Here is a 72,089-nt window from a genome sequence, read left to right as displayed (position 1 = left end):
TACCCCTAAGAGTTGTTCTTCAAGTGTTATTCTTTGAACAGCAGCATTTGAGAACATCATTAGCTGGATGTGTCAATGCTTTAGGCGGCGAGAGCGCTCCAGCTCCAGCGGCTCGTGTGACTGCTCGAGGTGATACCGCCAGCGAAATTGTACAAAGAGACGGATGGGTTGCAGTTGTGCGCGAAAACCAGGTTTTGAAAAAGGATATGGATAGAATGAGTACTAGAGTCGGAGAACTTGTAGAAGAATTCACTAAAATAAAACAGGAAATGAAAACCGTGACAAAATCTCACAGTGCTCGCGATTCTCCTCGGTTATTCGCGAGGAAAATCGGATGCAAACTTGTTCCTAGATTTTCAGATGCTCAACCAGAGTCCCTTGATCGTTCCTTTGATCGTTCATTATGCACGCCGAGAGCATCCATGGAGCGTGCACGCCGTTCTCACAAGTCTAGACACACCGAAAGTTTTTCTTGAGAATCAAGAAACCATAGTTCCTCTTTATTTTCATTTTTACTTACATATTTATACCCATGAAAGTGTTGTTTGGTTTCAATTTTTTTGTAAGTGGGAAAGGGAAGGAAAATGTTTATCATTCCATTATGCTTTTTCATTTAAGCAATATACATATGTGAACATTTTCCATTTCTTTCCCATGTGTAAAGTTGGTTTTAACTTTGTACATTTTTTTTTATAGATTTTCAGATATTGGCAATGAAAATTGATATTTTTTTTGCTGTCAAAAAGAGAATATTGGAGATGTAAAGTTGGTGTAAAGTTTAGAGCTTCCAAATTAATGTAATTGACAAGGAACTTTATTAGTTGTGATACTAACATTTTTTTATTTAAATTAATATAGTTTATATGAATGAAAGATGTTGCATTATCTGTATAGTTGTAGTTAAATTTTATTTTTGTAAATGACAAAGCAAGTATAGTTTCGTTGTGTCGGCAATTGGCCTTTTCCTTTGGTCTTTCTAGGGTCGGCAATTTGGTGATATCATGTCAGTTGATTATTGTATTGATTTGTATTGATTAAATTAATTAACTTTGGTTAGTTGAAAGCATTTGTACTGATACTCCCAAATCTTTGCCTTCTTCTAGAATATTTGGTGTTTTAGAAATCTAATATATTATTAATTGTATTTTTTAATAAGGTTAAATATGTTTGGTGTTCCTCTATTTAAAAAATATCTTGGTGATCTTTTTAAAGTTTTTTTTCTATAAAATTAGTCATCTTTCTTGCTCCAACTGTTAGAGGTTGATGTGTCAACAAATGCTTATTGGATATTGGATAGATTGCTAACATGGTTTTAACTTTTAAGCCTCCAACTCAAATAAAAAACATATAGTCTCAAAAATTAAAAAGTTTCGAAATATATTATTGAAAAAAACTTTGAAATCTTGAATTTGAAAAACAATTGTGAACCTAGATGTCCTGAAACCGGAAAATCTTCTCACAAATCCTAGAAATCAAGTTGAAAAACATAACACAAAAATCGAACTCAAAAGAAAAGGCAAGGTATTGTGTATTATTTTGGTGTGATCCCTCGATATAAGCATTGAAAGTAGCGTGTACTGATTTTCACTAAAAATTTGTGAAGATATTGGAAGTTATTTGCGACGGTCTCTCATACATAAATATTTATTTTCTTTAAAAAGGATGGTCTCATAAGTGTTTATCTTTTTCACTTTAATATATTGTATTTGTGTTGAATCAGATTAGTGTATATTGAATTGTATTTGCGTATTTCTTGGGTGTTAAATTGTATTTAGCATGTATGTTTTTGGTGCATGTATGTTTTTGGTACATGTATATTAAGGTATATTTTTTTGGTGTATGGTATGTATTTGGTAATTGTATTTACACTAGATATTTTTCATTTTTGTAACACATGAATTTATTTAAGGTTGTTTTTTATATTAAGTTTTTTTTCAAAAACCTAAAATTAAAGTATGAAGGTGATGATATGTATATAATGGTCAAGATTCATATTTTTTTTTTTTTCTATTTTAAAGCCTGTGACATAATAATGGGAATGTAATTAAGCTTGTGACATGCTTGTACACCCTCCACAATACTTAACATAAAATATATAGCAAAAATACTCTAAATATTTTGTAGAATATCAGAATTTAAATATTCAAATAACATATTTGATTTTATACAAGCATGTATTTCCACATTTATTTTCTATATTTCTGCGTTGATATCAGTTTTTGTTTCTTATAAAAGTACAAGTGATTTGTTAAGAAAATATATGTACAATAAGAACGACATAACAACAAGTCGCTTTGGCCGAGTGGTTAAGGCGTGTGCCTGCTAAGTACATGGGGTTTCCCCGCGAGAGTTCGAATCTCTCAGGCGACGTTAATACTTTTTTTCCATTTTTTTTTATTCAAAACGTTTTGGAACCTAGCGTTGTTTCCTTAATTCACGCTCCAAAACCACTTCACTCTTCTTCCTCACAAAACAACCACTGTTACCTGCGGCAACAACATCAAAAACAACATGACACTCTCTTCACTCAGTTTCACCATACCCAACAACACCACAAAAACAACAACATGGAACACACCACAACCCAACAACACTGTTCCATCTCCCAACACTTTCTCTTCCATCACTCTCCACAACAATTCCTTCAACAAAACACACCTTTTCAGAATCCACTGCATCAACCCAGAACCCATCTCACCATTGGAGCCTCTCAAATCCGATCAACCTGATATCGGTGGCGGAGGTGATAACGGCGGCAATTTCGGCGGAGGGGGCGGAGGTGATGGAGATGGCGGAGGAGAAGAGGGTGATGAAGAGTTTGGACCTTTGTTGAATTTCGAAGCGGTTATGAAAGAAGTTGAAGCTCGTGGTGCTACGTTGCCTTCTGATATGGAAGAAGCTGCGAGGATCACTGGCATTCGTGAAATGTTTCTTCTTCGTTACTTGGAATTACAAGTGGGTTTTTCGAATTCTTTCACTTTTTTCTTGTTTCGTTTCAAAGTTCAATTTTTTATTATTCGCTATTTTTTTTGTTTGTGTAGGGTTCTTCTGGGCCACTGTCTTTTCTGATGAAACATTGTTCTATGTTGAGAAATCGAATGTTAGCAGACCCTTCTTTTCTCTTCAAAGTTGGAACTGAGGTTGGTTGGTTGGTTTCTTTTTGTCTAAACTCTTGCATTGGTGTCACAATAGGGTTTTGGTTGAGATTTTCTACCTGAAATCAAATTCATAATTAGATATGGTAATGGCTATTCATTTTCCTTGATTTTGATTTGTCATGTGCAGATTGTTATAGATTCTTGTTGTGCGACATTTGCGGAGGTTCAGAAAAGAGGCAAGGATTTCTGGGCTGAGTTTGAGTTGTATGCTGCTGATCTTCTTGTTGGTGTGGTTGTTGACATTGCTTTGGTGGGTATGTTGGCACCTTATGCACGAATTGGCAAGCCTTCTTTGTCAAAAGGTTTCCTTGGTGGCATTCAGCATGCTTGTGCTGCTCTTCCTAGCAGGTTAGTGTCTGCGTTTATTTGTATCAATTAAGGATGATGTTGTTTCTTTATCATTTTTATTACAATGTTTTTACACTCCTTCCTTTGTTTTTGATGATAAAACTAGAAACACACATGATTTGGTTCCGGTATACACACTATCTATAATTCTATATCTTGTGTTTTTTCCCTAAACCTAAAAGGTGGATTGTCAAGGATTGATACTTATGGTTTATTGAGTTGTTTGGAGTGAATTTGCGTTTTATCCCGGCGAATCTGCTGAATAGTAGAGTTGGTTATTTTTGATAATGTGGCTAGTTAGTTAGAGGGTATCAGCAGTTATATGAAGGATAGGGAGTGCCCGAGAGAATTCGTCGAGTATCTTTTCTCAGAGTAATCAATCTTGTATAGCAGCGTGGAGCGGCCAACCTCAAAAATGGGATAGTGTATAGCGGGATGACCGCTGTTTGACCATTTTTTGGACTAATTACATGAATAATAATAACATACGAAGTGTAGAGGGAAGAAAGAAGTGCAGAGAGAGGTGACGAAGGAACTTGTAATTTTTCTATGGAACTGCTAAAGTGCAGAATCGCGGGTGAAGGAAGGCTAGGGTTGAGTCTCAACTCAAATTTGATTGAAAAAATCCAAAATTACCCTTAAAACGTTGTAAATTTAAGGGGTGATTTTTGTTTTTCAAAGGGGAAAAGGATAACGGGACAGAAACCGCTCTAGACTTGGAACCGCTCCTCCCCGCTACGCTACCTGCTATTTACCCTATAGCGGCCGCTATAGTGTTCTCCACCGCTAAGGCTCTTCCCCTTGTGGCCGCCACTCCGCTATTAACTACTCTGTCTTTTCTGTTAGGAACCTTATGAGTTCATTGAGTTGGGCAGAGTGAGAATCACCTCATCTCAGAGGAGCTTTGCCCTGGGATTAGAGGGGGGTCTCTTCTATAATATTTCTTGCTATTTCCATTAACAGTACGGCTTTTGCATTTTCTGTGCATTTTCTGTAAGTTGGGTTCCTGTCCTGAACTGTGTCAAGGTTTTGTAAGAGCTAGCTGGTCATGGATTGACATACAATGTTTCAAATGCATGTTTTGTTTCTACAACTAGATGGCCAATACTAGAAAAGGAGAAAAGTATGGTGAATTTCAATACAGAGGGAATGGTTTAGCAATAGCATTATCAACAATAGTATTTGGCATTTGTGAATTGAAAATTTGCGGCATCAAGGCTGAATTATTTTTCTGCACAATGTCACCATTTTTTATATATATTTAGTGCAGCAAATCAATTATTCTGTGAAATTGTATATGGAAGTCGGTGTTAATTAGTAATTAGAGTTTATGTTTAGGGAAAGTCTTCAATTGCAATTCTCAGGGAATTCCTAGGAATAGTCTCTTCCCTTCCTCTTCATTTGTGGCTGGCAACAATTTTAATTGACCGAAATTATCCTTGTAATTCTAATTTATATCTTGAATGCAGTGTTTTTGAAGCTGAAAGACCAGGATGCAAATTCTCTGCGATGCAGCGCGTTGCCACGTACTTCTACAAGGTACCGTATGTTGATAAAATAAGTATTTAACTGTGTGACGGAATATAGTTCATACCAAAAATCCAACAATAATAGAATCAAACATTGATTGCATGAAATAGAATGCTTTCATTTGCTTTGATATTGTTATGATGCCATCTTCGTCGAACTTTCATTGACATTCCTGTAAATACCTTACACCATATGTTCAGGGTGCGTTGTACGGAACTGTTGGCTTTGGATGTGGTATTGTTGGTCAAGGAATTGCAAATATGATCATGAATGCCAAAAGGTATGATTATATTACAAATATGTCTTATCGACTATTTCTTTAGTTGGCTGCATTATTTTATCATCATTTCTTGATTTTCTTTTTGTGATATAAAATTACAATGCAACTCTTCATTTTCTTATTAAAAAAACAGGAGCTTTAGTAAATCTGAAGATGACGTACCGATTCCTCCTCTTCTACAAAGCGCGGCTCTTTGGGGTATGCCAATGTCTTGCACTGTCATACAAGATTTCATTGCAATGTGTATGTAATTTGCTTAATTGATTTTCCTGCTCTATATCAGGTTTCTTTCTCGCTGTGTCATCCAACACCCGTTATCAAATTATCAACGGACTGGAAAGCCTCGTCGAAAAATCTCCAGTGGCAAAGAAGGTCCCGCTTGTTGCAATGGCGTTCACTGTTGGTGTGCGATTCGGCAACAACATCTATGGTGGTATGCAGTTCGTAGATTGGGCCAAGTTGAGCGGCGTACAATAACTGGCCTTGTCCTTGGCATTGTCCACCCTTCCCATTGCGCCTTTTTGAAAGTTACATCGAAATTTGGTTTAGCTCATTCTTGTCCAAGTGGAAAATTCTTATTCAAGAAGTGAAGCTCCAATCATTTTTTTTTTCATCTGTTGGGAAGCTTCTATTGGGATTAGATTAGGACCATAGCCCTTCCCTAAGGTATTGTCTGATGTTATGTAACTTAGTAATAAGATTCTATTTTCTTTTTCTGGTTCCTTTTATTCCTAAGTTAAGCCACATAAGATAAGAGAAGCAGTTTTGCCATTTTATGTAGCATTTAATCTCTTATATGATTATGATTGAAGTTCATTTATCAGCATGCTAGTATTACTATTAAGTAGCAATTGTTCGTTTTTATACTATTCACAAGCACAAGAGTAAATGTAAGCAGAGAAAATTGATTAAGGAATAAAGGCAAGTAGAGGGGCCAGTAAGTCTAGCCTAGCTGTGAACATGATGCTTTTATGATCCCACACAGCTGTCAACTCATTTGACTAAATAATTAATCAATGCTCATAGCTACAAAAAGGCTAATTATGTGATGTGATTGATTATTTAGTATGAATTTATTTATTATACGTACTAGTTGCATGAGTGAGATAAAATAAAATTGTGTTTTTTTTTTAATAACCACATTTAAAAAAAAATAAAAAAATAACCAGTATTTCAAAAAAATTATACAAATGTCCATTTTTTTTTTAAAATAACACGTTGTCGCTAGGGGGGGGTGGCGACAACACTCCAATCTCAATGATGTCGCCAATGGGCCTGGCGACTATGTACAAATGCTTAGTGTTGTCGCCACCCCCCTGGCGACAACACTTCCCCTTTATTTCTAGTCCTAGTTTTTGTTGTTTGTCATGTGTGTTGTAACCCATCTAATTAATGAAAAAAAAAGTCCATTTCATTGATAAAATAAATTACAAATATCATTGCACCTAAAAACTATGTTGTGGAGCTAGATCCACGATTGGGACATTTGTTCCTATTATGTCCTACCTCACGACATATACTACACTTCCTCTGCATTTTTTCAGTGGCGTCCATTTCGGTTCTAATACGCCTGCTGTTTGGTTGACCGCTTTTATTCCGACGCATTAAGTCATTATGCCAAACAGTTTCCCCCTCGTACACAGGCCAATATGCCTCCATCACTACCACCGGAAAGTAATTATCGTATACGTTGAGCAACGTTGATACCTTGTAAATTTCTGATATCAATGATAATACATCAAAGTGAGTATGTGAACATGCTGCAATAATATGGGAGCAAGGCATGCGATAGGCTTGAAATTGGCCACAGTCGCACAAACGATCTGGAATTGAGACGCGATATTGTTGTCGTGGAAGCCCCTGGTTGTGGTCAATTGTTTCTTTGACACTGAAGGTGCGGCCATGAGAACTCGAACGTATCACCCACGCATTAAATTTCTTCCTAAATAATGCCTTCAGCATGTATCCACACTCCGGGTTTCTGCACAAAATAGTGACTCTCTCTGGATTTGAGCGATCAGCTTTGAAATCAACACATTTTGCTAAGTGCCAGTTTTTTATAGCTAGCATACAATCATCCTTCGAACGAAACGTGTCACCCTCTTTTAACTCCTCGTCTGACCTCATATATGGATTGTAGAACATATCAGACGATGGCTCATCCTCTCCCAAATTAAGTGTTGTGAAGTGCGCTGGAGGTGAATATGCATGCGTATCAGGTACTGGAACTTGTTCTTCATCTTCGGAATCACGGTTCACCAACTCATCAACGACATCTTCTATTTCAGTTTCTTCATCGACGACATCTTCGGGTTGTTGTTCGTCATCAACAATAGGATCAATAACCTGTGACTGGATATTTTGCGACGGAACAATTTGTTCAACCACTATGTACAGCTCCAGATAATCATAACCATAATACTCATGGGTAATGAACATGTTTTGAACCTCTATGTCAGTTTGTATCTGTGATTGATAAAACTTGACCGAGTTGTTAGGTTCGACTAAGGGTTGTTGGTAAAATATTTGAGAGATTGGTTCTCTAGTTTTGGATTCGATTTTCTTTTTTAGATACGAGAAATCCGTTTTTCTATTTAGAGCAAAACGTGTTGAGTTAGTGTTTCTAAATAGAAAACCGTTTGTGTCGCAGTGGTAAGTCTCACCATTCATGTGAACACGAACTTTGTATTGCGAGGTGGATGCCATAATTTTGATAGGTATTTGTGATAGCTATTTGTGAGAAATGTTTGTGAAGTGTATGTGTGAATGAAGAAGTAGTCTTGTGTTGTAAAAATTTGTGAAGTGGTTCATATATTTGTAATACATGCAAGAATACATGCAATAATACATGCAAGAATCAAACATGACAAGACTAATGCATGCCACTATGGAATCTCGTGCTCACCTCTTACACACCCATGCATGCAGACTAGGGAATCTCTTACACACCTATGCATGGAGGAAGTCGCCAATGGGGGTGGCGACAACATTGTTTTTCAGGAGTTGTCGCCAATGGGGGTGGCGACTACATTAATTTTATGGAGTTGTCGCCAATGGGGGTGGCGACTTGCTTCGAGGCAAATTTTCAACCATTGCATGCACTTGTCTTGTCACACTTATTTATATGTTTTAATTGTGTTTATTTTGGCTATAAATAGGTATACAAACTTGTTCATTTTCATCATCACCAAATAACTTTCATCAATGCAAATCGTTTATAACTCCTGCAAACATGTCTCTCCTAACTATGGGTCAAGAGCATCGAGGAACCATAGCAAACATTGCCAATTACGTAAGTTTGAGTAAATTCAATTTATTTATTTATGGTTCAAACATTTAATTTTTTTAATTAAGTTTACTCATTTCAAACATTCAAATACTTATGGTTCAATATTTTTTTATAGGATTTCACGAGATTTCGGACCCGTGCGAAGCCGATGAATGCTCCCGACCCTTGGATTGTGTCTTATGTTGAACGTGCGGGATTTGGGAAGGTAATGAATTTAATACATACCTCAATTGATACTAAGTTTATATTAGCCTTGTGTGAGCGTTGGAGGTCCGGGACTCATACTTTTCACCTTCCAACGGGTGAATGTACCGTCACGCTAGAGGACGTGTACATGTTATTGGGTCTCTCAACAAATGGAAAAGCTGTGTTTGGAAATGTCCAACAACCCAATGCTCTATGCGTCAAAATGTTGGGTGTAAATTTAATAAAGGGCGAGGGCTGAGAAAGAGGTAGGGGCCAAGGTATTAAGCTTGTTGGCCTTCAAAAAAGTTATGATGACCTTAAGTTGAATGAGTTTTCTAGCGAAGAAAGTAAACTATATAAAACTAGAATGTATATTATGTTATTATTTGGTAGGTTTCTATTTCCCGAAGGAACGGGGAATAGTGTCAATTTTATGTACTTGTGTCTACTCGAGGACATTGATGAAATTAAGACGTATAGTTGGGGTTCAGCGGTGTTGGCATACCTCTATAACTCCTTGTGCAAATGTGCAACAAATGATACTTGTACATTTAATGGATGTGCATTCTTGCTACAAGCATGAGGATGGTGGAGAATGCCGGTAACTTGATGATCTTATTTTAATTAGTGTATTTTTTCTATTATTAATTGTAACTATATTGATTTTTATTTTTGGATGTGTTTAGGTTTAATGCAACTAGGTTGGATTACACCAATACGCCTATAAACAAAATAATTTGTTACCGCCAACTATTGGATCGACTTCGACCCCAAGATGTAATACCACTAAAAATTTTCATCTTCTAAATATATTTGTAAAATAAACTATCTTCTATAATTTGAAATTAATATTTTTTTCGTTGCAGTTTATTTGGAGACCGTACTTGGGACTGGACCATGAACCCGAACCTAGAGAGGCGGTTGTTTGGACGGCAAAATCACCCATCATACGGTTTACCACTGTGGAGATGCACCAAAGTGACCGTGTGAAGCTCCAATTCGGCATGCATCAAGGTATCCCTGACCCCCCTGAGTGTTTGGAACCTTGGCATCTGCAAAAGGTTAGCCAACAGTGGTACGTACATAATTGGAAGACGTTTGCTAAAGAGCACCGTAAAATATGGGCTCGTTGTTCCACCACTGTCCTACAATTTCCTGTGGCGCCGGCCGAAATGAAACTAACGGCTGAATATGTCAACTGGTACAGAACGGTCACAAATCCCGAAATGTTTGTGTCTGACCCTTTCTATTTGGCAGACCCGCGAGCACAACAACCATATTTCGGAGGACAACAACAACCGCCACCATATTTCCAACAACAACAACAACAACAAAATTTCCAACAACAACAACCGCCACCATATTTCCAACATCAACAACCACCACCAAATTTCCAACAACAAAATTACCCACAACAACAACCACCCAATTACCAATAACAACCAATAAACCAACAAACACCTATTTACCAACAACAACAACAACAACAATCCCAACAATACCACCACCAATAACCATTTCAAACTCAACCACAAACTCAACCCCACCACCTACGCTTCCAAGAACTCAATATGGCGGGCTCTTCCATATCACCACCACTTACCCCCGACATAAGCATACAAGAAGAATACCCGCCATACAACTCATTCGACCAACAAACATCACAATACCCCAACCAACCATTTAACTTCAATACACCACCACAACCAATGTATTTTAACCAAACCGAACCCACCACCAACTTCCAAAGACCAAACTTCGAGGTCGCACCCACTAGGAGAAATTTCAACCCACCAAGACAAAGCTTTGAAGGCGCCGCGGGCACCCGCCTTTCCTATAGCGGCAATTCTAGAGGTCAAGGACGGCTCATAGATTTTGTAGACCCGGAATGCATTGAGGGGCCGTCGACTCAAATACAAGAGGAACCAAATAGAGGGGGCGTCGTCGCAGGAATAGGGGAGCACTCCCAACTCGTGAACCTTCGATACGAGTTATTAGACAACCTGAGTGCGGATCGTACCATGGTCCACGCGGCGGTCAATAGAAATTTAATTATTATAATCACTAATGTATTTTGTGTTTTTTTAATTTTAATGTACTTTTTTAATTATGATTAATGGTTAATGTATTTGGTACTTTTTTATTTATTGATATTATTTTTCCAAACTAAAAAAATAGTTACAAATAATAGGTAAAATAAATTATACAAAAAAATTTAAAAAAAATGGGGGGAGGTGTTGTCGCCAGGGGGGTGGCGACAACACCTGTTTTTTGCATGCATTCGCCAGGCCCATTGGCGACAACAATATAGGTTAAGTGTTGTCGCCACCCCCCCTGGCGACAACGTGTAATTTTTTAAAAAAAAGTTGCTATTTTGGTAATTTATTTGAAATACTTGTTATTTCTGGAATTTTAAAAAAAAAAATTGGTTATTCAAAAAAAAAATCTAAAATTGTGTTGTTTCGCTTATTGCATTTGAATGTACAATTAAAAGTTATTGACCTATGACATCTTCAAGAATGCCTATGTTTGGAATTTTGGGTTTTCACGGTGAAAAATCACGTTTGAGGCCACCGTAACCAGAAGCTACACTAAGGGTGTGTTTGGGCGGTAGACAGAATTGATTCTATCAGAATTGAGTTTAGTAGAATTGATTTTATTGGAATTGAGTTTAGCAGAATTTATTTATGTTTAGATACATTTATGTAAAAGTGAGTTGAACAATAAATTACAGTGTAAAAATCATCCAGAATCAATTATGGAGACAGAAGCTACAAATTTTAGCTTTTAGTAAGATCAATTCTAGAGACAGAATCAATTCTACTTTTACCTAAACAAACATTTTAAAATCACCCAGAATTAATTCTATTTCTCTAAAATTGCTTTTAGTATTTCCAAAAGTCAAATCAAACATGCACTAAGTAGCTTTTTAAAATCATGGTAAAAACAATACAGAACATGCGGCAGCAGTATTTCAACTAGTTTCCAAACATATGCTGAAAAACCTACCTGAAAAAAGAATGAAGAAATCCTTATTTTGGAGTAGTTGATTTTGAGCTCTCACAATTAAAATGAAACTTGTTATGTTCCAAATAAAAAATAATGAATTTTCTATGAAAAATTGGACTGTGGCACTACCTAGCATAAATTAAAAAAACAACAAAAATACAAAGAAGTACTTTATTAGATATTTGGTTTCCTTGAGATGGTCCACTAATATAATGAATCAATCTCTTACCCCTCCTTGAAAAGTTTTTGTTTCAAAAAAAATGATTTAAATCCTTCAAAAATGTTATGAAAGTTTGGAATAAATAAATGTGGTGAGAACTTTTGGATTCAAAAGTTAATAAGGGCAGTCTTTTTAAGGATAAGGTTGAGGCTAAGATTGAAATTATTACTGAACTTCGGTCATTGTTAAGGACTAAAGACTCTAAGTCGTATTAGAGGTCCAAAGTCAAGTGGTTGGTCATTGTTAAGGACTAAAGACTCTAAGTCGTATTTGTAGCGGTGAAAAATTGAGATCGAGGCCATTGGATTGACCCAGCTCGTTATTTTTGTGAAAGTCGTCACCGTGTTTTATTGTTTATAAAGGAAACGAGAAAAAGAAAGAAATAAAACCCAAAAAAAAAATTTAATCAAAACTAATAAAATGAACAAAGATCTTAGGTTCGGGAGTTGGTTATGCAAAGGGAAGGTATTAACACCCCTCACATCTGTAGTACTCTATATGAACCTCTTTGAAAAAATATATATCATTGTTGTTATTGTTTTTTTATGTGTTTTTGTTTAAATAGAGTTGGAGGGTGAGAAAATAGATTTTTAAAAGTGTGCTTGATAAGACATCTCATCCTGTGCCTACACACCCCTTAAGTGCAATAGGGAAGTTAGAGCATTTGTAGTTTCCCTTAAAAGGAAAATAAAAGAGCCAAGTAGCAAAATCTTTTTGGGTGTTAAGCTTTAAAAATACTCAACGATTTTTAAAATGTTAAGCTTTACCAATACTTAACAAGTTTTAAAAGGTGTCAAGCTTTAAAAATACAAGGCAGAGGTGATTTAAAAGAGTGGTGGTTGAGCTGTAACAATACAAAATCAAAGTTGATTTAAAGTTGAGCTTTAACAATACAAAACCACTTTAAAATAGGGATAAAGTGCTAAGCTAACAATACTAAGCACAAACTAAGGAGGAGGAAAAGTGAGTGAATACCTTGACAATTTTAGTCAATACCATTTCGATTCCTTTGGATTTTTAGCCATAATAAGGAACCATACATCTCAAGCAAGCATATAAGGATAAGCATCTCAAGTGGTGTGTGAGACATGGTATGTGTATCATGGATACAGATAAGGGTGAGTATAAACAAACATATCAATATACAAACTCAAGTATAAAAGATGTTGTAATATGGTGGGAGAACTGACTTTTTTGAAATATGTGGATAGCAAGAGTCGCCATCGACTTTTATTTTATCCAAGTGGAAAGGCAAAAAGAACAAGAAAGACCTTTTAAAGATTTTGAGTTCGGGGGGTAAGTTATACAAAGGGAAGGTATAAGCACCCTTTGTATCCACGGTTATCCATGGACTCTTAATTGCTTAGCTCACTTTGTTTGTTTGTTTGAAAAGTGTCGTGTGTGAAAAGATTTGAATAAGGACTTTAGCTTGTAAATATGCGTAGCCTTTTTGAAAGTATTCTTTGAAAAAGAAGTGTGAAAAGTAAATTTGATTTGAATTTGAATAGAGCAAGCATTTAAGAGCACCTACCCTAAGTTTAATTTTTCTGTTCTTTAAGACTTTTGTTTGAAAGGGCTATCCATACCATAAAGAGGGCAGATAGTCCTTTCATTGGATTTGAAAAAGGGTCATCGAGGGTTATCATTCGCCATAAGATTGTCTCTACCATAAAGAGGGCAGGTAGTCTTTAGGGAAGGATATAATAGTCATTTTAAGGCAACAATAAGGACACCTTAGCATTCGAATGGACGATCATCATTTTACCGAGGCAACATAGAGGGACTAGATCTCATATGATGATTTCATTTGTAGGCAACTGGCTAAGGTATCCTCGTATTCGAGGGACTTTACTATTTAATCGAAAAGGCAGCATAAGAGGAAGGTTACCATTAAAGATGTGTGTGTGCAACAATCAAGTGATTATGTTCAGATATTTTATCTTGTAAAAATTAATGATTCTACGTTCTATTCAATGGTTTTCACTCCCTAAATTACTAACCACGCAGTTATATTATGCAGAAATTAAAAAAGTAAATCCTAAGCTATTACAAGGCTTCGGGTGGGGGTTACATAGCCAAAAACCCGTGAATGCATAAAAGAAAAGGCAGAAATTTAAAGGCATAAATTATAAACCTAAACTATTACAAGAAAACTTATTGCGACCTATACATATTTTCTAGAATTTAAAATAAATAATAAGAAACGAAATTTAAATAAACAATTAAAATTAAAGGCATGCGACAATCAAGAGAGTGTGAGGTGAGAAGAGAATCGCGTTTGAAGAAATTCAATATTTGATTATAAAGGGCGAACCTAAACCTTAAAAGGTAAAAAACCTAATAGGGTAAAAAACCCTAGCCTACAATTAATGGGCAACACCTACCTAATGTGTGGTTTTTTTTAGGGTTAAGGGAGAAGGTTAGTGATAAAACCTAAAATTAATAGTTAATATTAAAATTTAAACCTAAAAATAAATATTAACCTAAAAACACTAATTTAATTAACCTAAGTCTACAAATTAAATTATTGACTTAACCTAAAACTAAGTTAATTAATCTAAATTAAAACTTAAATTAAAATTATTATAAAAAACCAAAACTAAAATTATTAACCTAAAACCTAAATTAAAATTATTGTTTTTAATTATTATCTAAATTAAAATAGGTTATAAAAAGTTTATAAGGTTTTAATTAAAAGTATTAAACAAATAATCAAAAAAACAAAATAAATAGAAATAGAAGAAACCAGTGTATTAATTGAGTATGGCAAGGCTGGTGAGGTCTCTGATGATCCTTCAATCCCGGTGTGTTGGATCTGGATGCTAGTGATCTGATGGCTGAACGATGAGGGTGTATAGTGAGCCCGCGTTAGCTTGCTGTATGGGATCTGCAATGAATCAAAAGGAAAATAGTGGAGAGAAACACAAAGAAAAAAAAGCCTCTCCTGGGTATCGAACCCAGGTGTTGAACGAAACGTCACACACCACTTTTGCCACTCGAGCCGTTTTCATTTGCTGCTAATTTAGTGAACCGTTTCCATTATATTCAATGACTATATAAAAAAATTTAAAACAAAATTGGGCGCCAAGCACCCTTCTTCTTCCTCAATCGAGTCCAATTATAGCCACGACCCAGCTCTAATTCTACTACGATAATGATCGTAGCTAACACACCTGCACACACAAAACTCACTACAACACCAAATAAATACCAATTAAAATCATGTTTTGATTCAGGATCTCAGTATGAACACGTTGGTGGCCTCGATTTGGGCTAATTTTGTCTCTATTCATGGTTCCCAATTTAGAGATCTGAAACCCTAGCCATGGCATGCCATTGTATAGGTACCTAAACTTCAATTAAATGATACCAATAGCTTGCAAACATCACGATAAACAATATTATGCAATCAAATTTCATTCATGATGAGTAAAATATAAAAATCAAAAATTTAAAAAAACGATAGCAAACCGTGAAGCATACGTGACGGTCCTAAACACTTTGAATCCGTCGACGATTGGAATGGCTTCAGAGGTGTCCCAGGAACGTATTGGAACCTTCAGACCTCCCTGAGAAAGGCTACAATCTGAGATTCGAATTTCACTTTTTTCTGGAAATTCCAAGAACTCGGCTATGTCTTTTTTTTTTTCCAGAAAACTCCTCCCCTAATGCTTTGATCATGTTATGGTCTTATAGTACAATGAATTAGGTTAAAGAAAATCTCAAAATATCCATCATCGAGTGATTGAATCTTTGATTGAAAATTAAATGCAAAACTTTCTATTCTTGACTTAATTACATGCCAATTGATTTCAAATCACTTGCCTCACCTTTAATCACAATATTTGATTGATCTTTGACTGAAAATATTCAATCACGCGCTTTCCTCCAATTAATTGGCCTTTAATTGAATTTACTTTGATTTAATTTGAATTTTAATCAATAAAATCCATAATAAATAAAATAAATAATAGAATAATGCATGGATGGGCTTATAAGTCGTGGACCTTGTTAGAAACATGTTTCAAACATAAAAATATGGGTCCATTTGGAAGAAATTCAATTTTGCTCGACATTCGCTTTATGCACTTTCTCAAAATTGGTCAACTTAGACAAGTCATAACTCTCTCAATTTTTATTGTATGGAAGTGTTCTATGACTTCTTGGAAAGCCCGAGATGTCCTTTACAATCCACTTTGGAACATATTTTGCATTTGAGGATTTTATCTTGAAGATATGGCTCCTGACAAAAAACAGCTTTTTGTGAGCTTCTAGTATGACCTGTAATGTTTTGGCTCATAACTCTCAAATGGTGCATTTTTGGCCTTGGCTTTAGAGAGACAAAGTTGTAGAGAATTCAATTTTCTTCAAAATGAGCTTTGGTTGGGAAATTGATGATGAACCATGTGAAAGTTATGGCTGGTCAAAGTTAAGTTGACTTTTAGGTCAAAAACTATAATTTAGAAACTTGAACTTTTGATGATTTCTGATCTTTCCTTGATGAATCATGATCAACCATTGATCAAATGATAAATTTTACTTAAAAATAAGGATGTTGACCAAAAATTAGGAATTTTGACTGTATTTTGACCACAGTTGACTTTTAGGTCAAACTAGTCGACTGTTGACCATTTGAACTGTTGACTGAGCAATCTTGTGAACCGAAGCTTGAATTTTGTCATAGAGATACTTTGAAACCTAAGGAGTCATATGAAGTTCATTGGAGACCTTGATTTATCCTTTTTCACCAAGAAATTCAAAACCCTGGTTTAGGAGCCTTTGATTAGGAGAGCGTGTACGCAGTTAAGTCTTGAGCTTTTGATACTTGGATGAGTCTTGCATGAAAATATGGTGGGCAAATTTTGGGGCATGACAGATGTTATAAATAAAAGGGATGACATACCTCAAAGTCAATCATATCATGTATGTATGAGTATGATGTGATTATGGATGAATATCTCATGAACGTGGGGTTAGTAAACAATGTATATATTTAAGGATAATAACATAACCAAAGTATAAAGTACAATATGTAAATCAACAAGTATGTACAAATGGATAAAAGGGATCATGGAAATCAAGCTAATATTAACATGGTATTACATTGAAATCAAGGAAAAAGATCAAAGATTAAAAGGTTAGGTTTTTGTATATGCACTCCTAAACCTAATCATTTAAAAGTTGAATAAAACCCTAAATGAATAATTAAGGGCTCATGGTATAAATATATGACAAGGAGCTAGGTCTAACCCTAAGAGAATCAAACAAATTTAATCAAGGCATTTGGTGAAAAAATCATGTGGAAAAGATTTGATTTTAAAGACCTTCAAAAGGCATAAAAGCATCATTTTGACTTAATTAAAAATTGATTAAATAAATAATATTTTTGAATTTTTAAAATATATTCTCAAAATATGCCACATAAATAAATAAAAAATCAAGTGGAAATGAGTTGATTTACTATTTTAAATAAAAACTCAAAATTGTGAAATAAATGAATAAAAAACAAGTGGTAAAAAATTAGTTTTGGCTTCCATGAGTCTTGAACTCGGACCCTCCGGGTTACTAGTGAAAAACTTTACCATTGGACCCTGCGCCCATGGTGATACCAAAGCCTATTCAATTAATAAAATATCAAACAAAGTTAGAAAACCTAAAAAATAAAAAATAACACAAAAGGTTAGGGGCAAGGGAGATTCGAACCTCAGACCTATGACACAAGGAGACTAAAGACGCACGGTATACCACTGGGGTGGTGATACATCCACTTATTAAAACCCATCCATATAATTATATTTTAAAACAAGTCAAAAATCAAATTTTCAACTTCATATTCAACCTTGGACCAATTGGATTTCTAGAAATTCGAATTTGATCATTTCTCAACCATTTCAAAAACTTTATACATGAAAAATACTCGGTTTTTCAAGACGAATCCAACCATGTGCATAACACAAATTTATTCAACCTGTAACTCTTTAATTTTTCTAGAAAACACTAAGAACCCTAATTTTTCAAAAAAAAATTAAATGATGTATAGCTATGATAAATAACAACTAATTGAGGGTTTTTTATCCTCACATGATTCTAAACAAGATAGAATCGAGTTTTTTTAGAATTGATGCACAAATGATAGAGTTTGAAGAACTTAATTACCTCTTGTGGTGCAGATCAAAAGATGTATTAGAGGGCTTCCAGAAATGCTTTGATTATCCTGATAGCTTCCTAGTACCTTGGTGATGCTAACTGGATGCTTATGACACCTTGAGAAGGCCTGAGTTGCTCTACTCGAATCTAATTGCAAGTAACAAAAGTTGAAAATGGAGGATGGTGTTTAAGTTGTTACATATGCAAAGTTAAGGGTTGGACCATTTCTATGAAGTGTATGGAATGTATTTGAGTGGTTATTTGACACATAAGTTACTTGAAACTCAAAATTTACAAGTTTGTGCAAGTTGGAAATTTGGAGCTTTCATATGGGGTAGTGAAAATGAGATTTTCTGTGTGTTTCTTTTCATAAGCAAATGCCTATATTTATAAGCAAGATTTTTTATTTGTGGGGGGGAAATTAAATCAGATGGTTGCTTCAAACTCAAGTTGTGTGACTTTGCTTCTTGGTGAAAAAATGAGAAAGTTATGGTTCCTATGGTACTTGGCAAACTTTAAACATGACTTAGGAAGGCTCCTCTACATATTAGGGTGTTGCTTGTTGGATTTGTGTTGTTTTTGGTGCAAAGCAAACAAGTTAGAGGCTTAATGCAAGAGTTGTTGTGATTAAAGCAACTTTTCAAGAATGGAAGTCATAACTTTATTCTTGAAATGGCATGAAAGTTTGGTTAATGATCAATTCTCTTGGAAAATGCTTGATTAACTTGTGTAAAATTCTTACTATGGATAGATTTGGAGGTTTAGAGGTCAGAAAAGCAAGATTAAAAGGTATGGCATAAAGATTGGATCATAAGGTTTTCAAAAGAATGACCTATAAATCCAATATGAATGTCCAACTTCATCTCTTCGACTCTCCTTGTTCATAAATGCTATGAAGGAGTTCTTGTACTTTTTGGAAAGCCCTAAATATCCTCTACAACTTTCATGTTTGATATTTTCTCAAATTCTTAAGGGATCTTGATAAAAAATGGCCTCAAAGTTGCTTACATTTTCTTTATTGACTATATTTTGGATTATGTATTTTGTGATAAATTTTTAGTCATATATGATATGATATGGTATCTCTGTGATTTTTCTTCATGCTATCTTTATCTTTTCATCAAAATTGTGTGCTTGCGATAATTGGTATCGTATGCGATTTTTATGGTGTTTGTTTAGTTCACTATTGTAACATTTTATTTTTAGGTTTTCTATTACCTTAGATTCAACTTTTTGCGTATTCTCTTTCTCTAACTTTTTTTCTCTTTTTGATATTTGTCAAAGGGGGATAAGTTATTTAAATACTATCGATATTTACGTGCATTAAGTGTTTAATACAAGGGGACTTTACAACTCAAGCAAAGTGTTGTACGCTCATCATATGTCCATTAAATTCATTGGATTCATTTCATCGTCAAATTCCAAATAACACATCAGACTAATTGATCAACAATAATATCCCCAAATTTACCAAAGATAAAAAAGGGGGAACTGGAAGTGCAATCACGTTATCGTATGATATCGTTTACTTGTTTTGATGTTTTTGCTAATTTGAGTGTATATGTTATAGTATGTTCGCGTATTTGTAATTTGCTTATCATTTAATATTCACGTGTTTGTACTTTATTCCCATTTGAGTTGTATTATAATCACTTCGGCTATTGTGATATTGTACCATTTATACCCCCCAATTACTCAATAAAATATGAGTGTTTGATCCTTGATAATGTTCCTTTTTTAAACAAGCAAATTTCTTCTTTTTTTTTTGTTTCATCAAACATGGCTTGAATCATAAGTTAGAACTCTTAAATCAAGATGTTTATTTATTTGATTCAAATCATGTATTAAGTTTGATTTGAATCATAAACCATATGAAAATTGGGATTTGCTTCTGGATTCTTTGATTCGAATCACAAAATAAGTGTGACTCAAATCACATACTCTTGTGACTCAAATCAAGTGATAACCATGATTCAAATCAAACGTCTTCGTGAAGATAAACTCGGGCTTTGCTCAAAGTGACTCAAATTAGGAACTTAAATTGACTTGAATCATAATATCTTTTGATTTGAATCATGATTTCTTATTGACTCAAATCATAGCTACACAAATTCAATTTTCCATCTTAGATTTAAATCATTGTTTCTTTGATCCCAAAAAAAAAAAAGTGTGTGAAACCAAGTGGATAAAAACCCGTTTTGAGATAAGATGTCAATATGTTTTCTCTTCTTTAGTATGTCTATTACTAGCACCTTTAATCTTTCTCTTATTCTCTAGGACAACTTCTTGAGTGTTAATCCATGTCAGATTCACTTCTTTTTGTTGCATCTTGTTATTGTGCAATTGATGTTATTTAAATGAATTAAAGATAGTGGCTTTATTAATCTTGTAGTGTTTTTATGATTAATCAAACTCATGATATCGATCAAGAAGCAAGACCCATTCATCCAAAAATTAAGGAGAACCATGTGTGTGCATTCTTCTTTCACATATGTCTAATATCTTGACTAACACCTTGTGTATTAGAGTGTTTGTGAGATTCCCTGAAACTATTCATCATCTTCATCCTTAGTCTTTTTTCATTGTTGAGGACCTTCATATCTAAATATTGAGTGTTGAGGGAGACTAGTGGTACATTAGTGTATCCTAGGTTTTTGTGTGAATTTTGTTTGTAACAAATGCATGTGTCATTTCTTGAATGTTGTTTATTCTTTATTGTTATCTATCAAGGAGTGAACTTTTCAGTATACTCAACAAAATACTTTGGCGAGATCAAGTATCAACTTTCGGTAAGACATAGTTGGAAGTTATCCATATTTGGTGGAGTTGGATAAAGATTGCTTGCAATCAAAGTTGGGAGTTATCCAATCAATGTTTAGCTAATGACAATCGCTCAAACAAGAAATTGATCAGATCAGGTGGATTTTCACACACGTATACTTGAAACAGGTTATTGTGGATAGTAAGGTTATTGGATCAAGATTAATAGAGATCTTATTTTTGTTTGCAGTTTGAGTGTCTGCATCAACCGAGGGAATTATCGTGTGATAGTTCGTGGTAATCAAAATGCTTATATAAAACTAACCAAAATAGCGGAAGGTAGTGATTATTTTCCAATTGTTTTAATACTCTTGAAGAGTGGAGTAGGCAGAGCGGTAATGAACGCCGAATCACTATATATTTTTGTGCATATTTTCTTGTTCCATTATCTTCTTTTATTTTCTAGCATTCATTAATATTGATATTGTATTAGTGCATTATTGCATTATTTGTATTTCATATATGTTAGGCCATGCTTATGAAGATTTATTGTATAACCTTAGGTCTGTGGTGCATCAATATTATTAGATTATCATGGAACCAAATATGTATTGAAAGAACATCTATGTAAAGAATTTTTAAATCTCTTTATTTAAAGCGGCTTTTGTTGTATTGTGATTGACTTCCATTAGAAGCAGTGAAGTTATTAGTGATATCATGTATTATTTCACTTGGTTTAATTTATTGAGATGCTTTCAAGCTCTCGTAGTATTGTGTTTTTCTTTTGCGCTTAATAAAATCTCTGATTTCATTTATGTGGCCTATTTTTTTTTTTGAAATTGTCTTATAGGGGATAAGTCTACTCAACCCCCTTATATATCTCTTTGTGTCCATATTATCACCAATATTTCCTCCTTTGGAACCAGCGGAATAAATATGGTGCATGTAACGTCAAAGGCTTGGTGACTTCTAGACCTCTTATGATTTTCTTCTTGGTTCAGGAAAAATTGTGTTTGGTAGACATTATTCAGCAGGCCATTGGCTCCTTACAAACCAAAATTAGTGTGCGAGAATTAAAAACTTGGAAACATTTATCGTCGTAACATTATAGGCAATAGCGAAGGTCTAAATAAAGATTCACCTCTATGGTTGAAACGCTTCTTGATCTTCCAGAGGTTGAACATGATCTTGTGGTTGGGGAATGTGTGAAGGAATTGTGAAAACTTGATCATTTGTTCCTTGAGGGGGATGTGTGGGATTCCTAGCAGCTTCTGTGATAGAAGTGGTTTCTCGTTGGACAGCGGAACAAGTAGATTTGGAAGTCGTCATCATTGACATATCTGATGGAAGATGTGAGGGATGAGGTTTTGAATGTGAATATGGGAGAAGTGATCATAAAATGGATAGTTGTTCTTCGATCGAGTGAGATATGGACTTCTATCAAAAAAGATTCAATTTAATCAAGAGAAGTTTGGTTTTGGAAAATTCCAGGATTCAGAATTAGATTCCCACAAACGGCACCAATGTTTCATGTCGGAACTTTAGTTGATCAAAATTAGTGGGTTCACATTCTATTATGGTTGTTTGAGGCTTCTAACGCATGGAAAATAGGGATGGATTATAAGGTTATCACTTCAATGCTCAAGTAATCAAGATAGTGAAAAGTAAATTTTGAATGGAGAATAATTTGAATATTTGAGAAATGACATGTTATCCTCTTTAAATATGAGAATTTGTTAGAATATAAATGCGTGTGATGAGGTGTGAAATGCAGTCAGTTATCTGATCAATCTAGACGGCTAGGATAGGGCTTGCAAAATAGATTGCATGCTTGGTGTCAAACACTGTCATTCATCGTTATTGGGTTTTCACGTATTTGGACCTTATGAGTGACCCAAAATATTATTAATTTTTAAATGTTCAAATATCATATCTGGTTATTTAGAAGCAAGTATTTCCACATTTATTTTTAATGTATTTCTGCATTAATATTAGTTTGTGTGTTAAAGTTGTATAAAAAAATGTTTCTTATAACAAAATAAAATTGAGTTGTTATGTAATATATTAGTTAATATGAATATCAAATAACAAGTCGCTTTGGCCGAGTGGTTAAGGCGTGTGCCTGCTAAGTACATGGGGTTTCCCCGCGAGAGTTCGAATCTCTCAGGCGACGCTTATAGTTTTTTCTTTTTTTCAAAGTGTTTATAATGTTGGAACCTAGTGAGGTTTCCTAAATTCATGTTCGAAAACCACTTCAATCTTCTTTCTCACAAAACAAACACTATTACTTGCGACACATGAACAAAAACAACATGACACTCTTTTCACCCAATTTCACCATTTTCAACAACACTGCAACAATATGGAACACATGTCAAAACACACCACAATCAAACATTGTTTCATCTCTCGACACATTTTGTTCCATCACTCTTAACAACATTTCCTTCATCACTGTCTATCAGCCAAAATATCAATATTTTCATTAAGCCATTGGAACTTATATGGATGTGAATGTTTAGAGGCTTTCGATATAAGTTTCTTGACCAATCTAGTGTTAGCCACATTCGTACAACTACCACTATTAATTATCTAAGGGCAAACTTCTCAACTAACTAAGCATCTAGTATGGAAAAATATTATCTCTTTGAGATTCATCATTATCCTTTTACTCTGATATTGTTAAGTGTTCTTTAAAGTTTAGAGCATGTAGCTCTAACCCTGAGAAGTTCTCCTTCAATGAGAGTCATTTCACATTCACTCTCTTTGTCACTTGATGAAGATTAAGTGGTCACATATACATCTTTAATCTCATGGATTTGGTTATCAAAGAACCTAACTATTATAATATTTTCATCCTCTTTAAGGTTGGAATGAATTCTAAAAGTTTCAAAGTCCCTATAATATCCCTCCACACCCTTGGAACCTTGCTTAAACCTTTGGAGTTTTTGATGTAGTTCATTTTGTTAATGAAATGATATATGTTCCTTTCTCAAAATTACTTTTAATCCATCCCAATCATTAAGTTGTTTCACGTTGCATCTTCTTTTCTCCTTGACATTTTGGTCGCACCAAATTAAAGCATGCTCCTTAAACTCCAAGATAACCAACTTAACTATTCTTACTTCTCTAGTTTCATGATATTCAAACAACCGATCTATATTAAGCTCCAGATCGATATTTTCTTTCAGATAATTTTTTCCATGAAATGAATGAGGCTTAATCTTACCACCTCCATACATAAAATCATGTCTTTGATCCTTCCTCTAAATTTTATGATAATCTATGCGGTTTCTCTCATGATTCCTACAATATATTCTCTCATAACAAGCTTCATGGTTTCTCACATGTTCTCTTTGTCTTCCACTCACCTTAGATTCATGGTTATTCTTACATTCATTATAATATCTTACATACTCTCTATGTCACCTTCTCTCATCATGATATATATGTCTCACCATTAATTTCAAACTCATATTCATTTTGATAAGATATATCAAGATGTGATCTCGCATCTCTTTGAATCACAAGCTATTCTCTCAAGGTATTCATTTGACTATTCAACATTTTTGTAGGATGTTTCATAAGATAACCAGTTCTAAGGGAATATGAGTTTAGTTCATTTCCACTCATGATTTCAACAAAAACAATTCAACAAGTTTCACAATGATCAAACAAATAACAAGATAAAAGTAATACAATAAAATAAAAATAAAGAACAATTTCATTAAGTGTTTACACTACATAAATGTATCACTAGTGTGTATTATGCAATGATGGCTTTTTCTATAATATTTAATCGCGCCTTTTTTCCACTCCTAAATGCAATTCTTTAAGCTCTTAAGGGTATGTTTGGATTGATGGAATAAGATGAAATGGAGCGGAATGGAATGAAATAAGTTTATGTTCCATCGTTTGGATCGATTAAAAACAGATGGAATGGAGTGGTATCGGATGGAATGCATTTCATCCCATTCCATCACTTTTCACCATTTTTTGTACCCTCCGATTTGGGCGGAATGAAAAAATTACTCTATTTCATCATGATGTATCCAAACAATGGAATGACGTATTTATTCTATTCCACTCCGTTCCGCTCTATTCCATCCCGCTCCGCTTCATTCCGCTTCGTTGTTTTTATTGTATCCAAATATAGCTTAAGGTAACCAAACAAATCTCAGTTAAGTTTGTGGTAAACCTCTAACAAATGTTACAAAATGCAAATGAAAATTATCATTCAAGAGACAAAATCAAACAAGATAAATTTACAAGACAAAACCAAAGAATCTAAAAAACAAAGAAGAGAAGAAGAAAAAAACAAAGAAAATACACTCATATATATTTTTAATGAAATAACTCAAAAAAGACTGAAACTAAATGATTAAGTGATTTACATATGTAAATGACACATATATGTAAATAGAATATATATATGTAAATAAAATATAAATGTAAATAGAATATATATATATATATATATATATATATATATATATATATATATATATATATATATATATATATATATATATATTGATGATAAAAGGGATATGAATACAATTTTAAATAGTAAGATTAATTTTAAAGTTGTAAAGAAATTGAAAAACAAGAGTATATGTGATTTTAACTTGAGCTTGTGTACGATCAGCATCAGGAGGTGAGTAGGAGATTGAGTAGTAAAAGATTAATTTGATATATTAAATAAAACACTGAGATTCACCGTAGCTATGGCTTGTTTACGAAAATGATAAAGGCGCATCTCACGACATAACAATAAAGTATCAATTTCTTCAATTGAGATGGATTTAAATTTGTCGCACATCAACGAAATCGTTGATTTAAAATTTTGAGGAAAACTTTCAAAGATTACATCTAGATGATACTAGAGCAAAGTTTATTCTCCAATTGCGTTGACCAAACCAATTTGGCCTTAAATGTGTAAAAGAAATTATGATACTTGTCGAGACGAGTGTTGTGAAGATTAGATCGAAACTAACACAACTTCACCTACACACATTATAGAAAAAACACATTAATTTTGTTCTAAAGAATCCTATAGCTTTTCTAACTAATGACTTGTCTAATGATTTGCTTAAACATATCGTGTAAAATCGAGGTGAAAAACATGCTAGTCTTGCACTTTAAATATAAAAATAGTTCACACATAAAACAATAAGATACACATAAATTTCATTCAATGAAAAACAATATTTATAGCAACTTAGTAGCAATAAGAGAAGGATAACTTAGTAGCAACTTGAATATTAAATAACCTTGAACTACACTTCAAACAACTCATGGTTAGACAAAAGACCTCATGAATGTTATAGAGCTCCCATGTGATTCATCATACCCTTCGATCCACATAAATTTCAAACTCAATTGCAATAAAGCAAGGAGCAAGCAAAGAAGAAAAAAAAAAGACTTTGACCCGTCCAAGATACCATTGACTTGAACACCCAAAGAGAGAGAGAGAAAAAAAAAAGAAAACTGTAATACTAGAAATTATTATTTCTTACATAAAAACCATGTAATAATATTTAAAAAAATAATTAAATTTGCAGAAAAGTCCGAGGGAAAAGAAAAAAGTATTACAAGGTGGGAAGAAAAAACAGAAAATGGAATGCAGATACAGATAGTAGTAAATAAAGAAAGGGATTCAATTCCAGCTCTGCGCTCGCTAGCCAGGGCTTTTTCAATTTTCGTCACTCCGTTTTCTCTCTCTATCTCTAACAACCACTGTTTCTCTCTCTCGCTCTAGATCAACAACCGTTTCAACAAACTCCAGCTCTTCTCCGTTTTCGCTTTGAATTCCGAAGCTCTGAAAGATCCATAACCATTCATTTCGGTGTTGGATCTGCAAAATCTACGATAATCCAATCGAGTTTTTTGGGATCTAAGTTGAAAAATCGTTGGATAGAAGGATCTAGAAGGAGAAGAAGAAGGCGATGGCGATGTCGGGGATGAGAGGACTCTCCGTGTTTATTAGCGACATCCGCAATTGCCAGAATAAAGAACAAGAGAGGCTTCGTGTTGATAAAGAGCTCGGCAATATTCGTACTCGTTTCAAAAACGAAAAGGTTCGGTTAGGGTTTTTGGTTTTGGTTTTAGCTGTTATTTTACTTCAATTGTGGTTTTGCGTTGTGTTTACTGATTGTTGAGCTTGAAATGAAATTGTTGCGAATTGAAAATTACTGGAGACCTAGAAAATTGAAAATCATGGAGCTGGTTGATGTTGTTGTTGCGATTGATTTGTGAAATTTGGTGGAAGTAGGTTAGATTTTGAGCTTTTTTTTTTCTTTTCGATTTGGCTTGGTTTTGGAATGAATATTACTTGAACTGTATATGATTAGTTACACTTGAACACTAAATCGAGATAATTTGTGTACTAATGATTCTGTGGAAGAAGCGTCAATGTTAAGTTGTAGGCAGAAATTCCGGGGGGGGGTTTAGAGGAAGTAAAATACATTGCAAGTAGCATAGTTTGGCTCTACTAGAAAACTTATTATGCTTATTAAGTTTAACAGATTTGGTAGATTACAGTATATATTGGAAGTAGTATGATTTTTGTTCTTGGTTAAATTTAAGTGATCATACTTTTATTGCCGCCGCTAAGAATGCCTTGATAGCTGTACTCTTGCACAAAAAGTAATAGTTTCTGTAAGGATCGACTTCAAATGTTTAGGGTCAGGTCTCGATGTTAATTGCTTTTTAGCCTCGTAGATGTTCTATTTCTGTTTTTTTTTTCAAATTTAGTTTGTTATGACTAGATCAAGTAATAAAGTGTAGTAGTACAAATTGATTCCTGCGTGTTTCATATCTAATTAGCAACTCCGCTTGACCTTAATTTTATTTGGAAGAAATCAAAATACAAGCTGAATTTCAATCCTAAAAAGCTTGAAAGGAAATGTTCAAAATAATAATATCATGATAACATGTTAGGCAGTAAGCGTGCCATATTGAAGACACTTGCAATTCAATTTCACTCTTTGTAACTACTATTTTGAACGTTGAGTTGTCTTAACTGATCAGTTGATCTGGAGATTCTCTTCATTAACTGATGTCAAATTCCTTGCTGCATCAATCCCTTTTTGTTCCTAAAAAATGCTTAATTTCTTAGCTTTTATTTTAAGGTTAGACGTTATTTTATGGTCTCAAGAAGTCCCTCATAGGCCCTAACCGCTATTCTTAGAAAATTAATGATTATCGTATTATGTGGTTTTAAGTTATGCATAAATATTCCTATTTTACTATCTAGATAGATTTATAAATGGTCAATTCCTGAAAATAAATCAAGAACATTGATGAACATTCAATTGAATACAATGAAACTTACAGTTAAACCAATCGGGATCTAAATATATCTTCAGTCCAAACTACATCTTCACTCTAGCACAATATTCATTTCATCATAACTAATGGAAGTAGAAAATAAGATTTTAGCACTACACCCTACATGTATGTGTCTTATTATCTCTTCACACATTCTAGCTATTTTGTAATCTAAGCACAAGCTCCTTTTCTGACGGATTCCTGTCAGACAATATTCGTATCTCAAAACCACCTTTCCTTTTTTCTAAATTAGGTCTAGGAGTCATGTACCTATGTTTCCTGATTTATTTTGGCCTTTATGTCCTTCCAGGCCTTTTACTCCATTTTTTTGCAAGGATAGGTTTGTTTGATTTTCTCCGTGGATGTATTTCATTGGATAAGACCGCAGACAGGAGTAAAATGCCTTAACTTCTCTTACTTTCAGTGTTGTCAAATCTCGGCTATGGCGGATTGCGGTGGCAGATTTTTTCACCAACCGCCATGGTGTTTTTTGGTGTCTTAAAATGGTGATTTTTTTCCCTCTGCCATGCCATCAGCAACTGATAACCCTTTTTTCTTTAAAATATCTCCAATATATATGAGTTTGGTAGCATAGTTCCAAATGCTACTGTTGGTTGTTCTTCTTGTTCTAGAGTGTTTAGTTGGTTAGAATTTGTTATGTTATAACTGAATACTCTAGAACAAGGGTAGCAAAAGTAGCACACGCGCGCGCACACACACGTTTATAGAATGTAACTAAAAACTACAGGATTAGTTTATCCAAAATCTGAAAATATCAACTGAGATAAAATAAATTCAATTGAAAATTCTAGTTATTAGAACCCAAAGATATGTGTAGTCTCACAACAGACTCTTTCTTATTACCAGTATATCTTTAGCTATTGGCATATATAGGATATAAGATGCAACAAATTTGTTAGTTTGAATCATGTTGTGACACACACACATATGACATATCCGTGTTTTCAAAATTGACGTTAGTGTGACTTTGAATACCATTTTGTTGTTATAGAAATTGGCGTGAGTGTGACTTTGAATACCATTTTGTTGTTATAGAAATTGGCGTGAGTGTGACTTTGAATACCATTTTGTTGTTAGTTGAAGACACATTTAGGGGTTTTATATTATATTTGTATCTTCACATTTATCTTCCTTTTCATTGGCAATTAAAAAATACATGTTTGTTTGATATCTGCTTCCATGGTTGCTTGCTGTTAAAGAAACTTAAATGTCCTAATATTGCCTCTAAGTTACCTTTTTTCTTGCTTTTCTGTTCTATCTTCAGGCTTTGACTCCATATGAGAAAAAGAAATATGTTTGGAAAATGCTTTACATATACATGCTTGGTTATGATGTGGATTTTGGCCACATGGAGGCTGTTTCTCTTATATCTGCCCCAAAGTATCCAGAAAAGCAGGTAAACTATTTTCCGTTATTGTACATTTTCATAATGATTTGTTGCTGTGTTGTGTGTGTGATTCTTGTGAACTGGCATTTCAGTTCGTTTACATGCTCACCTAGCATAGAAAATATATGGATTGAAAAGATGGTATTCTAATACTGTCATAAATGTCTGCAGGTCGGGTACATTGTAACATCAAGTTTGCTCAATGAAAATCACGACTTTCTCAGGTTGGCCATCAATACCGTGCGTAATGATATCATTGGTCGGAATGAAACCTTCCAGTGCCTAGCATTGACTATGGTATGGTAATTTGATAACCTGCCAACATATCCATAGCTTGTTCTTAAAGTTAATAATTTTGCAGTGCTTACTGTGTTTCTCATATCTTAATATACTAGCAAGAAGTTATAGAGAAGGTTTCGTCATTTCTGGAGAACTTCCTCTTCACATTTTGACATCCTCTGCTTATGCGTGTGTCATGGCAATGCTTTTACTTGGAAATATGTATATAGTATTTAAACAACAAATATCCACACTCGATTTTTGTTTATTATCATCGTTCTAACATATGTGAATTAAATGTGTCACTGCAAAGGCATTATTCTATAACATTTGCAATCAAGAATTTCCAGACGTCCTGTTTATTTCCTTGGAAAATAAATATTTTCTGGTGAAATATTGTTGGGAAAACTGCATGCAAGTTCCTGATTTTATCAAATAAAAACACAAGTGTATTTGAAACAATTTACTTTTCTAGTAAATTCTCCATCTTTTCTTCTGTTCTGATTCAATAACACTCAAGGTTGTCAAAGAAAGTAGACTCTGGGGAGCTTAAGTATCTTTTGGCGAGAAGCACTACACAGTTCACTGAAGAAAGATGGCATATTTGAATAAGAAACCGATAAAAAGTTTGACTGCATCATAATTATTGTTTACTTATTGTGTAAATTAACTAGTTAATCTGACCCAAACATTCATAATAAAATAAAGTGCAAGTGTGCAACCTGGAAATGGTGCTGTAGAGTTCCCGCTATAATGGAGTATAAGGAAGGGTCGGATTCATTGTGAATCTTTTGTAGTTAGCCTTTTGCTTTGCATTTTCACTGTAAGAGGCTAATTCCATGAGTCAAAGCCGTGGGCTCTAGTCACTCGGCAGCAAACCAAAAGTTGTTCACTGTTTACTGTTAAGAGTCTTAAGGCCCACCATACAATGCTTAGGGTAGTGACTTAGCATCACAATCCACTGGTTTTGGTGACTGATTTTAGACTTAATATTTATTGAAGGTTCCAAAAGTAGTGGATTACCAAAACCATAAAGGGTTCCTGTGGCACCAAAGGTGTGTGCCTTAACCAGCAAGAGGTACTGACGTGTTCTGGACTTCTGGTGCCTTGCTTTAACCAACGAGGGGGGCATAAATTTTCACAGATTATTGAAACTCATTTTTTATCATCTAGTTTTGCCATATAAGCTGGACTAGTCATTTTAGTATCTTAGATAAACCGGATTCATTTGAGTCTTTTATTTCCATGTTTACCATATTGTAATAACATATACTGTGTATTTAAAACTCTATCGCCTTTATAAACTTAGAGTCACTTCTATATTGTGTCTTCTAATTTGTAGGTTGGAAATATTGGTGGCCGAGAATTTGCTGAGTCCTTAGCTCCTGATGTACAGAAGTTGCTGGTAAGAAATTATCTGTTATTATTGAATAGGCGGCATGATTGGAAAATATTGATCCTAACTGCATTTTTGTCATCTAGTTATCTAGCAGCTGCAGGCCCCTTGTGAGAAAAAAAGCTGCATTGTGTTTGCTGCGACTGTACAGGAAAAATCCCGATGTTGTCAATGTAGATGGATGGTAAATGTGAATGTAATTTTGCTGATAATATACTTCTTTCTTCACTGTTCTCCAAATATATATCTTATTAGTCCCCTCATACATTAATTTTAAGGGCGGATCGAATGGCTCAACTTTTGGATGAACGAGACCTTGGTGTTTTAACATCTTCTATGAGTCTTCTTGTTGCATTAGTATCAAACCAACATGAGGCATATTGGAGTTGTCTTCCTAAGTGTGTCAAAACTTTAGAGCGGCTTGCTAGGAACCAGGATATCCCACAAGAATACACCTATTATGGTATCCCATCTCCATGGCTTCAGGTTTGTAAAATTTTCTTTTTATGAAAAAATATATCTTGGGGCATTGATTTTACAAAGATTTTCAATTGCTATGCTTGCCTTTATTGAGAACTAAAGGTGTCAAACAAAGTTTTTCATCTCATCTTTAATACTCGACAATTTTTGCCGAATGTAGGTCAAAACTATGAGAGCTCTCCAGTATTTTCCTACCATTGAAGATCCAAATACCAGAAGATCATTGTTTGAGGTTTGTAGTACCTCAATGATGCATCCAAATTTTTTATTTAGGTAATGTCTTTTAATGAGCCTTGTGAATTATTTCAGGTCTTACAAAGGATACTGATGGGAACCGATGTTGTGAAAAATGTAAACAAAAACAATGCTTCCCATGCTGTTCTTTTTGAAGCCCTTGCTCTGGTATGTTCATTGCACTTTTTGAAAACAAATACAATTTGCTCATTTTTTGTAATCTTCTTATAGATGACATTGATGTGTAAATAATTGCTAATCCTTTGGTTATGAATTTGTTGGTCTAAACGAGCTAAAACCCTAACAGAGGAGGGGAGAACTTTATACTATGGTGCTCTGGCATGTTTTTTCTCCCCTTGGTTCTATTTCTGTTTAGTATATTTAATTCTGTTAAATGGTTAATGATTCATATACATTAATTTTGTTATTTATTGATTTATTTATTTATATTTTCACACTCGACTGCTTGCACAGTTGCAGTTATGGATCTAACCAAGTAGATTAAATGATTTATGTAGGGCTGTCCCTTATACCATTGTTCACACATTAAAGCACATAATACACTTAAAACCAAAGAGTTGATAACAGGGGGTGAAATCCCTTCTCTTTCCCTCTTCCATATTTTACTTGGATATATTTGTTTCTGTACTTTGCTATGCACAGCCATGTAGGGATGCTTACAGTGTTCATTTTGGTGGTTTTGTTGTTCTTACCTTAGTTACTTGTACATGCTACTGAGGTTGATATTGGAGATGTTTTAGTTATACTTTCTGTTGTAATTGCTCTGTTCAGGTAATGCATCTTGATGCTGAAAAGGAGATGATGTCTCAATGTGTCGCCCTTCTTGGAAAATTTATTGCTGTCCGGGAACCAAATATTCGTTATCTTGGCTTGGTATGTTGGGGGAACATTTGATTTATTTATATTTGTTTACTGTGTTTTTTTCCTTTCCTTTCCTTTTTTCCTTGTTTGTATGGAGTAGCAAGGAATCTATGATCATGACCAATATTATGCTGTAGATCTCATTGTTTAAGAGATTAGAAGGTTTGGTAGTTGTTATTATCATAACACTGTGTCCAGTTCGTGATATATTTTATTGCGGTGCAGGAGAATATGACTAGAATGTTGATGGTTACAGATGTGCAAGATATCATAAAAAGACATCAAGCCCAAATTATTACCTCATTGAAGGATCCTGACATCAGGTTACATGTGTTTATATGTTGAAATCATTGATCTTGTATGTGTCATCACTGAATTTTTTGCTTGTCAAATCTAGCCTATCACAGAATCTATCAGTAACATGGTTTACATGTATGTATAAGCTTGTGGTAATATGTATAAGCTTGTGGTAATATTAAGGATAAGATGCCCATTCATGAAAGTTTTCACTTTTTATTAAATTTAATATTTTCAATTGCATTGATATACACAGTATTCGGAGGCGTGCTCTAGATTTGCTTTATGGCATGTGTGATGTTACAAATGCAAAGGATATAGTTGAAGAAATACTGCAGGTATGGAGCTAGATCCATATGTACTTATTCATGCAATTTAGAGATCTTATTGTAAACCCTTTTTCTCCCCAGCCTCGTAGAACAAACGAAATGTAAGAAAATAAATGTACTATTTCATGTAAACCCGAAAATGATTACTTTGCAATTCCAACTGTTTTGTAGTATCTCAGCACTGCAGAGTTTGCAATGCGTGAAGAATTGTCACTTAAAGCGGCTATTCTAGCTGAGAAGTTTGCACCAGATCTTTCGTGGTAATTCATTCGAGCCTATCATACGAATCCAATAGTCAATTTTTACTGTAGCAAGTAATCATCATTTGATACTTTTGAGAAATAGTTTTAGACCGTGTCATTGTCTACTCTGTGTAACTGCTTAGCTGCTCATATAGAAGGTTACATTGCATACATGTTATATAGCCTTTAATGAATTTTTCACTTAAGAAGGTAGGCCTGAAAAAAACTCAATATACACCTCAAAATACTAAACAAAATCTATAACTTATCGCACCTTTGGGGTATGTTTTTTCTCAATCGAGGAGAAAGGAGGGGAGGGATTTAATTAGATGTTTTGCTTTGTTGAAATAAGAGGAGGCGAGATAACCCCTTTTTGTTTGGTTTGCAAGGGAAGGGGTAAATTTTAATGGAGGCAATGTACTAATTTACTTCCATCTGTATAATTTATGTTACATTGTGTAAGGAACTTTTGATATTTTTCAAAAATCAAAATAAAGTTGTGGGAGTTTGTAATTCCTCTTTTAACATTTTTGGGATCTGCTGCCATCTGAATTGATAACATCAATATCTATATCACGCCATCCTTTTTTAATAGGTATGTAGACGTGATTCTTCAATTAATTGACAAGGCCGGGGATTTTGTTAGTGATGACATCTGGTTTCGAGTGGTACAGTTTGTTACAAACAACGAAGACCTACAGGTGAGTCTGAAACTTGAACTGACAGTTGCTGCTTCCTAGTTGTCATATCACTCACAGGGCATGTTATGTCTTTAATCAGCCTTATGCTGCAGCAAAAGCTCGAGAGTATCTTGACAAACCTGCCATACATGAGACAATGGTTAAGGTTTGTGTTTTCACTAGCATGCTGAAATTCACCAAGTTCTAATAGTGTATATATAGTATTTACCTGTTTTACGTGCCACACACCGACTATGTATTCAAAAATGTAAAATTTGTATTAAATAGCTATCGCGAGATCTTTGTTATAGGGGGCAATATAATTTAAAACTTCGATATTTTCTTAGGAACTAGGAAGTATACAGAATGTCAATTTCTATTTTAATCCATGACTTTATGTTAATTCGTAGTGACTAAATAATGTGTTGCTTGAACTTCAATAAGTTGCTGTGAAATAGCAAAAGCTCCAAATTTTTGTCAGTGTTTTGTTTTAAAATATAATTTTGTATCTGAACATTTCAACAGGTCAGTGCATATTTACTTGGGGAATTTGGACACCTTCTGGGGAGACGGCCTGGGTGCAGCCCAAAGGAGCTATTTAACATCATACATGAAAAGCTTCCTACTGTATCGTAAGGGGAACAAACCTTATTTCTCGTTTTTCTAGTTCAAATGAATTCCATTGATGCCTTACAACACATACTTTATTTTCAGGATTGCTACTATATCTATACTTCTGTCAACATACGCTAAAATTCTGATGCACTGTCAACCACCAGACTTTGAACTGCAAAATCAGATATGGGCGATATTTAAAAAGTGAGAGATGTTCACTTTTTCTTTGTGACTGTTTTGTTGTTTTTATAATGCCATAAGTTTTTCTAAGCCATTCTCATCCTTTTAGATATGAAAGCTCAATTGAAGTTGAAATTCAACAACGGGCAGTTGAATACTTTGCATTGAGTAGAAAGGGGGCAGCCTTAATGGATATATTGGCTGAAATGCCTAAATTCCCTGAGAGACAGGTACTTTTGCAATACTAATTCGGAGGCACTTTGTTTGAAGTTTCTACAATCACTTGAGTAACCAATGACATAAAAATCACGAATTTAATCTTTGAATTCAGTCTGCGTTAATTAAAAAGGCCGAAGATACTGAAGTTGATACTGCAGAAACAAGTGCCATTAAGTTGCGTGCTCAGCAACAATCTCAAGCATCAAATGCTTTGGTTGTAACGGACCAAAGTCAAGCTAATGGAGCTCCTCCGCATGTCGGTCAACTCAGTCTTGTAAAGATGCCCATCACGAGCAGTAATGTGGTTAGTTCGTACCTCTTATTTTTATGAGTTTATTTTGGTTAGCATCAATTGTTTACAGCGTCCTCCGTTTTAGCCATAAAACAGCTCCTCCTTTTACTTCTTAGTTTGCTGCTGACTTCATCTGTACACAGGATGATATTTCAGCAGATGAAAGATTATCCCAGGATAATGGGACTTCAAATAACATAGATTCTCAACAACCGTCTGCAGATCTTCTTGGTGATCTATTGGGTCCTTTGGCTATTGAAGGCCCTCCTAGTAGCAGTGGCCACCCTCAGCCAAGCTCAAATCCAGGAATAGAAGGGTCTGCAGTCGATGCCACAGCCATAGTCCCTGCTGGACAAGATGCCAGTTCTGTGCAGGTATTTTAGTTGACTATTATCAAATAATGTAGTTTTCTGCCTAAACAGACATGCTTACTGAATTCTACCAATGAAATTCCATTTGAAGATTATTTACTTTACAACTTTTCACATTTTATGATTGGTAGTAGACTCCATTTTCCATTTTTCAACATTAAAGAATATTACTGCAAACATTTATGGGCATTGGAGCATAATTTGCACCCTTTGCATGTGCAGCCAATTGGAAATATTGCTGAAAGATTTCAGGCTTTGTGTGTGAAGGATAGTGGTGTTCTATATGAGGATCCTTATATTCAGGTTTTTTCTTCATTTCTTTTTTAATAATGGTCCTCTTATATTTTTGTTTAAATTTTCTGTAGCTTGTAAGGTCATGCATTTGTGATTGTGGTAATTAAAGTTTCATTCATTCTTGTGTTCTTAATTTTTTATTTATGTAAATGTACAGATTGGCATTAAAGCAGAATGGAGAGCTCATCAAGGTCATCTTGTTCTTTTCTTGGGGAACAAGAATACTTCTCCTCTTATAGCTGTTCAAGCTTTAATATTGCCTCCCATCCATTTGAAGATGGAGCTCTCTCTAGTACCAGATACTATACCTCCCCGGGCACAAGTGAGAATAAATTTTTGCAATCATGTGTTGCTTTCGAATACTGTTAGTTTTGTTTACATTTCCCCTCTTTTGATTGCTTAGGTACAATGTCCACTTGAGATCATTAATCTTCACCCAAGCAGGGATGTTGCTGTTATTGACTTCTCGTACAAGTTTGGTAACGATATGGTACATAATTAAACTCGTACATTATATTCCTAATTTTAAATCCAGTCTCCCCCTATGTAGTTCAACTCATGATAGAGTTGATCGTGTACTTCTGCAGCTAGTCAGAAAACAAATGCAGGCTAGCCATTTTTGTAATACATTTAGTTGTATAAATGTGAATAATGAGATGTGTCTCGGAAAAAGGAAAGCATGCGGAGCCCAAGTCTTTATTTTGGTTGATTTAAAAAAAAATGAAGGCATGCTTTACCAAAATTGTGATATAGCTCAGTTTTTAATATTTAGGCAATATGTTATTGTATATCTATAAGTTCCTTGCCATCCCGAAATTGAATTGAAAAAATATGTGAAGTTACATGGAAGTCTTGACATGCTACAATCACAAAATTTTAATTAATGTGCATTCATCTGTGTTGTTTTCCATAGGTCAATGTCAAGCTTCGCCTACCAGCTGTCCTAAATAAGTTTCTTCAGCCTATAACTATATCTCCAGAAGAATTTTTCCCGCAGTGGAGATCGCTTCCTGGACCACCTTTGAAGCTTCAAGAAGTTGTATGTATTCTGCTTTATGTACATGTGAAGTTTGTATACTTGCCGATTTGGTTATGGATATCTTGAAAATGTAGATTTTATTGTGGTTTCTTCGGGTCATGCAGTGATAGGTACTTCTTTCCTGTTGGTTTTGCAGGTTAGAGGTGTTAGACCACTTCCACTGCTTGAAATGGCAAACTTATTCAACAGTTTCCATTTGATAGTTTGCCCAGGGCTTGTACGTGATTGAAGTCCCTCTTCATAAAACTTACTCTTTTATATATTTTCCCAAATCAACCTGTACTAACTTGCTTTGGCTTATATATCTTCTTTAGGATCCCAATCCAAACAATATTGTTGCAAGTACCACATTTTATTCAGAAAGTACAAGGGCAATGCTCTGTTTGGTAAGTATATTTGTCAAAACCGTATATATGGCACTGCATTCTTCCCTAGAACTGTATTCCTAAATTATCTGATGTGAAAAAGAAAGGAAATGGAGGCAGCATTTTTTTTAACAAGGAAACATCATTTTTTTTACCTTCTTCAGTATCACATTACCGTGTATGTATTGGTTTTTCATAAAGAACCTCCATGTGCAACAAAGCCTGCATAGATGCTTACTTCTCTACCAAGAATAGTAGAAGCATTGGAAGTTCAGGGTTGCTGTTTTATTTTAGACTGTCGTTTTTAGATCCTGGTTGTATTATTAGGCTTTTTTGACTGTCTTTCATAATTAAATTAAGTTGATAACCTTTGTTGAAATTTAAGGGAAGTGCTGTCTTAATATTTTACGTAAATGATGTGCAGGCAAGAGTTGAAACAGATCCGGCAGATAGAACCCAGCTACGAATGACAGTTGCTTCAGGGGACCCAACACTAACATTTGAGTATGTGATTTAAGTTTTCTGCTTGCAGGATATTATCAATATACTCTACAGCTTTTACAGATCATTTCGACATTTATTTGCAGGCTGAAGGAGTTCATCAAGGAACAATTAGTCAGTATCCCTCTAGCATCCCGTGTACCGCCAACGCAAGCAGCTCCAATGTCTCCGGTGGCACAACCAGCTAGTGCTCCTCCTCCTGCAGCATCGGACGATCCCGGGGCACTCCTTGCTGCTCTTCTATGACAATATAGAGGGTGTTCATTAGTCATTAATTACACACTTGTAAACGTGATCTATGCAGCCCAACTCACCCATGTGTCCTTGAAGCTATAGTGGGGTGGTTAAACGAAATCATGAGCAAGGGCTGGCGGAGTTAAGGGTGAGCTTGTTTGCCAGCTGAGTGTTCCAACTAGGATTTATGGGTTGGTGGGCATTTTTGAGATTCTTTCTGCACAAAGTGATTGTATTTTAAGCCAGATTTTATATATTTGGGCGAGGGTTTTCAGTTTTCCCATATTTCCTCCCTCCCAGTTTTACTGGATTGTTTGTGGTGGTGCACCTCGTAGCATGTAAGATATTGCCTTTGGTAGAACCAATTGTAATAGTTTGGAATTGTTGTTCTCAAATTATAGTTGCAATAATAGCTCGTGGAGTAAGCATTTTAATTTCAAATGCTTTGCTTTAGGGAAGTTGAATGAAAATTTTATTACCCTGACAATTTAATTTGATCATTTAATGCAATACTACTCTTAAAAGCAAACAATTTATTAGTTTATCTAAACAATACCTAAATCTCAAGTAAACGTGATCTTGGACGCGAATGCAAGCAAAAATAATATACATAACATCTCAATGTGAATCTCTTTACACAAGTGCCTATGTTTAGTGTCAAAAATATTATCTCCAATAGAAAAATATATGAAAAAACAAATACTAGACATTCTAGATGCCTTTCTGGAGGAGGCACTGCCGGCACTACATTACAAGAGGCAGTATGAACAAGGGGGCACAAGTGACATACACTGGTGTGTTATTTCATATTAGGGGTACAAGTCTGACATACACTGGTGTGTGTCATTTCATATTATTTGATAAGTGCATGGTATTATTTGAAAAGTGCATGGTTTAATTTATATAAAAGGGTTGGTATTATTTGATAAGTGCATGTTTTATTTATATAAAAGGGTGCCCCTGTTTGTGAGATAAGCAATTTCTTGAATTTATGATAGTTGTACTTATTAAAAAAACACAATAAGGGGTGCCCCAGTTTGTGTAGAGTTGTATGAGTATTTAGAATTTGTGGTGTGATGCGAGCCCGTTCACGTAAGGGTGTTCTAGAACTTCTATGTATGTATTTTTGAGAGAATTTCCATGATCTCTCGCCTGATATTAATGTATCTGGTTCTTTGTTGAGTTTTCATGGGATACCTCTATTGAAGCCCAAAAAAATATCTCAACACAAAGTCCCTCAAGCACGAGGCCATGGAAAGGGTAAAGTAATTGTACCCATGCATAAGGTAAAGGTGGGTTTTTCGAGCGAGACTTAGATAGTCGAGTCCCTCAGATAAAATTTCGTAGAGGCGAGTATCTTAAGCGAGACTAAAACAATCGAGTTTCTCAGGCGAGACTTTATAAAGATGAGTTTTTTCAACTCTTAGGCATTTTCTTTTGTACTATTTATTTCATTTCCCTGTTAGAGGGGTCATGTAACATCTCCCTTCAATATATTTATTAAAGACAATGTTCAGACCTTGTGTCAATTTGCCTTATGTTATTTAGATTTCTGTCTTCAAAATTTAATTAGTTTCGAGGCATATTCTTTTATGTCACCCTACAATAATATATTTTTCGCATAGGGCCAGTCCCTCAAACCTTGTTTATGGGTGAGAAGTATTATTTCACGAGGATTCCAATAGTAAGTTTCTTGATAATGCAACAAAGATCCTTCAACTAAAGTTGAACAATCATATTTTCTTTTAGGGCGGAAAGGATCCTTCAACGAAGGTCCAACAATCATATTGCTTTTAGGGCGGCAATGATCGTTCAGTAAAGGTCCAACAAACATATTTCCTCTTAGGGCGGTAAGGATCCTTCAATGAAGTTCCAACATTCGATAACATCATAGAAAACAACGATACTTCATTGAAGTTCCATTATTCAATAACCTTCATTGAAGTTCAAACTTTCTGTAGCCTCATGGACAGGAAGGATACTTCATTGAAGTTCAAGCATTCAATAGCCTCGTGGGCGGCAAGGAAACTTCATTAAAATTCTAACGTTTAATATCATCGTAGGCAACAAGGATAATTCATTGAAGTTCTAATATGTTTAATATATCTAACATCATAATTTAGACAGTTCTTAAGATAAGGTGCCTCGTTAAAAACCCTCAACCAAATGGGGGGAAAGAGTGTCAAATCCTCTCGCCTTATTAAATAAGAAATAGTAAATGACTGACTACATGTTAACCGAGTTCCAAGCTCTTGGGATGTGTTTTCCATCTAGATCTTCGAGTTTGTAGGCGCCATGAGGTAATTTTCGCATACACAATGTGAGTATTCCTAGTTAGGTTGCAGTTTTTCCAAGCAAGATGGAACTTCCACTTGCCTAAGAAATAGGTTGCCTTCTTGAATTTTCCTAGGGACCAATTTGGAGTTGTATCTTCTGACGATCCTTTGTTTTGCAGCGGATTTTCTAATAAGGTGGTGTCATGGGTCTCAACAGGTTAGCTACATATCTATGTTTTGTCTCGTTTTCCTCTTTATTGAACTAAGCACACCTCCATATGGGCATGTTAGTTTTGATCGGTAGCATGGACTCAGTATCGTATACCATTATAAATAGAGTCTTCTTGATGGTTGAATGTGGAGTGGTGTGATATGACCACAATACTTTATGGGGATCTTTTGCTCAAAGTCCTTTGGCATCGTCTATTTTTTCTTTATCTCGCCTAATATCATTATTTAACTTGCTCGTTCACATGCGGATGAACGACCAAGATGAACTTCATTTGTATTTTCAAGTGATTGCATAAATTCACCAAAATAAAGCTCACAAATTGTGTATTATTGCCTAAGATGACCTTTGGTAGGCCAAACCTGCATATAATATGCTTCCAATAGAAGAGTTGAACCCTTTGTGATCTTGGAGACGATTTCCACCTCTATGGACTTTGTGAAGTAATCTACCCCAACGATTAGGAACTTCAATTGCCCCAACGATATTGGGAAAATACATAATATGTCCACACCCCAATGATTAAATGTCCACCGCGATATGATAAAGTGAAGAGTTTCAGCTGGCATGTGGTGTACATTGGAATGTCTCTGGAACTTGTCACGTTTTCTAATGAATTTTGTACTATCTTTCATTAGAGTGGGCCAATAATAGCCTGCCCTCATTAGTTTTTGGAAAGAGCTTTCCGACCAATATGAATGTCGCATGTTCCTTAGACATATTAGCATGGGGAAGAGCCTTCCCATATTATAGAGCTTCTCAAACACCATGGTGTATTTTGCTGCATGTTTTTGGACTTTCTTTGCCTCCATATAGTTTGAAGGTAACTCTTACATCACCGGGTAGCGAATTACATGCGTCATCCAACCAATGGGTTTGACGACTTCAACAACGTTGATTTATTGTCTTAATGCTAGGGAATACTAGAGTTTCTTGTATGACATTCCAATTATGTCCTAATTTATTGTTATTGGCAAGCTTTAAGAGGAGATTTGCTCAAAAGTTTTATTCCCTAGGCTTATATGTTATCTCAAAGGCTTTGAAACATTCAGATAATTGAATTATTGTTGTGTTATACTTGATCATCAGGGATTCATTTTCCACATATGCTCCCTAGTGATTTGATTCGCAATCAGATGTGAGTCGTTCCTAGCTCTAAGACTCGAAGCACTCATTTGTATGGTGAGATTCATGACAACGATGAGGGATTTGGTGTGAACACAAAAGTAAGTTTTATAATTATCTTAGGGTTAAATATGTTTTTGGTTTTAGAAATTACCAAATTTTGATTTTGGTCCCTATAAAAAATGGCATGTTTTGGTCTCTACAAAATTATTATGCACGTAGTTTTAGTCTCTGCTGTTAAACCAATTTGTATATTTGAATGATTATTTTACAGACATGTTTAGAACGTTCTAAACAGTTCCTTAAAAAAAAGGGACTCAAAATGAGATTTCTAAGTCGAGATTTTCATTACTTTTATCATTATCTTTTGAAATTTAAAAAATTCATATTTAATTCTTCTTATTTTAAAAAATTCTAAAATTTGGTAAATAAATATTTTACAGTATTCTAAACATGTATGAAAAAATGTTATTCAAAAACTTAAAAGTTAAAGGGTAATAAAACTATTTTCAAAATTTTAGAAAATAACACGGACTAAGCATGCATAAAATTTTTGTAAGGATCAAAATATGTCATTTTAACAGAGACTAAAAATAAAATTTGAGATATTTATAAGAACCAAAAACATATTTAACTCATTATCTTATCCATAAAGACTTTCAAATACCGTTCAAAAGTTCTTAAGTAGAAAAGGTTTTATAGTTGTTTTGATGCATGAAAGTAAATGACAAAAAATAAATGGCACAAAGTAAAATGGAGATTTTGGTGTTAACATTAAGATGTCTTTCTAGAAGTAGAATTTGTAATTATGTATTTATCTTTAATAACCATAGGTAAGTAATATGATCCTTTACTCAACCATTAATATTACCACTTGTTGCTCTCATTTGTATCTCATATCGGTCTCAACATTGAGAGATTAGTGCATTACTTAATAACTGATATCTCAATCTATTAACCAACATAAATCATTAAGTTCTAATGATTATGAATCAACAAGACTTTGCACTTATCTCACTACAGTACATGTGGATATTGAATCTAACCCTATGTTTAGACCTTAGTATCCAGTAGATGATAATTTTGGATCTAGTAATGACAAACACCTTTTGAATGTCAAGTCATACCAGAAAAATAAATTTTAGATAGCAAATCTAAAACATGCATTAAGATAAAATAGTCATCAATATTAAAGCCTGAGTAGACTTACATAAAACACCATGACCTATTTAATACATGAATATAATGACTACATCTAACCCCCTACAAAGAGATTTTTAGCTATGCTTATTCATCGAAGTTGTACCGATAATCCTACAAACACGAGCTTGGAAGTTTATCTGTCGTATCACTTGAGCAACAGTTCCACCTTTAATCTCCCTCTCTTATTCTCCTATTATAGACCAAGGTGTACATACTCCAATTTTTACTAACTCGCTTAACTAAAAATCTCTTTGCAATGAACAGGAGACCCTTATTTATAATTGTGGATCAGGGCTTTCGTTAGGCGCATCTCCCATACTCACCTAGCGAGCATGTTGTCTTATATGTTAAGCAATTCTAGCTTTCTAACAGCTGGTCCTAGATACCATTCTTCGGTGGGTACATTACCCTTTCACTTAACTAGTAAAACATTACTTCACCATGAAGTTATGCCAGCTCATCCAAATAATATTTGGCCGCCTCATCTCACTTAGCGCGTCGTGACTTAGCCAGATTTTTCTAGCTTAGTGCGCCATGACTTAGCTAGCTTTTTCTGGCTTAGCCTTATTTTGATTGAATGGTGAATTTTTCCTTTTCTCGGTGCTTTCTAGGTCTTTTTCTCAAACAGTTAAAAAGTTCATACAAATATTTTATCATATTTACCTGATAAATTGGGTTTTTCATTGATTGCTTGTAAAATTTATGGAACTATGTGCTTGTACGTATAATTAAAAAGTGATAAAAGCTCAAAGATAAGCAAGATTTGTCTATCTCAGATGATGTCATGATTTTGATAATGACAACACATATTGGTAACAAACTTGAAGTCAAACATTGATTGAAGTTAACTCAAGCGGTCAAAGATTCCCTAGATGAGTGATCAAGTTATTCCTCCAAATCAAGCTAAAAAATTAGGATTTATGTTCACCAGTGATGTCCTATGATGATGGTGTCTGACTCGAAGATATATCAAGCCTCACACAGAAGAATATTCAAATGAAATACTTATATGATTTATATATCCATCAAAAGGACTTAAAGCTTTAGAGTTTGAAAGAGAGGAATAGTGAAAGCTTGTTTGATTGTGCCTTTCTGAGTGATAAGAGTATTGTAAAAACACAAGGGTGTTTTTTGGATGCATTATGGCTAAATCACACACACAACTAGTTTTGAAGCATTTCTTTTTCAAATAAAATCACCAAAAAAATTTAACCTAGCCAGATGAATTTGAAACTACCAGATTGATTAGGACATGTTTTTGAATTATATAATCATTGAACAAATGTCTAAACATTAGATGAGCGAGAATTAAGTTTATAATCGATTATAACAATTTCTTAATGAATGGTAAAGATTCTCTATGAAAACCTTCCAATTAGGGCGGCAATAATCGATTATTGCAAGTACCTAATCGATTAGGTCATTTAATTTTCCCATGGATTTTTTTTATAAAATGAACCATTTCTTAGTCTATAAATAGAGGTAATCCCTTTCATTTCAAATACACCAGAAAACCGGAGATGCCTCACTTTCCTCTTAATTTCTCTCTAAATTGTTTCTCTTGCTCTGAGATATTTTTAGCGATAGCACTTTGAGAGCGTTCTTGAGTTTAGTGAGAAAACTGTTATGAGAAAGAGAATTATGGTAAATTTAATAAGAGTTATTTTCCTCTTGAGTAAACTATTCTTTCTTAGAAAGTAATTGTTTAGGTTTGGAGCTAAACTTGTATAAAAGCTCTTTTGGGGATTAATATAAGTCCTAATTTGGTTCGTGAGCTATGCCATTAAAGAAAATTTCCTTTTTTGTGTTCGTGAAGAAAAACAAGAGAAAAATATTCCCAACAGTTCGAGTTCATCCTAGTATAAAATCTCACTTGATTTTTTAGTTCAATCTATGTAAAATCCCAGTAGGTTCGAGATCAACCCGATAAACAATATTGGTTCAGTTTATAGTCAACCCGTGTAAAGCCTCTGCCCGGTTCAAAGGATAGCCAACTCGAAACTCCAACTTGATTCTAGATTATCCAGTGCAAAATATCAGTTTGGATTAGATACTAACCGCTCAAATCTTTGTTCGTTGTTTGGCGCGAAGACTTCGCGTCATTCCTCAATTCATTGTTTGGTTGGAAGTCAACCTGTAAATTTATTTTCCTTTTGTAAGGGGGTTCGTTGGCTTAACCTTCTAAAATCTCTCAAGATTTATTGAACACTCTCAAGATAAATTCTTATGGAGAGTAGTAAGTTACTTCTTTAAGATTGAACCTCTATAAATCTCTTGTGTTATCTCTCTTCCCTAAACTTTTTACTTTTCTTATTTTATTTATCCTTATTTTCTATTGCATATTCAAACGTTTTTATTAAATGTTTTCAAACTCTAATTTAAAAAATAACTATGTTTTGAACTATCGCGTTTTAACCCTCCACAATTAAACCCCCTCTTGAATTTGGAGTCTTATGTTCAACAAGTGGCATCAGAGCCTAACTTATATTCAAAGACTAATCGTCTCAAGTGGAGGATGACTTCCAATACTATTGTTATAAAGATGACTTTCCTAAAGACATCACCTTCGTTTAATGGTGATAGCTTTGAACTAAGGAAATCTAGATTTAAAATATTCATTCAAAGTCTTGATTTAGAATTATGGGAAACTATAATTAACAGTCCGTTGAACCCTACTCATCGCATAAATAGTGAAGTAGTAGATAAACCATATTTCCTTTGTCCCATAAAGGTAAAGAGAAAGTTTGAAATTGATTTCAAAACAAAAAAAAATGTTAGCCATGTCTTTCGATGATAATCAATTGTTCCATGTTCATAATTGTAACTTTGCCAAGAAAATGTGAGATACTCTTGAAATGATCTATGGAGTCTCTCCAAGCACCAAACAAAAGAGAATGAACACTCGAGGTAAACAAGATGAATCTCTCTTTCACAAATGTTTTTAAACCCTTAGATATTTTGGAAATAATGTTAGAACCTTCGTTGCTAACAAATATTGAATAAATAAGATTTAAGAATTGGAATAAAAAATTTGATTCAATCCTTAAATTGAGAGATGTGAAACTTTATGATTTTTCGGAAAACTCTTAGAAGGAAGAAGTTGTTGAGAAGAAATGGGATCAAGTCTATAAAAATACCTATCAACTTTATCACAAACTCTAGTGAAGACAAATTAAATCCAAAAATATCTTTCGAAAGAACAATCTCCATATTTGAACGATCCTCATAGGATTCAACATCAAATGGAGGAAATTCATCTAGAAGAGAATATGAAGAAAAATCTCCATCTAGTGGAATATTTGAGAGAAGAAAGTCTCTACAAAAAACACATTTAGATATTCAACATCAACGAGGAACATCTAAGACTCAACCTCTGGTAGAACCTTCAAAGAATCTTTGACCAACGAAGAAGATGAAGTTTGTTTGAAAGCATCTCACGAAAAAAGATGACCATAGGTAATAAAGTTATCATACAAGCAGTTGTTTAAATTAAGTTCTAAGTTAATCAAAGAAAATTATAATATTAAGTAACATAACTTAGACCTTAAATATTATCTTGAGTTTCTAGAAAAGAGTAATGAAATGCTTAACAAAATTGCCAATATTAGAAACCTACTTGGAACATGTGAGACTTGTGTCTCGATAAAAAAAAAGTAAAAGATTTCCATTAAATTCTAAGTAATTTTACTAAGGGGAAATAAAACCTTGGTCTTGATTATATCAAGTCAAAAACCATTCTTAAATAAAATTGGATTAAGGTTTAAGTCTGGTAGAACAAATAGTAAACGATTTAATAGTGAATCGACCTATACATAAATATTCTCTCTGCAATAAATTTGGATATGTAGATCCATTTTGGAAACCACTAAAGCACCAACGCACCAGGACCTAAAAAAATTTGGGTACCAAAGCTGGAAACCTATTGTGCTTTGCATGGATGCTTTGTAGCTTTAATGAAGCCTTAGAGCATATTAAATGTAGATATGCAAAGAATAGTGTATACCTTAGATTATACAATAATGCGTGTCTATAATGATGTTGGTGATCCAAGGATGTTAACTGTTGGTGTATATCAACGATTGTGATAAAAGTAAATGTTAAGTGAGGATGGTCTCAACATCTTTGATCTATGATGATCATTTAACCTCTTAGTAAGTGGAAAAGATAAGTTTGTAGTGCATATATCTATCTCATGTTTAACCAACCCGTGTATCCAATATTCCATAGAGAATGGTGTACAACATTATGTCGTCATTTCCTTGAAAGGGGGAGCCTATATTAACGTTATTTGGTAATAAAAGTAGTACATTGTTTAAAGGTTGAATAATCGGAAAACTCAAATTGAACCTTTAATTAAGTACTTTTATTATCAACTCATCAATTTTTTAAAAAAAATCTCTAACAAAATGTTTGAGCTTCCAGTATTTAATAAGAAAATGGTGCAACCAGAATGAGCAAGGGTGTAAGAAGCATGGGTACCAAGAAAAAATTCATCCGAATAATAAAAAAAACACTAAGGAGGATGAAAATCAAGAGGCTAATCAATTAGATAGTCGACTAGGTAACCTAAGCGCTTCAAATTTTAGACAAAATCTAATTTGATCTTTGACTCCAAGTCAAATATGTGCATTAATGGCAGACTTGTGAGATCCTAACAAACAATAGGGTCTAATCAATTAGGGCCTCAATATAATTGATTATATGACCTATTTTAGAAGATTTTGGCTCTCATGTTTTCTTGGCAGAATCTTCATTGATTGTATGCAATTATTGCATGCTTAAACCTCGCTTGAAGAACTCAACTACGTCTTTCTAGAGGGACTTGACTAAGTCTCACTCAAGAAGCACATAGAAGAACCATTTAAGACTTATAGGTAGGAACAAATCCTCAAAAAGGCTCTTAACGGAGATCTGAGACGAATCATACGTTAAAACATTTTGGCATCTATGAGTCCTTGTGCTTGAGGAATTGTGTAGTAGTATAATTTAGAGAGATCTTTGGGGTGGGGAAGTGTCACACGCTTGGTCCCTCATCCTTTCTGAATCGCCCTTTCATTAGTTAGAGCGCCCTCTTTCATTTTGAGCGCCCCTGGTCCAGATGTGTCTCCTGAACCTCAAGCTTCCTTGTCCATAACGTTCAATCATGCGTAGAGCATATACTAGGTCAATAGAAGTTACATGGGAGCTTAACTAAACCCCTTGGATTTTAGGGATTCAACCACCCGTGCTTAGAGTGGTTGCTAAATTATAGGATATCGGGAAAATTCCAAGTCCCCTGTTGGTTGGAGATAGAGAGCATTGAAAACGTTTATATAGAGCGTCACTCAAACCAGTTTTATAAGGACGAGTAAGTCCAAACTCTAATACGGTATCAGAGCATAATAACTTTTACAAATAATTTATCTTGGTTCCTCCTACAAACAGGAGTAGTCCATCCCCCTTGCACTTCCAAGAGATTTCTACTATAACTGAATCTAATTACAAGTTTCTCAAGCACACAAACAAGAGACTTCCAACTCCCAAACATACAAATAAGGGACTTCAATGCTCAAGCACCCAATCAAGAGACTTCAGATTTCTCAAGCACACAAGTAGGAGACTTTACAAATGTTTAAGCACACAAGAAGGTGACTTCACAAATGCTCAAGCACACAAGTAAAAGACATCACAGCAGCTCAAGCACACAAGTAAGAGACTTCACAATAGCTTAAGCACACAAGTAATAGACTTCTAACAATATATCTAACCAATAAATGATAGTGATAGAGTGATAGTTATACTTGATATACAATCATAGGTGTAATCAAATTACAACACAGGAAACTTTAAGACTTAAGAACTTCTAAGAATGTACAATGGTAAGAAGTTCTAAGTTAGCTTGTGCTTTTTGTTTTGATAGAGTAACTTCTCTTTTTCTTGTCAATGCGCATTGTTGTATCTTTCTTCAAATATCTAGCTCTTTTTAAAGAGTTCCATGAAAGAATCGTTGGAGAGTTCTTCATACACAAGAGAAACGTTGTAGAGAAGCATCAACAGATCCATTGCAAAGCTTCCTCAAATAGATAATGCTTTTACAAACTCATTTGAACTTCCTTTGCTACAAAAGGAATTATCAGTTGCAAATGTTCAGTCTTCTGCAAATTTCTGTTGAGTTATCTCGTAATCAGAACAAGAAAAATTGACCTCAGAGTCTGATAGCGACGTGTCCTAACTTCCTCGGTTCTTGAGCTTTGATTGTGTTCAGGCTATTGTCCTTCAGAGTCTGAGTCTTGACTTCTGATCCTTCATACTTTGACTCTTCATAAGATGGCTTGTTCAGAGTTTGGAGATATCAGATTTTGATCATCTTAATCAGAAGTTGATTTTTTAGAGTTTGATCTTCAGAATTTGCCTCTTAAAAAGCTTCTCTTTCAATGTTCAATGCAGTTTCAGAACTAACTTTCAATCAGTATATTGATCTTTGTATTTGCACACTTGAACACACATTAGACTACCCAATTATTCTTCAAATACTTTGTTATCATCAAAACTTAAAGGATATGGTATAAACCAATTTTGTTCCAACGGTGACATCTCTCACATTACAAGTCGATTTTGTAAAGATGAGTTAGGTCAAACTCTAAATAGAAAGACCGGGTTTCAGACTCATGTGACTATAAATACATTAGCATCATAATATTAATGATGGGCCATAACTTAGAGAAATACAGATATACAGTAGCCTCTCACCTCACGTGAGTTGGCTCTCAATATTTGAACAGCCTTAAAATCTCTGATAACTCTTATCTATTGGGAGTTATCAAGCATTTGTACTTTAAACGAGTATATTATTAGTATTTTAAATTTGGGCTGAAAGGTTGAGAGCGATTTTCCTAGGACCAAACTTGGAACGGATAGTGACGAATCCTCCTTCCATCGTGGAGAGAGCAACTACTCCTCTTTGATTGTTTCTCTAACTGTTATTTCTCAGCCACATTGTAACCATGTATGATAGGTGGCGCGAATTGTGGGTTTCGCCCTATCGAGTGGTTCACCTCAAACAACCCAACTCAATTGAGCGACCTATAGGTTTATTTTGAGCGACTAGCCCCCAATTCAACTGAGCGACCTATAGGTTTATTTTGAGCGACTACCCTATCTAGGAGCTTGCACAATGTTTAATGTATCTAGTTCTTTATTACTTTCTCATAAAATATCTCAATTAAGTTCATGCACAATGTTTAATGTATCTAGTTCTTTATTACTTTCTCATAAAATATCTCAATTAAGTTCATGCGTAATTATCTCGGAACAATCAAATTTATTATTTCGTACACAAACTCAAAGAATATATAAAGTAAGGCAAATAAACATCACAAACTTGAATTAAGCTTTACTATTTTAAAATCCTGCTTCATTTCTTTAGAAATCGTCTTAGAGGAGAAACATCCCACTATTGAAAGCAATAAATAGAAATAGTACATATGAAACATACTTATCAACAAAAACACGTTTAGATTGACTTATTAGAACTTAACTATCATAAATATGTGCTATATGTGCTAAGCTGTTTAATAAAAGAATAAAAGAATTTGTAAAGTTATCAAATAACATGTTCACAAGTTGTTTTTAAATTTCTTTCGTACCTATTGAAAATCACTCTCCAACCATAACTGAATATTTAGAATACCATACATTCACCATAATTTTTAATACATACTGTGATGTCTTATTTTTGAGAAAATAATAAATGGGAATTATCCGATTATTACATTATCTTTGCCAAAAAATAATAAATGGGAATACCATACATTCATCCTAAACAAAATTTTTGAACATTACTAACCCGTATAAAAAATACTATCAGATAAGCAACATAAAACTGCTTATCTCCCAAGGAACAGATTTCTGAAAATCAAACAATGTCGGGGCAGGGGGGGAAGGAATCCTAAAAGAAACTTGGGAGTATAACTTCAGTTTATATGCCCTAGAGCATTCAACCAAACTCAACTGTTGAAAGTAAATCACAAACAAAATTTGGTCTGCTGGGGAAGTTGTGATGATCTACGACAAGAAAAATCACAGCACCTTGTCTATACCTGAACTAGTTCATACCCATATTCTTGAACATTTGGGTTGTTCGTTGAGATGGTGACTAATTCAGCTACGACCAATCCCTGCAATCACCACACTTCCATTCTTCTTCAAGCATAGATGGTGATTCAATCCAGCGTGAACACTTTTTGTGAATCCACTTCGGACAATCCTTACAATTGAGATCCGGGGCTGGTTCCGTTTGTGAACATTCCGTACAACTATGAACATTTTGATTTGATGAAATTGTAGGTTCCTGGTTGTTCTTTAAACTAGTAGATGCAAGAAGTTCTTCAGGAACATCGAATGTACAAGAATCTTTGGTAAATCCTGACAAGTCACCGGGTGCATAAGTTTCCCCATAATCTAGGTCCATAAGTTTAGACTCGATTAGGGATTCAAACTCAGTGTATTCATTATCTACAATTTCCGAGTCATTCAGAAGATTGTAGTGAGCGGATAGAGAGTCATGTTCTACAAAAGGTGGGAAAACCTCTGCAGGCAGATTATCCACTTCATCCTTTGTTGAAATTTCACCTCCAAAAGAGCCATTACTGTTCCCCTCGGGTTTAAAAGCGCTTCTAGTTGGCATTTTCTGAAGGCCTGACCGAGAGACGAGGTTAGACTCAATTCCTGCATCGACCTCAAAGTTGGGTTCTGCAATCAGTTCGACATTTGAAAGAAAAAATGACAGAGGATTGTTCTCTTGTTTAGAAACCTCCTCTGCAGGAAAGATCGGGGTATCAGGCTCACTTGTTCTTGCGTCAGCTAGTGTTCTGCGTTCAGAAACCTCCTCTACAGGAAAGATCTGGGTATCAGGCTCACTTGCTCTTGTGTCAGCTAGTTTTCTACGTTTAAAAACATCCTCTGCAGGAAAGATCAGCGTATCAGGCTCACTTGCTCTTGCGTCATCTAGTGTTTTGCGTTTAGAAACCTCCTCTGCAGGAAAGATCAGAGTATCACGCTCACTTGCTCTTGCGTCAGCTAGTGTTCTGCTTTTAGAAACCACCTCTGCAGGAAAGATCGGGGTATCAGGCGCACTTGCTCTTCCATTACCTAGTGTTCTGCATTTAGAAACCTCCTCTGCAAGAAAGATCGGCGTATCAGGCTCACTTGCGCTTGCATCAGCTAGTGTTCCAGAACCAGAATCTGCTCCAGAGTCTTGTTTCTTGGAAGCCTGGGAGTAAGGACATGCAGGTGACTTTATCTTGCGACACCTGCAACATTTGAAGCCAAGCACAGAAAATATTTTGGACTCTTCAAGTTCAAGAGCTTCAGCATGATACCACCCTGAAAAGCCCACATACAAAGATTAGATAATAAATTGTAAGCAGTTAAAAAGTGTTATCATTTACAACCAGAGAAAAATACTTACTGGTACATGTTTCACAGCCTATATACATTAGATCGGGCCTATATGGATTTTGGCACACCTGACAAACAGGTTCCAATTGAGGCAAGCTTGTACGCCGCTTCAGAATTATCTTTTTTAGCCTGAAATCAAGGCCTGAATCTTCACTGTTATTCTTTTTCCATATAATACCCCAAGATTTTTTGCGACTACTTTTTGATTCCAGAGAGGAATACGAAGCAACTTTTTCCATGTCAGATCGACAATCCTTTGCCCTGGTAGATAACAGTATTTGGTTATCACATTTAGGCTTTAGTCCCTTCAAAATTGGCAAGGAGCTGTGTTCATGTCCTTTTGACAATAAGGGACTGGTTAGAGATTTGTTATTGGTCTCTTTTTGAGCAAGTAATCTGGTATGATAACATTGTTTGCATGTGGTCAAGAACTCAACGTCTGTATATGTAGGGAAAGTTGGATTTATTGAACAACCCTCATGACAATAACCTGACAATTATACCCACCCATATGATATTAGAAATATAGAGAAGGTGATGATTATCTCGAACATAGTAGTTACAGATATAACTACTGTGTTGTGTACTTTAATATATGGAAAAAAAATGTTAAACCAAAGCACATACAAAATCAAAAAGATGAAGAGACACAATTTAGTGACTCTTTATTTTTTATTTTTTACTTGTTTTTATTCTAGGAAGAGAACGATTCATTTTATAAGAAACTAAAATGTCTCGTTTCAAGAATTCCCAAAAGCACTATAACAGAATACTATAGTAAGCGAAAGGATGATGAATGGGGTACCTTTACATGTGCTGCACTTGAGAGCATTCCTGTAAACAAAAAAATAGGGGGGAAACTGAGGTTTTAGAGTGAAGAGATGTTAAAAGAAAAGAAGGAAGGGATACCGTAGAATCATGTGAAAAACTAGAACCAAGTTAGGGTAATTACCTAAAAAAAACATCCTGCTTACATACAGAACATGATGGCATGTCTAAATTGTCTCTCTTGTGAGTGAGGTAAGAAAATATGTCCGTGAAGATAGCATTCAACCGTCTTTTGTGCCATTGAGATGCAATATTCAAGTTATCTTTATAAGATGGCTCTTTTTCATTGCTTACTTCATACTCTTTTATCATATGTAAAGGAATTCGTGTTTCGAAAAACCAGTACTTCCCTCCTTTTGGCCCTTGATCAATTTTAGCATTCTTCAATACCCGAGAAGGAATATGCTTTTGGCTCCCAAAATCTATATCATATAATGTTTTTCCCTCTTCACGTTTTTTGTCACAAATATTTGCATTTCTAAAAGCAGAAACTTCAGTATCTTGAACTTTTCCATCCTGGAGGTTATATTCCGGCCGAATCAGATCAGTCCATCTGATATGAAAATCCAGATACCGGACCTGGTACAAATAATAATATCAAACATCATCGAGTTATTGTTGTCAGATCCAATATACTGTGATACATCTTATAATAATCAAAGGGGAACCTGCAGTGCAAGTTGTGATGCATTCCTACACATTTGAACGGCAGCTCTCCAAATCATCTGTCGGCTTCTCTTAGGAATTTCAGAGACACCAGAATCAGGATAGATAATACTCAAAATTTTCTTTGAACCACCTGTTGCCCATACAACAATTAGTGATTTTATTCCCAAACATATTTAAACAATAACCAAAAAATGGAAAAATTAAATTTGATCAACCAGACGTCAATTTATTTACTACCTCCATTCCTTTGTAATTTTTGTTTTAAGATTGTTTACACGTACCAAGAAATAAAATCAATAAATTTTGGTTACTTTTGATAGAATTATTTGGTTTTTCCTAAACGGAACTCTTTATTATTTCACTTCACATATATCTCCCTCTACAATAAATAGTAAGAGCTATATTTGACAAAATAATAATTAATACTACTTCAAACTTTGAAAACAATATGGTGTAAGAGAATAATCGCCTTGGCAATCTGTCATTAGAGAGAGTATCCCTCTACTAGATTTGTTTTTCTGTTCCATTATGATGTATTTTCCCCATTCATATATTGTCAATAAAATTCCATCAGTTTGCTTCATTATGTTCTGTGCACCCATCAGAGGAGTAGCCAATAATTCATTCCCAGTTAATCGTAGAATTAACATGTATTTAAAGAAATACCTTGCCGAGCTGCTTTTCTGACCATGAATTTTGGCAATGCAGCTTTCTGAAACACAGATTTGGTAAATTTGCTATTCCGCCAGCCAAAGTTCTCACGGAGAGGGTCAACTGCATATTTGATAGGTTGTTTTCTACATATGTCGCATGATGCACGTGTCCGTGTTGTTCCAACAATAGATGTAGCACTTTGTATTGTAAGAGATTCAACCAACCACTCATCAGTCAGCTTAAACCATTTGCCACAAAAAGTAATTGAGCGAATGTTCTCTTCTAGCTGAAAATGAAAATTTATTACACATACAAAAACATATAATTATACCTTAAATAATTAAAAATATCCCTGATTTTGAAAAACTGAATAAGACTACTTACTTTAAGTAAAAGGGGCTTTATGTTATTAAATGATGTGGCCCTTTCCATTTGTTCACGCCATTGCCTTCTATAGTTTCCATTAAGAAAGGGCCCATCTATTAAACCATGTAAGCTTTCCTCTATATATATGACATATGTTGCGATGGTAGGGCTAATTCCTTCTCCACTCCTTACAGGAGCAAGACCCGAAAAGATTCTGGTGGCACTTTTGGTGGCACATATAGCAGCATGATTTAACATGCATCCTTTCTTGCTTGAAGCAGGGGCTTTACAAGAAAGGCACCAGCCACACCTCTCTCTAGGAACCTCCGCAAGCTTCTTGTCAGAACTTGGCCAAACGAAGCGTGAAACTGTTAGTGAGAATGCTTTTTCCATCAAGTTAGCGTTTTCAGATGTAGCTCTCCTCAAGTCAGTCACGTGACCTTCTGATCTAGAATCCTCTGAAGAAAGAATGGCCAAGTTAGCAGCAGCAGATGCAGCAAAATCACCATGCATATAGTAATTAATGTATGACTGAGGTTTATAGGAGCAACCCATATACACAAAATCATTAGTTATATTTCCTTTGCTCTTTCCAAAACCAGTTTGATCACCTTTAGTTTGCAAAGACAAATTCATAGGCAACCCCGTGTCATTTGCATGCCCTTGATTAATAAATTGGTTGCTTACCGAGGAGGACTTGGCAAGAATAGGCGCAGTTGATCTTTTATCAGCATTTGGGGAATTTGTATCAGACAGGTGGTTAACAGTAAGAACAGAATTCGTCACAGTTTCCTTCTGAAGTTTCATATCCGTGCTAGGGGACTCCTTAGTTATAGTATTGTCACTGGCTTCACTAGTGGGACTACTGGTAACCAACGAAGCATCAAGGGATGGGACCATATTATCATCGCAAATCCCATTAACAAATGCTAGACCATTTCCTGGTTTACCGAAACTAACACCTTTATGGTCATTTTCAACCACATGAGGAAGTAATGCAGCAGAGGTGTTTTCATCTATCTTTGAATATTCTGAGCTTATAGCTACTCCGTTTGGACAACATGGGAGTAAGAAGCTTTCTGAAATATTCCAATATTGTAATATCGCTGTGCAAATACTGGAGTATACATGTCTATGTTGCATGGAAGCATAAAGCACTCGGATGACTTCAGGAATGTCATTCTGATTGTAGTATTTAAGACAAAACTCACTGCTGCTGTCGTTGAGCCTGCAATCATGGATCATGCGTTAGAACCTGAAATTATAAGTGCAGTTGCAGTTACGGGGACAATATGGGCCAAAAGTAAAAAAGTAAAACAGAACATAACCAATGCAGAAATTTAAGTCTATGAGAAGAAAATACATCTGGAATTTGAATTTCATTAACTTTCGAGTAAAGCACATTTATCCATCATAACAAATGAAAGAGTTAAAGTAACGCAATAGATTTTGAACATACACAAGTAGGTGGTCGCAAGTACCCATGAAAAGCTGCCCGTATAAATCCGTTCCAAATACTTCAGCCCCTTTAAGAGATGTTCCTCGTGCAATTGTTGGCCCAGTCATATTTATTTTGCACTCTGGACAATACCATGCCCCTTCTGGTATGTACATCTTCATCACACCGATACACCTTGAATGATAAACAGCGGGACATCCATCACAGCAAAGCAAGGTCCCCTCCATGCCACAGAGGCGACATTCATCTCCATTATCGTCAACCTCGTCCTCAGAATTACCAGGTAAGTTCACAGCATCTAATTTTGAAACAGACTTCAGAGATTCTTCATCCTGGCAATCAGCAGTTTTGGCATGTCGTTGATGGACTCTTTGTGGTCCATTTTCTGCAAGAGGAATGTCCTCATCATCATAATTCTTCCCGACCTCTAATACTTCACGCATGTTCATTTCAGCTTTCAGCTCCTCGGACTCCAAAACCTCTTCGCAGAGAATTTGCAATATCATTAACTTCCTACTTGCGGGCAATGAATAATACTCACCACATAAAATCTCAGTATAAAATCCTTTCCCCTCAGACCCCTTGGTGTATCCATTAACTGTTAAATATTGAATTATGAAAACAGGCCAAGTCAATGCATCAAGCAAGCTCCAATCACTGTACCTGGAATAATACATATTCAAATTCAAATTGATAGCTTTTTCAATACAAATAACAATCTCAAAAAGAATAACACGAGCATGTATATGGTGGTGCACAAATGGAGACACATTAAAAGAATGCTGCAATTATGTAGATGATTTGATGTCTCCTGCCTCTGAAAACTAGTTAGTGGGAATCAAAAACACATTCGGTCGCTTTCAAATTCCTTTACAACAATCATGAAGACTCCAAAAAAATACACATAACATGCTTACGGACATTGCTTAAAGGATGTTCCAAGTTATATTAGGCTGACTAACGGATGTATGACAATGTTTACGGACATTATCATAGGTGTTGTATGTGTTATTTTCCACTAAAAGTAACAAACTACTCATAAGTACTTATGCATAACCTCCTTCTGAATCTTAACTTTCATGCTGTTTTTATCCAAAACAAAAATTTAGAGCTCTATCAACTTTGCACCTATAGTAATGTAGGTTCCTACCTCTATCAATTTATAGTTCTGAAATAAATAAATCACTAAATATTTAGAACTCTAAATTCGAAAGCATGATTAAGTTACAGCATAAATAAGATAGTGCCACAGCATAAAATCAAAAGTTGATCAAGAGAGAAAAAAAATTATTACCTAAGGCATTTTGATGCAATCTTCGAGCCCTCGGCCGAAAGATTTTCCAGATGACGTTTCAAAGCACGCATCAAAGAAACATGAACAGCATCAAGCAATGTATTTGATACTCGACAGTTAAGAGCACCAACGAATTCATCTAAAGTAAACGGACTCAGAAACAATCGAAAGCTGAATGATCTTAGAAATGCATAAACTGAAAACAGGTGTGAAACATAATTCTCCGGCACACCAATAGTTCCCGAAGATGGTGGTAACTGCAACTTCGGCGGCAAGTCTAAAGTTGGCAATTCAATCCGTTTTTCAGCTTCCAAACCTAAATCCATGGAATTGTCCGTTACATCTCCCGTTTCATCTTGTTCCTTTTTGTTTTCCGCACGCAATTCAGACAATTTCTTCTCCTTCTCTTTCGCCTTATCGATCTTCTGCAACAACCTTTCATCCAATTTCTTCTTCCTCCGAATCAAATCTTCATCGAACTCACAATCCTCCAGAAGAATCTTCCTAATAACACTACTATCCAAATCCTCAGAAACACGGTTTTCAAACTCGACTCTATATAAACCAATCTTGTAGCTTACAACTTTTCCGATTCGAGAACGTTTTGGAAACTGCTTCAAAACGTATCGTCCAATCAATACAATCGGCTTAGGCTTCTTCGAAACACCCGTAACCGTTCCATCCTCTGTTCTTCTCTGCTTCCGCGGTCGACCTCGCCGCTTCGGAACCGACGGTGGTTCCGTCGCCGGTGGCGGTTCTGTCGCCGGAGGCAGTTCCGTCGCTTTGGTTTTTCGCGGAAGCTTCATTGAATGTGAAGAGTTAGGGTTTGGGTGAAGAAGCTAGGGTTTGAAAAATCTGCAGCTTCTAATGATGAAAGAATAAGAGCGTTGGCGTGAGCGCGCGCTTTTGACGGACTAGGGCTGTTTGATGATTGGGTCATCAGCCCGTTTAAACGTAAATTTTAGCGGGTTGGATTAGTTTACTTAATCCACCTGTTCTTTTTTAAATAGTGGTACTTTAAGACTGCTATATATCGAAATTTGTTACTTTATTTCTTTAAATTCTATAGTCATTCCTTATGTTATTTTATCTTTATAATTTAGTGTTAGCTTTCATTCGGTTCCGTTAATATTTGTTGGAATGAGGTAATGTGTGATGAATTTTTTAATGATGATATTCAATTCTTACAATTAAAGTATTATTATTTAAAATAAAAAATACTAATATTAACATGAGGTTGAATAAATTTTTAATTAAATTTTGAAAATTTTAGTATTTTAATTTTTTTATTGTAAATAACATGTTAGTTAAGAGATTTAATGATTTAAAGTTATTTTAAAAAATTGAAAGGTCAAATAACAACTCGTAATATACTTTAGAGCTAAGATTATTGTAGAATACTTGTGCAATAGAGATGGTTCACCCATAAATAGACAAGGTGTGGATCTATGTGCTTGCAGATATGAAGTTTGTAGCAACTTGTTGATTTGGCTTTAATATTGATAACACTTTTTAGAGAAATTTTTCAGTAGTCTTATTGTTCAAGGTTTATTAGTTAGATGATATCATCACTAGTTAAGTGATCGTGCTCGACAAGTTGATAAAGTGATTGTGCTTGATATAATGATCAAGTGATGGTATTTGATATGTTGATAAGTGATGGTGTTGGATAAATTGTTGATCAAATGATAGTGCTTGATATGTGGGTCAAGTGGTAGTGTTTGATGTGTTGTTCAAGTGATGGTGCTTGATATGTGGATCAAGTGGTGTTGTTTGAAGATAAAAGTGTGCTGATCAAGATGAAGCCTGGAGATCATCTAATGATGAAGTCAGTGGAGATCTTTGTTCAAATAGTTTGTCTGATGATGGAACCAGATGAAGGTTTGTCTCAGGCCTCATTAAAAGAGGATTTAAGGTTCCAATTATGTGCTAAAGTCAAAGATAATGTGGCAAGGAACCAAAAGCTTATGGGTAGTGAAAGAGAGGAAGTGTGAAAATTCGCTAAGTATGTGTTAAGTGGTCAATGTATGTAAAGGTATAAGACTATCTTTCGATTTTACTAAGGCAAATCACATACACTTAAACCTCTTGAAAAGTCTCTTTTGATTTTATAAAATCACCTAAAATTGTTTTAAAAGCCTGGAAAATTTATCAGGAAACTATATAATCAATTAGAAACATGTTTTACAAATGGATCATCGATTAGGCATTTGGAATAGTCGATTACTTTACTTTGTAACACTTAAAATTTATTGCAGAAGTCCTTTAATGATTTACAATGGCTTGGAATCAAAATTTTCATTTTTGGGTTGCCATAATCGATTATGCACTTGGTATAATTGATTATCACCGTTTAAAAGTCCACTGATTGTTTCCATATTTGAGTCACCTTTTGTCTTATAAATAGAGGTATTTTTCTCATTTCAAACACACCAGAAAACATATTTTGAGATACGTTTCTCTCATTCTCTTCTCTCTCTTTTAATTTCTCGCATTTGCCTTAGTGCTTTTGAGAGGAAAAAATTTATATTTGTGAGGTAGTCTTGTATGGTGTAAGATAAGCATAATTGTAATTCATCATTAAGAGAAAACTTAGTTTGGTGGTAAGTTAAACCAAGTGGAAAAAAATCATTTGGTTGTTGAGGTAAACCAAGTAAAACTTTTGTTTGGTTGGAGAGGTCTCCTTTACTAAAATGCTCAGTCAGTTTGTGAGTTTATCCATCTGCAAAAAGCTATCACTCACTTAGTGAGTTTAGCATGCTATTAAAAAACTTTCAATTGATTGTGGAGGTTTTCGTACTTAAAACTCCATCTTGGAGGAATTCTTGGAGAGAATAGTAGGTCACTTCTTTGAGACCGAACCTCTATTCTTATGATGTTTTCTCTTACCCTTGACTCTTTAATTTCAAGTCATTTATTTTTGTTGCTTTAACTTTGTTTGTTTTACAAAAGGTTTTTAATCATCGATTTTGTAAAAGAATCATTTTGAAAATGGACTTCAATCTCTTACAATTTACTTTCCCTATTGTGTTTGGAGTCTCATGTACAACCAAAATTACCTGCAAAAATATTAACACTCAATTGCTCAAGTCAGTAAGAGATTAAGATGGAGCTCTAGAGAGTGTAATAAATGGTACTTGAGTGTAACTCAAAGTTACGCTTCAATATGAAAGATTATTGTAATTGTCTATATGTTATCCATCATGAAGCGCGTGTAACCGTTGGATGATGATTTAATGGATTTAAGTAAATGGGGAGCATGCTTATACGGGATGATGTGTGAGGCGGGTCCACATGTGTGGTAGTTCAACAAACTCTTGAAGAGAAGAAGTTTATGTGAAGTAAGTCGATCTTATAGGCCTTGGTCTAGGCAGAAATGGTTTCTTGCAAGTCCTTGATGTCATCCATGAAGTAGGGATTATTGATAAAAGGGCATACAAGGTCGATCCAAGAGTTTTAACTATGGCAATCTCGCTCATTGAATATAGACTCGTTTATTAGTAATAGTGGTTGTTATGAGGGACATATGCACTAAATGCATGCAATACTACAACTTTTTTTTACCATGATGGCATCCACATACCCCACGCGCATAAGGAAAAGGGTAACATGCATAGATACACTTAAGTGTAATTACCATTTTGAGATGTGATTTGACTATATGAATGGCTTATTTGTTCGTATGGCTTTTTCAAAGAAAACTTCAAAATTTATGTCCGCTTTATTCAAATTTACACATGGGATTAACTACTTCTTCATTCAATCCCTCGTGACAAGCTAATTAAAACTTGAGTTACTTCATTTTTCATACTTTTTCATTTTTTTATATTTTATTTATGCTTGAACATGGAGAACCTATGGAACCCATTTATACTAGTGAAAAAGTACAAGTGCGCATGTTCCTCTGCAAGGGCGTGAAGACTCGTGGGACTTATTAGGTTTATAACATGATATGATGGTTAGTGCTTGCCCACGATGGCAAGAATCCCGATATTGTGATGTTTTGAGGTAGTTTAGGATACCTGCTCACGTGAGGTGAGAGGCTCTGTTGATGATCAGTGATGCTTGGTAGCAAGAGTATAGTTACACACAGTTGTGTGTTAAGATTAAAGTGAGAGTTATGCTCTTTAGGATGTAAAAAATGTGTATCACATATGGTATGTCATTTCTCCTTTATAGGAGAGGTATTTATAGAGGCCTATAGGACCTAAAATTTTATTGGAAAGGGTTACCACTCACTCAACCAATGGTGAACGGTTAAATCCCTATTTCCAAGGGGACCATGGGTTAGTTAATGACTTTGACTTTCTCTCTACCCAATAAGCGTCTTATATCGTGTTTCCCACATATGGGCGAGGGAAAACCATGGGATGAGGCAACATCTTCTTTTAGGTGACATTCAATCATCGTCACCTATAGGGCGGTGTCTTTTACAAATACAACACTATATAGTCTATCATGCATGAGGCCTTTGGTACAAGACGAAGTGTTTTTCAATTTCGGCTTATAGGGGTACCTTAAGAGTTGGTGCTTCCTATTGTGAGGTATTATATATCCTAGGAAATTTGGGTTATTTGGTCGTAATCATATGCAATCTAGATGAAGAAACACTAAGTATCCCAATCGAGGTTTTTGTTGGCCAGGAGAATCAAAATCTTCTAGACGGAATTATATATAGCTCGATTGATGAGACTATAAGTCCCTCAGGCGGGACATTTTACCTACTTCAGAGGGACGTCCATCAATCCCTCGAGCAATACTTGTTATCAAGTTTTTCAAGGTAGATTAGGCGTGACCCTTGAGTTTTGTCATGCCCGAGGGGACTGTAACACCCTTTTAATCCCCAGACAATTAAATAAATATAGCAGAGTAACATGGAACAAGGGTGCCACAATTCAAATTTAAAAACAAACATCACATGTCATTGTCGTGCATTCACTGAGGAAATTCATCATAGTACATAATAACTTATGTTAACACAGCGGAAAATCAGTCATACGGACAAGTTCATCATCTTTGAAAACTATATCCCTCAAAACTCAAAATAAAACAAATAGAGTCATAAAAACATAAACTCAAAACTCATGTTCCCCAGCGTTACAATATCAGAGCATGACATCTGACGCTAAACTAAACACACTGACTCATGAGCTAATCGTCACCAAGTTGAAAGTCGCTATCCTCAATCTGAAATGACAACATGTAAGGGTGAGTCTCATCACAAATTAAAAAATATGATTACATCATAAATAATAACACATCATAGTTATATTATTCACCCGATTGTATTATATTCAGACAATTCAACATCATATAATTAACACATCATCAATTCATAACACTGAAACACATTCAATCATGTTATGAAAATCATGCATATGAATGAACTGACACTATGCATGTGGTACCAACATCATTAATGGGAATAACCCACCGACCAATCCAACATCATCAAGATACGACCCTACCAGCAAAAGTTCCACACAATGGGAATTATGCCTTTCACTGATCCACAATAATTACACTACAACACGGAAGGCTTTTAAAAGCGCTTTTTTTGGCCTTTAACAGCGCTTTAAAGCGCTGCCAAAGCCAGCGCTGGCATAGGTTACGAAAGCGCTTTTAAAAGCGCTCTGGTAGACCCCCCTATAAGAGCGCTTTTTACAGAAAAAGCGCTCTGGTAGACCCCCTACTAGAGCGCTTCTTCTGGAAAAAACGCTCTGGTAGACCCCCCTACAAGAGCGCTTTTCCAAAAGCGCTTTGGTAGGTGGCGTATTTTTTTTTCTTTTTGTAGCAGCCTATAAGAGCGCTTTTTATGGAAAAAACGCTCTGGTAGACCCCCCACTAGAGCGCTTTTTCAAAAGCGCTTTGGTAGGTTGCGTTTTTTTTTTTCTTTTTGTAGTAGCCTATAAGAGCGCTTTTTGTATCAAAGCGCTTTCGTATGTGGACCTTTAAGAGCGCTTTTTAAAAACGCTGTCGTTGCTAAATGAGATATTTTAAAGTGCAACCTATAATTTCAGCCTCCCAGATCGACCTGTAATATTTTCGACCTGTAATATATTTTCAACCTGTAATATTTTCGACCTGTAATATATTTTCGACGATATATTTTCAACCATAGGTAGGACTATATATATATATACTAATATAATACCATTATAATATCCAAAATTTTATATATATACATCATTATGTCAATCAAACTAAATCTCTAACATCAACAATATTATACTTCAAATATTAATTGGCAACAATATGAACAAAGTTAGTAACCATAGGTAGGACTATAATATTCTCTTCAAATCGACACAAATTAATCCTACTACATGAATAGCTGATGAATATAAAATTGACACAATTCCTCTTTGATTTCTTCCAACTTAAGTCTTGTGTAAGAAGCAGCACGGAATTCGTCAAAGTACTACAGAATAAAAACATAATATGAATGATTTAGTTAAATGTAATAAATTATAAGAAGTTATCTAATTAAGTTATAAATCCATACCGTGATTGGAATCTCTAATTGATTCATTTGAAGGATTTCTTTCATAAACCTTAAAACAAAGTATCCGCAGTCTGAACTGTTCCGCTGTATCGGACACTACATAGAAAAACAAATAAGATTTTATAGTTGTCTTGTTTTATCAAGTAGCATAAATATTATAAGCAAAATTGTGAAAAATAATGTACCTGCACTTTGATCCAAGTAATGTTGTTTGATTTAGTCCGGGATACATGCGCGTCTCGTTGACTTCGGAACACTTGTATTGATCTAACAAAAATATAAAAGCATATATTTAGATCAATCTCACAAATAATTAAATATATAAATATACAAGAATATTTAGAACGATCTCACTTACACATCAATAATTTCCTTCATAGCCGGATAATTGCTCCACTCACCATCTACCGAATTCAGATAATATACAACTTCTCTTATTGGGTTGATAGCAAGCAACAACCAGTGTGCTCTATAAATTAAAACAATAGGTTATATGAAAATTTTGCTACGCAAAAGAAACAAAGATTAAATGAACCAAGAATGAGAAACTAACCCTACTGGTCGGGTATTATACGCCCAAAGAATCAGACTTTCTGTATTGCCGGATGACATGAATCTATCGACTAAGCGCTGTCTAACTGATTCCGGTTCCAAAGCAATTGTCATTCCGCTGCAATGGGCGGAAGACACGAAACGGAATCTGTTTGACAATGGAGTCCCGCGCAACACTCTGTCATGCAACAACCTTAAATAAAAACATTATAAACATATTAGCGGATGAGTGAATAACCGGATGTATGAGTGCATATTAATGTATATTACTGGATGAGTGAAAAACATAATAAACATAATTTGTAAATAAATTGTTCGGCTAATTAAATAATATATCGGATGACACGCCTAGTTGTTCTTGCGTAAAAATCTCTTCCAAGTCAACTATTGCAATATGTGACATGAATTCAACACCAAAGATACCTTCATCCATATTGATTTGACGGAGAGCACCTTCCTTCAAATCGGACATATCAACAAGTGTTCCGAGCGTCGTCCGGTATCGAGGCACAAAAGCACCACCATTTTTTGCCGCTTGCTTCGGAGGACCCTTAGGTGGTACGCTACGAACGTCCTGTGTCATTTGTTGTGACCCCCGAGCAGATGCCTAAAAATCATATAACGATCGATAAAATATAAAATCATGCAATTTAGATTCAAATTATATATTAACACCTTAAATGTACCTCTTTTAGTGATGCAACAGACTCCTCCTCCTGTAAAATCCCCTTGCCCTTAATTGCGGGTTTTGTAGGAGCAGTCTAAAATTAAAATGTAAAAAATAATTAACATAACGGTGCAGAATTGACATTCGAAAACTAAATGATTCATAATGGTTTTGAACATACCTCATCACCAATGATAATGAGCTCCGAGGGCCATGCAACAAATGACCCTATTGCATCTCGCATCAATGTTGTCTCTGAGACCATGTCAGGTACCGGTAGCATCGCATCATGATCTAATACAACATCAACGGATACTTTCAGGTGTCCATCCGGGAGCGATCTATGGTGAAGTAAATCTCCCACAGTGTTGTGCATTTTTCCCTTGCCAACTAGGCAATAATACGGTACCGATAAGTATAGTTGGCAAGAAGAAATGCCCTAAACCAATAGTAAATATAAAGTCATTATCGTTAATAAAATAGAACAATTTGTAAGGAAAAGAAATTTATAATTACCTCGGGAAGTTTTCTTTGACCGTTGAAACTAGCTTTATCACTAGTTTCTTTCACCGATGCAGTATTGCACTTTTCTCTCATATACAAATCTTTATCTCTTTGCAATGCAGAGACTTGTGCTTGCAATTCCTGCAATTTTTGCAACACTTCTTGATTGGTAGGATTTCTTCTCCTAGGATGCTTGTAAAAATAGGTTGGAGTCACACCATGACCCTTACCCCTCACCCGACCGGGATACTCAGGAGCATCTAGTGCTCTACTAAGTACGCTCCTATCATCCTGGTCCTCACCGGTGGACACCGATTGCGACAAGGTCTCATGTAATTCATTTACATTTCAATAATTATTAGTGGAGATAACAAATCATTTATATATTAAAAAACATTTGATTTAATTAAAGACACAGTATTATACTTACACATTCAGTATAAACTCTCTGAACATCAGGATCGACAGCTTGATTCTTGCCCACACGAGCTTCCTTCCACGACACATGTACAGGAAGTGAATTTTCCTCACTTTTAGTCTCCTCTAACTATGCATTGACACAAATGATAAAATCGTCAAATAAAACACATTTAGACAATTAATTAAAACGCATTTCTATTAACTTACAATTTTATCCTCTAAGCGTGCATATCCCAAACGCCCTTTTTTGTATGGATACGCGGGTTTTGATGCTCTCGCACTATTTGTGACACTCCTTTTCCGAAAATCTTCATCTCTTTGTTTTACAAACTCAACCCAATCTTTTTCATCAATGAAGATCTCATACTTTTTTGGCCGTCCTGGTGCCTCTTCAAGAAAGTTTCCATCTTTATCCTTAAGATAGTTATTTGTCAAAAAAGCTTTCCACCCTCTATATCTTTTCCCGGCCAAACTAAGTATGTAGCGTCTACGCTCATCTGGTATGTCAAAGGTCCTCTGCAAAAAAACATACGCAAAGTGTGTTAGTATAAGTAATTTAAACAATTTATCGTCAAGATAATAACAACAACCATATATGGTATATACCTGAAGCTCTTCCCAAATCGCTTTTTTTCTTCGCATCCAACTCTTCGCTTTTCAGATTCCATTTAGCTACGGAGACTGGAATATGCATACGAACAAGTGTACCAATGTAGCTTGTCAACTTTGCAGAATTAGGACCAATTGGTTGGTTTTCAGAATTCCATTCCAAATGGTATACTAATCCTCGGTCTCTATGTCGAATGATTCCCTTCATAATGGTGATGCCTCGTGCAACTTCTTTTGCTTCAGTATCAGGTGGAGCATTTGTATCTGGAGCATCTCTTTCTTGAGCATCTCTTTCTTGTGAGTTTTCTTGTGAGTTTTCAGGTGGAGCATCTCTATCCGGAGCCATTTAACCTGTATCAAACAAACTAAAGCACATTAGTACACTATTAATAAGCTAACAATCTATACAAGTCAAATGGAAGTCAAACCATGCATGTACAAGTGTATCGGAAACGAAATCGGTACAAATCAAAATAAGCGTCAAAAAAGAAAGTTGTCGGAATTGAACGAAATTTACATGGTTATGGTAAAACGTCCCCACGGACTCAAAACAACGCGGACGGTTGGATTGATTCAAATACCCTTATTATGATCATTACCTTTATCACTAACGTCTCTTTCTTTTCTTGGTAGGATTGTGTTCTACGCGTCTCTTAACAACGCGGACGGTTGGATTGATCCAAATACCCTCATTATGATCATTTCTAGTACAAGATTCATTCTCATTTTGATCGTTTCTTGTACAAGATTCAATGCCAACACCAATATCACCTTGATCTTCAATGTTTTCATCAACTATTTTGTTAGATAAAAGCACTATAGACCATTTCGTACTTGTCGGATCATTGACATAGAACACTTGTTTAGCTTGAGAGGCTAGAATGAAAGGCTCATCTTTGTACCCCTATTGAGATCCACTTGCAAAAATCCTGACTTATCCATTCGTATGCCACTATTATTTTCAACCCACTTGCAACCAAATACAGAAATCTGAAACTTCGCATAATCAAACACCAAAATACGCTCGATAAGCCCAAAATATGACAAATTTGCAAATTTCGGATTTAAGTCATTCGCACTTGATATGTGCATTGCTTCAGCTACCAAGGTAACACCACTATTTTGCATAGTACTTTTATCATCCTGTTCTTTGGTAGAAAATATGTATCTATTAATTGCGTATGCGCTATAAAAAAGCACAATTACACTTGGACCATAGGCTAAATATCTCAACCTTTCTGTTACTGAAGCAGGATCTGAACGATACTTTGAATAAATATGATCCCTAAACCACGGTATGAAACTTCGATTGTGCTCTCGTACTATCCAGTTCTCATTTCTATTTGGATTTAAATCTCGGAGAACAACCTTGTGCATTTCAACATACGGCTCAACCTCAATCTCATTGTGCAGAACATACAAGTGCGCTTGATCCCGTTCGACCATTGATACTGTCACAACTTTATTTCCAATTAGCCTTTTTCCTTCTTTTTTTTCCGACAATATGAGATTTGAGGAGTCCAATTGATTAAACATTTGACATATATTTAGTACAAAACTCAACCGCTTCTTCAACAATGTATCGTTCGGCAATACAACCCTCTGGTCGACTTCTGTTTTTCACGTACCCTTTTAATATTTTCATATAACGTTCAGCAGGGTACATCCATCTCATATAAGCTGGTCCGCACAATTGTGTCTCTTTCACAAGATGAACGACTAGATGAACCATTATGTCAAAAAATGAGGGAGGAAAATACATTTCAAGATCACATAAAGTAACAACTATCTCTTTTTGCAATGTTGGTAAGATCGCGGGATCGACCACCTTACTGCAAATTGACCTGAAGAAGAAACACAACTTAGTTATTGCGCTTCTTACTTTTTCTGGCAGAATAGAACGTATACCTATTGGTAAAAAATGTTTCATTATAACATGACAATCATGCGTCTTCAAACTCTTTAACTTGAGGTCTTTCATGGACACAAGTCTTCTAATATCTGAAGAGTAGCCTTCTGGAACTTTAACTTTACTGAGGAACTTACACAATGTTTTCTTCTCCTTTCTAGATAGAGCGTAAACAGTAGGTGGCAGATATGTTCGTCTTCCTTTCGTCACGGGTCCCAATTCAGTTCTCATTCCCATGTTTACCATGTCCTTCCTTATGTTAAGGCCATCCTTAGACTTTCCTTGTATATTGAGTAACGTACCTATGACGCTGTCAAATACATTTTTTTCAATATGCATAACATCCAAAAAATGTCTTACGTACAACGACTTCCAATATGGAAGTTCAAAAAAAATTTACTTCTTCTTCCACCCACCCTTGACAAGTGAATGTGCAAAAGGCTTGCCAAACTGAGTGCTCATATCTTTCACCTTTTCAAAAATTTGATCACCTGACAAAAAAGGCGGGGTTGTACGATGTTCGGCCTTTCCATTGAATGCTTTTCTCCACCCACGGTAGTGATGATTAGAATTTAAGAATCTACGATGGCCGAGAAAGACACTCTTCTGACAAAGCTCCAATCTTGTCGTATCGGTTTCATCTTCACAAACAGGACACGCCTTTCGACCTTTATTGCTGTACCCGGATAGATTTCCGTATGCTGGAAAACCATTAATTATTCCAAACAACATCGCCCTCGAGTTGAAACTTTCCTTCCTATACCCATTGTAAACCTCCACACCGTTCTCCCACAAAAACTTTAAATCTTCGATTAAGGGTGCCAAGTATACGTCTATGTCATTCCCTGGTTGTTTAGGCCCAGAAATTAGCATAGATAACATCATGTACTTACTCTTCATACATAGCCACGGAGGTAGGTTATAAATCATAAGAATCACAGGCCATGTGCTATGCGAGATACTTTGAATACCATGCGGGTTCATTCCATCAGTAGACAATGACAACCGAAGGTTTCTTGCTTCTTTTCCAAATTCAGGATAATCAGTATCAACTTTCATCCATTGTGGTGAGTTTGCCGGATGTCGCAACTTTCCATCAATAATTCTTTCATCTGCATGCCAAGTCAAGTGTCTTGAATCGGTCTAACTACGATACATACGTCTAAATCTCGGAATTATAGGAAAATACCATAAGACTTTAGCCGGAGACAACTTTTTCTTATATCGAGGGACACCACATTTAGGACACTCATTCAACGCTGCATACTCGTTTCGAAACAAAACACAATCGTTTGGACATGCATGTATCTTATCATAGCTCATGCCAATAGAGGACAACATCTTTTTGGCTTCATACGTTCGATTGGGAAGAACATTATCCTTTGGTAGCATATCTTTCATAAGGGTTAATAACTCTGTGAAACTTTTATCCGACCATCCATTGTCCGCCTTTAAGTTGTACAACTTTAACACCGCAGACAATCTTGTGAATTTTGAACAACCATCATACAATGGTTTCTCTGCATCGCTTACCAACCTCTCAAACATTTTGGGACAATCCTCAAGATCTTCTTCAAGCGCTTCTGCAATCTCTTCGACTCGATCGCCATCGTATGTGTCTGTGCAATCGTCGTTTGAAGCATACTTCCTATTACACCTCGACTCAGCATTCCCATTACTTTTCTCACCATGCATTGTCCAACATGTATAACTTCTATCAATTCCAAACCGTAGTAAATGGGATGCCAACTTATTCCCGTCAAACTTACCCCCATAACAGCAACCCAAGCAAGGACACGGCATTCGAAGCGGGTCTTCGGAGTGCGCAACCGCAAACTCAACGAATTCCCATACCCCTTTCTCGTACTCTTTCGACAATCGATTTGAATTCATCCATGTCTTATCCATGTCTTAATTAAGCTAAATAAATGCTTCTTGGTTTCTCTATCAGGTACTAAGGAATTCTGTCAAGATAATAAATAGCTATCATCATAATAGAATACCTAATCAGAATACCCGATTTCTTAAAGAAGACATTACCTTATTTCAAGGTGATATAAGTCCACAAACCAAAAAACTGGTTGAGAGACACTAAATTGATATTAAATAGAACCATAAACAATAAACTATAAGCAGAAAATAACAAACTATAAGCAAGAAGAAAGGGATAGTAACCTGAGTTAGACTTGATGTGGGAGATGGGTAGCTAGGTTTGAATCGGCGTTGTACAAGTATAAACCAGAGACTTCAAAGTAACTGTAAAATTAAACACACACACACGATGCAGTTAAATACAAATATCATAAAAGTGAAGGAACTATATGCAAACTGTAGCACAAACTTCAAAGTAACAGTAAAAGTAACTGAACCAATGATTTTGACAGAATACAAAAAAAGTCGGAAAAAGATGTACAAATACAAATTAAAATTTGAAAACCAAAAAAAGTCGGATACAAGGAAAAAAAAAGTCGGAAAAAGATGTACAAATACAAATTAAAATTTGAAAACCACCACACCCAACCCTTATGCCACTGTTAAAACAGAAGCCAAGCTATATTAAAATCCAAGGCAAAAGCAATCTCAAACAGTATATACAATTTATAGAATAGATTCAGAATAGATTGAGAGCTAAGTAGAAAAAATAAAATAAAAAAGATAGAGTTAGTTTACATTATACAAACATAATAAACGCCAAGAAGAAACAGTCAAGAGAGGAACATCTTTCCAAGCCAAAGACAAAAGCCCAGGTTGAGATTCAACAAGAGAATACAAAGAACTATAACTAT

At 35.1% G+C, this 72,089-nt stretch overlaps 4 protein-coding genes and 2 non-coding genes across 8 annotated transcripts in view; 5 read left to right on the top strand and 1 right to left on the bottom strand.

Moving 5' to 3' along the window:
• LOC131641487 (BTB/POZ domain-containing protein At3g44820-like) overlaps nt 1-914 on the top strand; it is a 3,228-nt gene extending 2,314 nt beyond the window's left edge. Inside the window, exon 4 of one of the 2 annotated variants that reach the window (XM_058911790.1) lies at nt 1-914. This exon is cut by the window's left edge and continues 106 nt beyond it. In XM_058911790.1, coding sequence (XP_058767773.1) covers nt 1-476 — 476 coding nt within the window. In that variant the 3' untranslated portion in view covers nt 477-914. The other variant, XM_058911789.1, reaches the window with a different exon arrangement.
• A 1,374-nt stretch (nt 915-2,288) lies between these two features.
• TRNAS-GCU (transfer RNA serine (anticodon GCU)) lies at nt 2,289-2,370 on the top strand. The gene has a single exon. It is a non-coding gene; the product is annotated as a tRNA-Ser (tRNA).
• Nucleotides 2,371-2,395: 25 nt separating this feature from the next.
• On the top strand, nt 2,396-6,132 carry LOC131641490 (protein RETICULATA-RELATED 1, chloroplastic-like). The gene is made up of 7 exons (XM_058911792.1): nt 2,396-2,955; nt 3,042-3,140; nt 3,286-3,506; nt 4,976-5,045; nt 5,237-5,316; nt 5,450-5,514; nt 5,600-6,132. Exons 1-7 carry the CDS (start codon nt 2,512-2,514, stop codon nt 5,791-5,793), a joined length of 1,173 nt encoding a protein of 390 aa, XP_058767775.1. The 5' UTR covers nt 2,396-2,511; the 3' UTR covers nt 5,794-6,132.
• A 16,886-nt stretch (nt 6,133-23,018) lies between these two features.
• TRNAS-GCU (transfer RNA serine (anticodon GCU)) lies at nt 23,019-23,100 on the top strand. The gene has a single exon. It is a non-coding gene; the product is annotated as a tRNA-Ser (tRNA).
• Nucleotides 23,101-26,506: 3,406 nt separating this feature from the next.
• On the top strand, nt 26,507-39,037 carry LOC131641496 (AP-2 complex subunit alpha-1-like). The gene is made up of 27 exons (XM_058911799.1): nt 26,507-27,007; nt 29,545-29,676; nt 29,839-29,964; nt 31,289-31,351; nt 31,429-31,526; nt 31,621-31,828; nt 31,983-32,054; nt 32,132-32,224; nt 32,849-32,950; nt 33,164-33,261; nt 33,492-33,573; nt 33,736-33,824; nt 34,402-34,507; nt 34,587-34,652; nt 35,012-35,118; nt 35,201-35,305; nt 35,391-35,511; nt 35,613-35,804; nt 35,936-36,166; nt 36,386-36,466; nt 36,615-36,779; nt 36,861-36,947; nt 37,371-37,496; nt 37,633-37,713; nt 37,811-37,882; nt 38,286-38,365; nt 38,449-39,037. The coding sequence occupies exons 1-27, from the start codon at nt 26,876-26,878 to the stop codon at nt 38,606-38,608; spliced, it is 3,075 nt and encodes a 1,024-aa protein (XP_058767782.1). The 5' UTR covers nt 26,507-26,875; the 3' UTR covers nt 38,609-39,037.
• Nucleotides 39,038-51,058: 12,021 nt separating this feature from the next.
• On the bottom strand, nt 51,059-59,032 carry LOC131641498 (DDT domain-containing protein PTM-like). Of its 2 annotated transcripts, XM_058911801.1 has the most exons (10): nt 58,138-59,032; nt 56,844-57,506; nt 55,403-56,612; nt 55,031-55,304; nt 54,364-54,494; nt 53,820-54,274; nt 53,673-53,701; nt 52,878-53,357; nt 52,256-52,792; nt 51,059-52,135 (listed from the first exon to the last, which is right to left on the bottom strand). In XM_058911801.1, the coding sequence occupies exons 1-10, from the start codon at nt 58,941-58,943 to the stop codon at nt 51,573-51,575; spliced, it is 5,148 nt and encodes a 1,715-aa protein (XP_058767784.1). In that variant the 5' UTR covers nt 58,944-59,032; the 3' UTR covers nt 51,059-51,572. The 2 variants fall into 2 exon arrangements, with proteins under 2 accessions (XP_058767784.1, XP_058767783.1); XM_058911800.1 differs by having other exon boundaries at nt 51,062-52,792; nt 58,138-59,031.
• Between the last annotated feature and the right edge of the window lie 13,057 nt (nt 59,033-72,089).

This window comes from Vicia villosa, unplaced genomic scaffold, assembly GCF_029867415.1.
Source record: "Vicia villosa cultivar HV-30 ecotype Madison, WI unplaced genomic scaffold, Vvil1.0 ctg.003781F_1_1, whole genome shotgun sequence".
NCBI classification, from domain to species: Eukaryota; Viridiplantae; Streptophyta; class Magnoliopsida; order Fabales; family Fabaceae; genus Vicia; species Vicia villosa.
This window is presented reverse-complemented; position numbering and strand designations above follow the sequence as displayed.

Excerpts from the sequence above, each read along its gene's own strand:
- LOC131641490 (XM_058911792.1), top strand. The coding sequence starts at position 2,512 with ATGACACTCTCTTCACTCAGTTTCACCATACCCAACAACACCACAAAA. Across the intron at positions 5,317-5,449 it reads ATGATCATGAATGCCAAAAG|GAGCTTTAGTAAATCTGAAG; the intron begins GTATGATTATAT and ends TTAAAAAAACAG. Across the intron at positions 5,515-5,599 it reads ACAAAGCGCGGCTCTTTGGG|GTTTCTTTCTCGCTGTGTCA; the intron begins GTATGCCAATGT and ends GCTCTATATCAG.
- LOC131641496 (XM_058911799.1), top strand. The coding sequence starts at position 26,876 with ATGGCGATGTCGGGGATGAGAGGACTCTCCGTGTTTATTAGCGACATC. Across the intron at positions 27,008-29,544 it reads CTCGTTTCAAAAACGAAAAG|GCTTTGACTCCATATGAGAA; the intron begins GTTCGGTTAGGG and ends TTCTATCTTCAG. Across the intron at positions 36,167-36,385 it reads AAGATGCCAGTTCTGTGCAG|CCAATTGGAAATATTGCTGA; the intron begins GTATTTTAGTTG and ends TTGCATGTGCAG.
- LOC131641498 (XM_058911800.1), bottom strand. The coding sequence starts at position 58,943 with ATGAAGCTTCCGCGAAAAACCAAAGCGACGGAACTGCCTCCGGCGACA. Across the intron at positions 57,507-58,137 it reads ATTGCATCAAAATGCCTTAG|GTACAGTGATTGGAGCTTGC; the intron begins GTAATAATTTTT and ends GTATTATTCCAG. Across the intron at positions 56,613-56,843 it reads ACTTGCGACCACCTACTTGT|GCTCAACGACAGCAGCAGTG; the intron begins GTATGTTCAAAA and ends CCATGATTGCAG.